This window comes from Solanum stenotomum, chromosome 4 (assembly GCF_019186545.1).
Source record: "Solanum stenotomum isolate F172 chromosome 4, ASM1918654v1, whole genome shotgun sequence".
NCBI lineage: Eukaryota > Viridiplantae > Streptophyta > Magnoliopsida > Solanales > Solanaceae > Solanum > Solanum stenotomum.
The window spans coordinates 2,531,139-2,584,523 of NC_064285.1; the positions used below are offsets into that span (position 1 = coordinate 2,531,139).

The 53,385-nt window shown below is 35.1% G+C and overlaps 6 protein-coding genes and 1 pseudogene across 8 annotated transcripts; 4 read left to right on the forward strand and 3 right to left on the reverse strand.

Annotated features, from left to right (window-relative positions):
* The first annotated feature begins 3,929 nt into the window (after positions 1 to 3,929).
* On the forward strand, positions 3,930 to 10,160 carry LOC125862528 (AT-rich interactive domain-containing protein 5-like; annotated as a pseudogene).
* Positions 10,161 to 11,623: 1,463 nt separating this feature from the next.
* On the reverse strand, positions 11,624 to 29,987 carry LOC125862530 (psbP domain-containing protein 3, chloroplastic-like). Of its 2 annotated transcripts, none has more exons than XM_049542627.1 (10): positions 29,822 to 29,987; positions 29,677 to 29,743; positions 28,809 to 28,918; positions 28,659 to 28,724; positions 28,090 to 28,170; positions 27,919 to 28,001; positions 27,742 to 27,817; positions 27,254 to 27,372; positions 27,087 to 27,131; positions 11,624 to 11,696 (listed from the first exon to the last, which is right to left on the reverse strand). In XM_049542627.1, exons 1-10 carry the CDS (start codon positions 29,940 to 29,942, stop codon positions 11,670 to 11,672), a joined length of 795 nt encoding a protein of 264 aa, XP_049398584.1. In that variant the 5' UTR covers positions 29,943 to 29,987; the 3' UTR covers positions 11,624 to 11,669. The 2 variants fall into 2 exon arrangements, with proteins under 2 accessions (XP_049398584.1, XP_049398583.1); XM_049542626.1 differs by lacking the exon at positions 11,624 to 11,696 and adding an exon at positions 26,036 to 26,346.
* Positions 17,373 to 25,275, forward strand: LOC125862750 (AT-rich interactive domain-containing protein 6-like). The gene is made up of 13 exons (XM_049542887.1): positions 17,373 to 17,999; positions 18,204 to 18,340; positions 18,429 to 18,468; positions 18,891 to 18,943; positions 21,662 to 21,707; positions 22,295 to 22,387; positions 22,618 to 22,740; positions 22,846 to 22,897; positions 23,137 to 23,209; positions 24,234 to 24,300; positions 24,391 to 24,441; positions 24,547 to 24,639; positions 24,899 to 25,275. The coding sequence occupies exons 1-13, from the start codon at positions 17,373 to 17,375 to the stop codon at positions 25,001 to 25,003; spliced, it is 1,560 nt and encodes a 519-aa protein (XP_049398844.1). The 3' UTR covers positions 25,004 to 25,275.
* A 1,864-nt stretch (positions 29,988 to 31,851) lies between the features above and the next one.
* Positions 31,852 to 36,670, forward strand: LOC125862526 (AT-hook motif nuclear-localized protein 10-like). Its single transcript, XM_049542622.1, has 6 exons — positions 31,852 to 31,964; positions 32,371 to 32,881; positions 34,081 to 34,133; positions 34,564 to 34,695; positions 35,251 to 35,412; positions 36,016 to 36,670. Exons 2-6 carry the CDS (start codon positions 32,398 to 32,400, stop codon positions 36,259 to 36,261), a joined length of 1,077 nt encoding a protein of 358 aa, XP_049398579.1. The 5' UTR covers positions 31,852 to 31,964; positions 32,371 to 32,397; the 3' UTR covers positions 36,262 to 36,670.
* Positions 36,671 to 37,714: 1,044 nt separating this feature from the next.
* On the forward strand, positions 37,715 to 44,234 carry LOC125862529 (AT-hook motif nuclear-localized protein 10-like). Of its 2 annotated transcripts, XM_049542624.1 has the most exons (9): positions 37,715 to 38,050; positions 40,837 to 40,889; positions 41,355 to 41,486; positions 42,024 to 42,185; positions 42,482 to 42,548; positions 42,653 to 42,705; positions 42,885 to 43,016; positions 43,250 to 43,411; positions 43,812 to 44,234. In XM_049542624.1, the coding sequence occupies exons 1-9, from the start codon at positions 37,972 to 37,974 to the stop codon at positions 43,950 to 43,952; spliced, it is 981 nt and encodes a 326-aa protein (XP_049398581.1). In that variant the 5' UTR covers positions 37,715 to 37,971; the 3' UTR covers positions 43,953 to 44,234. The 2 variants fall into 2 exon arrangements, with proteins under 2 accessions (XP_049398581.1, XP_049398582.1); XM_049542625.1 differs by lacking the exon at positions 42,024 to 42,185.
* Positions 44,235 to 44,384: 150 nt separating this feature from the next.
* Positions 44,385 to 47,610, reverse strand: LOC125862527 (cysteine protease XCP1-like). The gene is made up of 4 exons (XM_049542623.1): positions 47,124 to 47,610; positions 45,982 to 46,217; positions 45,147 to 45,287; positions 44,385 to 44,735 (listed from the first exon to the last, which is right to left on the reverse strand). Exons 1-4 carry the CDS (start codon positions 47,578 to 47,580, stop codon positions 44,520 to 44,522), a joined length of 1,050 nt encoding a protein of 349 aa, XP_049398580.1. The 5' UTR covers positions 47,581 to 47,610; the 3' UTR covers positions 44,385 to 44,519.
* A 3,977-nt stretch (positions 47,611 to 51,587) lies between these two features.
* On the reverse strand, positions 51,588 to 52,378 carry LOC125862531 (RING-H2 finger protein ATL8-like). The gene has a single exon (XM_049542629.1). It carries the CDS (start codon positions 52,314 to 52,316, stop codon positions 51,738 to 51,740), a length of 579 nt encoding a protein of 192 aa, XP_049398586.1. The 5' UTR covers positions 52,317 to 52,378; the 3' UTR covers positions 51,588 to 51,737.
* Between the last annotated feature and the right edge of the window lie 1,007 nt (positions 52,379 to 53,385).

Here is a 53,385-nt window from a genome sequence, read left to right on the forward strand (position 1 = left end):
CATAATGTGTTAACCACTTAATCTATTGGGAGTAGCATAATACCGAATTGGACTAGGGTTTCAGCGTACCCATATAGTCCCAGAACTACGAGCCACGTAGGTGTAAGTCCCCTCTGTGGGCAACATCAGTTTAGTGATCACGCCAGCATGCCTTTATACCTCTGGCAGGGTATATTGGGTCCTCTCGATGGGGCGTATACATCGGACTCCACATTTAGCTCATGTGATTTTATGTCGGTTATTAGTAGCTCCCACAGTTCAGTCAGACTCTAGTGCATTGACCATATTTCAGTACAGTCAGTATTCAGTCTCAGCATGTTATGAATTTTGTCATTGCATCAGTTAGCTCAGTATTCAGTATTTTCAGTATCTATATCATGTCCAGATTATTTCATTGTTTTATTACTTTGTTCAGTTATATATTATTTCAGCTTTACTCCATCCTGTATGCTCAGTACCCTTCAAGTACTGACGCATACGTCGCTACATCTTCTCGTGATATAGGTTCAGGTTCTCAGTATCTAGATCACGCTTAGATCGATTCCCGATCTTCAGTTCAGCAACATCAGTGGTGAGTCCTCATTCTTCGAGGACTAGTGACATATTTATCTTTATCGCTTTTAGTCTTTAGTTTCAGTTTTGCTAGATCTAGTTGGGGCATGTCCCAACATTTCTAGTCAGTTTAGAGGCTTATTTCAGACATAGTTAGATTCAGCTTAGTATTTGAGTTTGATATTTCTTTGAATTAAACTCTCAGATTTGATATATTCAGTTATAGTATATAGGTATTCCCCATCTTTTCAGATTTATTTATGAATTAGCTTCCGCATCAGTTTATTATCTTTCGTATGCTCATGATCATGCCAGCAGGGTTAGCTTGGGATGACTTGTGGTCCTAGGTCCCGTGTCCGCGTCTCGGGGGTAGCTCGGGGCATGAAAGATTTGGGGACGCGAGTTCATATTAAACTCAACTCTCCATAAGAACCATGTAGCCAACATGGGAGTTAACGGGTCATACTTTTTAGATGAACCCGTAAGATTAAGCTAGTAGATCCACTTAGTAAAGTTAGCTTCCTATATCAAGACCAGGTATAGGATGGTCCTCAGGCAACGTGAGGTAAAACGTTGTATCTTTAGCTTCCTATATCACGGCAAGGTATAGGATGGTCCTCGGGCAACTTGAGGTAAAATGTTGTATCACCACTCATATTCATAGTGGTGGTTTGTCGGTTAGAGAAGCTCCCACAGTAGAAAGAGCATGGTTCCTCGAGGGTTCTGCTTAGTATGGATGAGGGTATGGGACTTCATTCATACATTGCACAAGTAGACCTTAAGAGGAAGCATGGTATTTTCATGATATTATAAATATGATTTTTGCGTCATGTTTTAAGAGTTTTACAAGCTTTATATACTGCATGCGTCTGATTGCTTTATATATTGAGTTCATTTATTCATGAGTTGAACAGAGCCAAGGTAAGTGTTCTCTTGTACTCTTTTCAAGCTTAAGTCGTGGTTTAGCTTTCCAGCTCGCATACTCGTACATTCAATGTACTGATGCCAGTTGGCCTGCATCTTATGACGATGCAGATTCAGGTACCCCAGATCAGCATCCTGCACGTTGTTGATCTAGCTGAGCACTCCAGAGTCAGTGGTGAGCCTCCTTGCTTTCCGGAGGACTCAATTATTTTGTGTACTTAGTTTTGTTCTATTAGGATGTTGCGGGGTCTATCCCAACATCCATCTTAGTATTTTAGAGGCTTCATAGACAGTCAGTCAGTTAGTATTGAGTCTCTCATCTATGTATATATGTAAATATTCTATTTTGAGACTCGAGCTACCTTTTGGCATGTTATGCATCAATTGGTTGTTTTATAACCTTTCATTGCATGAAGTTATTCTGTTGAGTTAAGTTTCCGCTGAGTTAAGAAAGCCAGGCCAAGGGTTCGCTTGGGGCCAACAATGGTCTCCGAGTGCCGGTCCCGCCCAGGGTGTAGGCTCGGGGCGTGACAGGTGTGTCTCTGGGATTTCGGTCATAATTTAGGGGGTACTTGTGCCTTATCTCGCTAAAATTTCAAAAATTACTAAAATTGGCCGAACCTTATGCTTTTCTTCTTCTTCCTTTTGGTTTCACCATTAATAACTTCTTTTCCTTCTTTCTTCTTTTAATGCGTCTTCTTAGTTGTTTTTTCCTTTTTCTTTAAAATTTGACGCACCATAAACATGAATCGTTTCGAGCGAATTATATATCAAAAGACTGGAAACATCGAGATGATTTCATATCTAAAATTTGAGACTATTTATAGGTGGTTTCGAGTTGACAGAGATTGAATAGTGAATGTATACTTCATGTATAGACAATGTATACTTCATAAAAATTTTGCGCCGGTTAAACTCAACCCACCCTGCCCCCGCCCCTCACCGCCCATTGCCATCCCTACTCCTCCTCCTTCTTTTTCTTCCGCATCGTCTTTCCTTTTTCTTTCTGTGTCGTTTTCTTCTTTGTTGTTTTTTCTTTTAAAATTTGATGTACCGCAAACGTGAATCGTTTCGAGTAAATTATATATCAAAAGACTCAAAATATCGAGAGAATTTCATATCTAAATTTTGATACTATTAGAGGTGATTTCCAGCTCATCGAGATGAAATAGGCAATGAATACTTCATATATAATTAAACTATATTTAGTTTTTTGAGTATATCGTCATGTATAGATACACTATATTAAATAGCCAGTACTCATTATATACTTTATATGACTTTTAACAAACTTTATTATATATATAATCAATGTATGGTTTTAATGATTTTTTAATTATATGACTATATTTATGGTAAACTAATTACTAATTTATTATATATAATTGAAATTATTCCTAAAATATATTAAAAAGACCAAAATAAAACATTACTAGTAAATTAAGTACCACTTTAGTCATTTTGTCAAAAAGTCTCATATAAAGACAAAGGAATTAACTCATATCCTACTCACACTCTTCAGTTACTTGGTGCCAAAAATATTTGAAGAAGCAAAAGCCGCCATTGGAGGGTAAAGCTCACGATCGTTTCCTTCTTTGTTAAGCTACTTTGCTTTATCAACCTCCGATTTTGATTGCAAATTCCTACCTGTTGCTGAATTTGATGGATTCCTGTAAGTTTTTTTACTCATCGGCATTACTTGTTTAGCTGTTGAAAGTTGCTCTGTTTTTGAAAAAAATGAAAAAACTAAACACATTTGAGATGTGGATGAAGTTTTGATGTTTTTTTCCCGGTGAATTGATCGGTGGGAGGACCTTTTTTTAGATTTCATTCTGTTTAGAGTTAACATACGGGGATGAGAAATATGATTTTTATTTTTTTCTGTTTGTTTTTGTATCCTGAATTCTGTTTTGATGAAACTAGGGTTGGGTTTTTGTGTGTGTGTTTGTGTGGAGGAATGCATGCTTTTGCTAATAGATTTTATATGTAAAGGAGTTTGGCCGTGAAAATTTAGAGAATTTGAATAAAGAAGGTACTTTTTTCCACTCCAAATCACTCGCAAAAACTCAGAAACAACTCCAATTTATATTCACAACCAAAAACAACTCCAATTTTCAAATTAAAAATTGGAGTTGTGTTTGGTTGTGAATATAAATTGGAGTTGTTTTTGTGAGTGATTTGGAGTGAAAAAAGTGAAATGAGTGATGCATATTAGTTTTTTTGGAAGTTATTTCTCCCCTTTCCTTTTACTTTTGGGTGCTTTTTCTTGAGGAGATGAGTATTAGAATGCCGAAAAATTTGATACATATGAATGTTGCTTGTGACTAGTTGTCAGAATGGATAAGGGTGATGTACCTACTATTGATGCTGGAACGGATGATGAATTACATAATATTGATGAAGGAGAAGTGAATGAAGTTCACCTGAGTGAGAAAATGATCTATGAGGTCAATCAGAATGGTAATGATTTGACGGTTTCAAGACAAGAGGACCGTCAAATGAAAGCAAATCCAACAACTGTTACCACTGATGGTGATGCTAGGTCGTGCGAGTTTCCAAAAGTGAAACTCGAAGTTACTGATTTTTCTATTGGAAAAACGCCAGAACCAGCTAGTCCAATGTTTTTGATCAATCCTTCAACTGCAAATGCTGGACAGCATAGTGGGGAAGCATCTGAGAATATTTCTGCAATGGTACATACTCTGATATACTTTTGGAGTCATCTTTGCAATGTTATTTGGTTCTTGGGATAAAATAATTCATTTACAAGTACTAAACTTTTAACTATGTGAAATTGTTGGAGGCCAATTTTTTATATAGTGTGCATGTGGAGGTTATGTCCGATATTTTTTTTATATAGTGTGCAATTGTTTTTAAATTGATCATTTGTTTTCAAATTTTAGATGGCTGATGGTGAGGATGATGAAGGCTCCCCTGAGGATCAAGCTGCGTTTATAGTAAAACTAGGCACCTTTTATCGGGAGAAGGCGATGGAATTTAAACTACCAAAGTTTTATGGTCATCCGCTTAATTGCCTAAAGTAAGTGTATCATGGTTTTATCATTGAGCTTTTTTATTTTCATCTTGTTCCTGGTACATATTATATATTGTCATGTTCTTCATGCTAGATTATGGAGATCTGTGATTAGATTAGGTGGCTATGATCGGGTAAGCCTTTTATTCTGCACTGGTCATTTTTGTTAAAGGCTTTTTGCTGTTTGTTCACACAGTCGTGTGAAAAGCATTCCTGGAGGGCTATGTTTCTCTTTCCAAATATCACAGTGTGAACCTCGAGTTGTTAGAGAGGGTATTCTTAATTTATTTTTAAGAAATAAGGAATGTAGCTCCGTAGTTTATAGTATAATTAAAAAAATTCAAGCGGTGGTTGTGTATTTTCTTCTGTTACTAGATTAATTAATGATGCCATATGCTATTAGTCGGTGAGATGAATTTTATGTTATTCCACGTACTTTTGATGGTGTACTATTAAGCTACTTTATCTCTGTAGGTAACTGGATTAAAGATGTGGCGGCAAGTGGGAGACTCCTTTAATCCCCCCAAGTGAGCATTTAGTTGGGCCTGGTTATTTATGTTTTTCTGGCAACTTGATATGAATATTTCTCCTTTACTCGTCAAACATAGACTTCCCCAATAAATACTATGTAAGGGAGATGTTGTCTGTCATTGTTTTACTAATGATGTGCCAAGATTTTGAAGTTTATTTCTGTTGTTTTGGATGTGAAATGTTACGATATATTTATGGTACATGTGAGAGGAATAAGCTGCTTGGTTGCTAGAACAGTATATCAGAAGGTGGTAGAAGAACAATTGTTCATGAAGTGTATAAAACCTTAATAACTACTCCCGTTGTTTCAAATGTTTGTCTGGTTTTGACTTGACATAGACTTTAAAAAAGTAAATAATTTTTTTGAATCTTGTAGCCTTGGATCAAAATAGCACTTGGTCCAGTTATTTTACTTAAAATAATAACAATTTTTTCGAAATACAGAATTATATGAATTAGGGAGAAACTCCATGAAAGGAATATTAATGATTCATATAAGTCGCTTAGTGGGAAATGTCCCCAAGAAATCCAACGAGTAACATAATCTTGTTATATAGAAAAGAACAACTATTGCCTTTTTCTGATGAATCGTATAGTTTTACGATTTCATCGACTAAAAGGGTTATCAAATGAATGGTAATTACTGTAAAGATATGACACCTGGATGCAACTCAATCCCAGCTCATGAGCGGTGGTTTGTCCATTTGCATATAAAGCGTCCAATTTCTCATCCCTCTTTCGATGTTGGATTTCTTAACATTACCCCGTACGCCCAGACCTCAACAAGAGCGTGAACCGTTATAAATGGGGACCCAACATCGGTGAACAACAAACTGGGATGAGTCTAACTCTAATACCATATAAAGATATGACACCTGAGTCTACCTCAACCTCAAAAGCTAGCTCTTGAGGGAAGGTTTATCCAAGTCCATATAAGGAGTCCAATTTTCCATTCCTCTTCCGATGTGGGACTTTTTAATAATTACAATTGAAATGATCGAAAAGGAAATGTGAGTTAATGTATGCTCAAGGGTTGAAAATATCATAAAAAGACTTTAAAAAGAAGAGTCCCTTAATTGCATAATTTTAAATGGAAATCGAGAATTGAATTCATTATAAGATCTATTTATCCTTTTTAGAAGATAGTATGCTGCCACTCGGACTCGAGCCGAGATGCATTAGCACTGCTTCCTAAGAGCAGTGTGTCTACCAATTTCACCATAGCGGTCTGTCTTGAACTCATAATAGCATATGAATAAGCAATTTTCTAAATTGAGTAAGCTAGTTTAGTTTAGTAATGACTAAAATAGATCAATGACAATAAAAAGTTGTACAAATAAGAATTTTAGGTTGAAGGTTCATTTTAGATTTGAGTTTAGATAAACCAAAAGATGCGTAGAATGTACCAAAATGTCCTTAATCTTGTGGTCTTGAACGTGTCATGTGAGTTGTGACACGTTGAAATTAAGAATCACCAAAAAAGGGAAGAGGCATTCTTTTCTTTGAACTTGGTAACTTTGGAAGGAGACATTCTTTTTATAGCGGATAGAGTATTAAAACTACTAAAATTGAAAATACGAAGAAAACATGAAGTGATTTTGCAAAAATAACAACATAGATTCCAACATCAAGCTATAAGCTTAGTTGCTCGGACTCTACTTGTGACACATTGAAATTATGAATTGTCAAAAAGGGAAGAGGCATTCTTTTTATAGTGGAGAGAGTATTGAAACTACTAAAATTGAAAATACGAAGAAAACATGAAGTCCTTTTGCAAAAATAACAACATAGATTCCAACATCAAGCTATAAGCTAAGTTGCTAGGACTCTTCACTTTTGGTGCTACACCCGTGTCGACACTACTGTTGAGAATTTACTGGAATGATAATCAACTGAATATATAAAACAATACCAATGCCTTCTATCTACTACTATACGACTCTCTAAATGCTTTTTTTGGGGCTTTGATAATCTTCTTTCTCAGGACTTGCACTACTATTTCTTGGACATTCCGCAGCTTCTATGAGAAGGTAATAACCTGAAGTTCTCTTCCCTTGATAGTTATTAACATATTTTGACTACTGTCTACTATGCTGCTAATATTTGGTAGTGGGTAGGTGGTTTGCGATGTTATCTTTTATGTGGGTTGTATGGAAGGAGAGGGAGAGAGTGTTTGAAGGGATAGAAATTGATTTTTTAAATGTAAGGATTAGCCTTTTTATCTCTAGTTTCATTTTTGGTGCACTATTTTGAATGTCTTTTATAGAGGACCATATTTGGTATAGGTTCTCTATTTCTTGGTATACGGCTTGTATACGGGATTTTCGTCAATCAGTAACAAATTATTTAAAACCTTATCAAAAAAATTGGTGGGTGCTTTGTGAAGTGTCAACTTAGAAAACTTTTTCTAACAGCCCATCTTTTGTGGCCTATAAAGTCACTTGAATAGTTTGTGTTTGCTTCTTTTCATTTTTGTGGTTCTGCTTTTCTTCTTCTTTAAAGTAGGTTTCATTACATCTTTGATTTTTCAATTGGTTATATCACTGTGAGATGGCAGCTGGACAATAAATTGTTTAGCTTTCCACATTTTGAAATGCCAAACTTAGATGTTTAAGTTGAATAAAGAACTTCATCTCCATGCATCTATGCTTATATAGTGATTTTGAATAGAACTCTCTCTTGCTTTTTGTTTCTGTACATTCTATTATCTCATGATTTCTCTGTATGTTAGTTACTTCTCCACTATGAAAGGCATAGGACACAAAACGGAGAGCTTCAACTTCCTATTGCTCCTCCTCCTGGTTCTTCTAGTGTTGACAACGAGGTAACACTGTGTTTACATTGTTGTTATGTGATGTATCTTCACATCTACTGTATGTTGTACACCTTTTAATTGATATATGGGGAAGCCTATTACCCCAAGTAGTTGAATCATTGACGTATTTTGACTTTGATCAAGTTCTCAAAGTTGATCACAGAGATCCTTCTTTAGTTGACTTCGACGGAAATCAGTGTGGCCTCACTTTGGGATTAGGGCCACTAGGAAAAGACTTTTTTTAAGTAAGGAGTAACTCGATTTAAGATTGGCCTTATATGGTTGTGCCCATGTGTAGCTTAAGTTTCTATTTGTTATTGTACACAATGTGTAATTATTTCTTTGTTTTTTTTAAAAAAAAAACTAACTCCAACATGCATATGGTCGACTATTTTGAAGGAAAGGAACAACAGTTGCTTTGAAGACATAGCTAACTCAATTCAGATGCATACTTTTGCTTTTTTTTGGTGTAAACTGTAAATGAAGCATAATCAATACTTAGTCTCTTACAATACCTATAAGAATTGGATAGGGATTTTTTATCTCACTTGTAATTACTACAACACTTACTTAGTACTAGCTTTGTATGACAGTTACCTTTCTCTAAAAAGGACATGTAGCTAATAACGAAAAGTGAATTCATTGTTCAACTAGATTCCAGAGGCAGATCTAGGTTTTGAAATTTATGGGTTCCTACAAAAATTAACTATTTAAAGTAATTCTGCAGGGAAGTGGTTACCAAATTTCTGCATCAGGAAGAGCAGTAAGAGATTCAGCTGCTCGTTGTAGGCTAGGCTGGCAGGAGCAACACCTTGTGAGGTTGCTGAGCCAATTGTAAAGGTCTGCTGCTGAATCCTTGTAGAGGTCTTAGGGCATTGATTTTCTTAAGTTTGATCCTGTTTATTGCGATGTACAAGTAATTTTGGTGTTTTTCATCTTTTATAGGACAGGAGTGCCAACAATATGCCAAAGCGTGCGAAGAGCCTAAAAACTAGTGGTAAGATTGTTCGTCAATTCTTTGCCAACTTGACTTCTTCATATATCTCTATCATTGAGCTGTTTTCTCCTCACCATTTCCCACTATGAAGTCTGGCACTCTCCGAGAACTTTAGTTTTTGCTTTAACTCGTACTCTTATAAAAAAGGAATAGTGACCGCAGCAGAACTTCTTGTTGTATTCAGGTTCTCTTAAGCACCAGGGACAAAATGAAGTGGAGCACCCAATGAAAGCTGCAGAAACTGAAACATTTAAGCTGTAAGTCGTACTTTATCTTGATCCTTTCTTCTAATGTTTTTATCTTGTACACCAGCAGTTTTTATCACCCAAAAGAAAAAAAGTACTAGGAACTTCAATAGTATTTCTCTATCTCTCTCTGTTTTTGGTTCCTCCGTTTCTGATGTAAAGATAAATTGCTTTTCATCTGCCAGGTTGGATGTCCAAGTTGTTGATGTTGGACCCCCCGCTGATTGGGTGAATATCAATGTTCGTGAAACAGTAAGTTCCTCTCAGAACAAAAGAATTAAGAACCTCTAGATTATGCATTCCATTTCTCTCATGTGATTTGTAATGATTTTATGCAAACAGAATGATTCCTTTGAGGTCTATGCACTAGTGCCTGGGCTTTTACGAGATGAGGTATAATACCAATCGTGCTACTTGTTTCCATCAAGTGCATTCAATTTGTTTTCGTCTTTTTACACCATCTCAAAGCTCTAATGCCCTTACTTCTTGGTAAACATAGGTACGGGTTCAATCTGATCCAGCTGGTCGCCTGGTCATTACCGGTCAGCCAAACCAACTTGACAATCTTTGGGGTGTTACTGCTTTCAAGAAGGTACACACCTTGCTATTTATTTTACTGATTTTGACTTTGATAGAGTAATTCAATCTGTGCCTTACTTGCATATTTTTGGACTGGTAATTTTCTTTGGTAAAGAGAAACTGTCATGCAGAAAACTTGATATTTCTTCAATGGATCTGAAAACTATATCATTGTTACGTTTCAATTTGTTGATCACAACACTTTAAGAAGTCTACAACAATCAAAAGGTTCTCCATTTGTAAGTTGGCCTGACATAGTTTTTTTTTTTCAGGTGGTCACCTTACCTGCTAGAATTGATCAGCTTCGGACCAACTCTGTTTTCACCCTTCATGGGTGTCTTCATGTTCATGTGCCCTTTGCGCAGCAAAATCGCTGAGTTGACAATGCAGGAGTATTGGTAGTTGGCCAAAATTGTGAATGCTTGGCCATAGTTGTTTAGTTGTTGTTGATGATACTGTGGGTCAAAAACTTTGAATGGCCCAGATATAACAAAGGAGGTATTTCGGATTCAGCCACCCCAGTAGAAACTTATAAGGCTTTTCAAAGACAGATGAATATGTGATGAACATAGCTTGGAGTAGTATGTTGTCTTGATACTGAAACATATCTCTCTTTTTAGTATTTGACAATTCTATTATAATCTCGAAATTATTGGCAGACACATACTTTCTTGAAGTACTCTTTCAGAAACACCATTTTGAGTTTGAAAGTTAAGCCAAACAAGGTCTTGGTATATAAGAGACCTGAAGCTGAAGGTGGTGGAAGATGTTTATCAAAATATCAGTAACACCACCTTCATTGTTGAAGACTCGTATAGCATCGGTAAGTAGCTAGCATGGAGTATTTCTCCTTTCTAGCTCCTTGCACGTGGTTTGATTGTTTGATTTGTCGGGGGGTCTCAACTCCAATCCCATCCCATCTCCCATCCACCCCCAAAATCTTTTTCTTTCTTAGTTAAGCCTAGCCTACCATTTCTTCTCAACATTATGAAAATGATTGTGGAGGAGATTTGCTTGAGAATGGAGAAAAAAGTCCAGTTTTGGAGGATGAAAATTGCTTATTTGGTAGCAGGAAAAGAAGAAACTTAAGGAATAGTGTTACTTTTTGGAGCTGTCTGGAGAAAGAATTGGTTCTATCAAGGAGGAGTAGATTATTTAAAACGTATAGGAAGGAAAGAGAAAAGCTAGTACGGAGAATATTTTGTTGGGACTTGGGACGTCACCCCTAGAAAAGGGAAGTAGATTATTTAAAACGAATAGGAAGGAAAGAGAAAAACTACTATGGAGAAAATTTTGTTGGGAGCGTCAACCTCCAGAATGGGCCCTGCAGTGCAGGATCTGGATTCAGTCTGAGCTCGAAAAAATTGTAAGGACAGGAATGCACTTTTTAGGTCAGTCTGATTATGGGATGTTTTGTGTACTTGAGTTGTCCTTTTGCAATATTGTATTATTGCTTCACTTTTGATAATTGCAATCCAAAAAGAAGTGATTGTGATATATATAAGCGCATCATATTAGGAAGTTCTCAAACAAAAAATTGGAAAAGAGAGATGGCTATAAATCTCAAATAATTGATTAAACTAATACCTATTCCGTTTAGTACTTCAGTTGCTTATGTTGCGTATAATGTTAATCCCGAGCCTTTCGAGCTAAAAGTTCAGAATTTGGGCATATGACATTTGCACAAAGGTCACATTTTTATAGAAACAATCCATACAGTTTTGGTATAACAATTTGTGTAAGTACTAACTCTTAACATTGGCCAAGCTGTCTTTACCAAAAAAACATTGATCAAGTTACTGGTTCATGCCTACAACTCCACTTTTTTTTGAGTCGTTATAATATATACCTTAACCAGAACTTGAATTATGTTCCTCTGTGAGGTTTGGAAGATTCATTGTGCTGATATCAACGACGATGTTTTCCATTCAACAACTAGAAAAACCAGAAGCTCAAACCAAAATTTGTGATATTGCGGTGTCTATTGTGTTATCATATTAATCTGAAAGAAGAAACAGCCTGCACATTGCAAGAAACTTCAGACATTGATTCACTTGATTATAACATCAGATTAAATGACTTGCTTAACCGTTATTGCACAAAATCCTCACTTAACAAACAATAAGCCATGAAGATATCATGCACAAAATAGGACATTGCAACATAATATTATCGATACAAAACTTATTCACACGAGTAGTATCCTTTCTGTGATCTAACAGAATCTGTGATACTAAACAGCCTTAGAAAGGAAATGACGCATTTTTGTAAAACTGTGAAAATATATCCGTCAAGCCACAAAACATTTTGCAAAAATAGACAAAATTTCTGGTGAAAACTGAGTTAATATGAAATGTGATGCAACTTACTTCAACATATCAGCACATTCAAACTCTTAAATGAAAAGCTTGAGTGTGTCGTTGATGACACTGTCTGGTGAGAGACAAATGAATAGAAAGATATATGTTTGGTTCGAGAAGGGAATATTGAATCCAGGATTCAAAATCACTCACAAGCTTGGAAAGAAATGAGGAGAACATTTTCTGTATTCAGAACATCACTCGTAACAATCCACAATGAAATGATGTCGCCATTATATGGAGTTGAAAAAACATGAATTTGTATTTTATTCATGTAAGCTCAAGAAGAATCAGATTAATTTTTGCAAAATCAGAATTTGATTATGCCTTATATGTATCTCGCGTGCAGGGGGAGAGAGGCAAATCCACCTCTTTCGCCTTTAACCCCATTTCTCATGTATACAAGCACATACTTTTATTTTTCTATATCCCTTTACAAAGCCTATCGAAGTTTACAATTCCTTATTACGAAAAAGAGAGTTCTTCCTAATCCACGAGGGACACTTTCTTTTGAGATGCTATAGACATTTTTGTGATGCATATCTTCACTCAAAAAACTAGCAAAAACAATATGTGCTTGTACCTAATTGATCCTCCATCTCACTTTTTCCCTTTTTCCGTGATGGAGAAAAGAAACTAATTTCAACGAGTTTTTATAGTGAAACTTCTCTTCTTCTTCTACAGATCACAAATTCAGATTAAGTAAATGCACACGCATGCAAGTCAAACCTCTCAACCCCTTCCAGTCCTAGAGATATGATTGTAATTAATTCTCAAACTTCTCGTCAATGTTTATACGGTTAATGCTTCCTTTAAAATTATCTAATCATATATATAAGGAACTAAAAATTGAAGAGCATGAGAATTTCTATAAAAATCCTACTAGTAGACAAATCTCCTTCTCCTCCCTTGCCTCTCTCACATCTCGCTTGCCATTCTCTATCTCGCTCGCGTATCAGTATCCCGATTACATGCGAATCACATCAAATATGTGACATCTTGCAATTTGAAATAGCTATGAAGAAGCTTGAAATTGGAAATAGTCATTTAAGAATTCAAAATCTGGAAATTTAGTCAAGTATGGAAAAAAATGAGTTTTTGGTCAACATCAAATAGTCATAACTACTAGCTCAGAATGAGTTAGGTGTATTTACAGTTATGTTTGCAAAGCCCTTGGAATGATCTTTCTAACGCCACCGAGTTTGCTCGATTCCGAGTTCGTATGAGTGAGTTATGCCCTTTGGAAGTTGGGCTGTTGGCATAGGAAAGTTCACCCGAATTTGTAAGGGTATTTTGGTCTTTTCCCTAACCATTTCTTTGGGTTATATTAAAAGTGAGTGTTAGGGTTGTGAGTGAAGAGAGAAATAAGAGGAGAAAGAGAAGGAAGCTAAGTTCGTCGAGATCGTCGTGGATTTCGTGGGGGGGTGATCCCTATTAAGGTATGTGAGATCATAGTGTTGGGTTGGTTCATTCCCCCACACGCCAAACTCGTTTTACTTTCTGAGAAAAAGATTGGTTGTGTTTGTTGATTTCTTGTGGTTGTGTTGAAGTTTCTTGTTGATTTGGTAGATGTTTCCGGATGGAATTCCGAGTTGAATCTATTATATATTAAGGGTTTTAATGATCCCAAGTGTTTGGGGAAAGAACCTTTGAAGTTGTAAGGGTTTAGAGTTGGAAAAATGAAGGAGAAAAGTCGGGCAGCTTCCATGAAACCAGTCCGCGTCGCGGACTTGTTCCCTCTGTGAACAAAAATCTGCTCTGCTTCGCGGACAGGACGCGGACTCCACTGTTTCAAAATTTATTTTCGTAACTCTTCTTAAGTTTAGCTGTCCTAAATCATTCCTAAACATCAAGAGACCTTTCCTATCACAATCATGAACCTTGAATCCATAATCCAATTCGAGGAAAGTTAGGATCAAAGTCAAGTGAAGTTAGAGTCAAGCTTAGAAGTTAAGAAGCAAGTCAAAGTAAGTTTTTAAAGTTTTCTTCAAGAGTCTTTACTAAACGTCTAAACTTCGTTTTAAGGCTCAAGTTTCAAGCAAAGTAAAAAGTATGGAGTTGAGTTCTTTTTCTCAAGAGTTACTAGGGAACTATGTATTCCCCAAAGAAGTTTATAAATGTTTTTACATTTGAGTAAGAAAGGAACTATGTTTTCCAAGAGAGCCTTTGGGCTAAGCTTTGAGCAATTATCTCAAACTAAAGAAAAATGTGTTTAAAACACTTATGAGCTAAAGTATTTTGGGAGTAGTATTGAACACCGAATTGGGGACGTGAGTTCATATTAACTCAACTCTCCATAAGAACCATGTAGCCAAACATGGGACTTAACGGATCATTTTTTTTAGATGATCACGTAAGATTAAGCTAGTGGATCCACTAAGTTAAGTAAGGTCCTATACACAGCAAGGTATAGGATGGTCCTTGGGCAACGTGAGGTAAAACGTTGTATCATCACTAGGGCTCATAGTGGTGGTTGTCGGTTAAAGAATCTCCCACTAAAGTTATATTACTTTTATATATGTAAAGTTGAGTTGGTTTATTGCTTTATCCTTAACGAACTAAGTTGTTTACACTGTTTTACAAGCTTTATATATTGCATGTGTCTTATTGCTTTATATTGAGTTCAATTATTCATGAGTTGAATAGAGCCAAGGTAAGAGTTCCTTTGTACTCCTTTCAAGCTTAAGTTGTTGTTTAGCCTTCCAACTCGCATACTTGTACATTCAATGTATTGATGCCAGTTGGCCTGCATCTTATGGTGATGCAGAACCAGGTACCCAGGATCAACATCCAGCATGCCGTTGATCCAGCTGAGCACTCCAGAGTCAGTGGTGAGCCTCCTTGCCTTCTAGAGGACTCTGTTATTTTGTGTTCATAGTTTTGTTTTATCAGGATGTTGCGGGGTCTGTCCCAACATCCATCTCAGTGTTATAGAGGCTTCATAGACAGTCAGGCAGTCAGTTAGTTAGTATTGAGTCTCTCATTTATGTATATATGTAAATATTCTATTTTGAGGCACGAGTTGCCTTTTTGGCATGATATGCATCAGTTAGGTTGTTTTATAACCTTTCATTGCATTAAGTTATTCTGTTGAGTTAAGAAAGCCAGGCCAAGGGTTCGCTTGGGGCCAACAATGGTCTTCGAGTGCCGGTCCTGCCCAGGGTGTAGGCTCGGGGTGTGACAAAAATATATTTATCTAGTGTGATTCACACATATTTGAGATACATAGACAAATTTTGTTCGCTTCCTTCATGTTCTTACTTGTCTCTCTGGCTATCTCACTATATATGGTAGCAAAAATATGTTTCTAGGTGTATCTACTTAAAATCTGATATGAATTTATTAATTAGTGAGACAAAATATAATTTTTTCAAACTATAGAGACAATTAATAAATATGGTAGGAATGTTATCTACGTAGATAGTTTCTCCCTTTTTATTTGGTAAATCTGTTAGGTTTAGGGCCAACGACTGAAATGAACACATTTTATTATTTAGAACCATTTCAGTCAAGTAAAGTGTAGAAAAAATGATAAGAAATGACCATTCGGCTATTTCTCTTACCAAAATTTTAGCTAAAATTTGGGAAAAAGCACAAGTACCTCCTACACTATGACCGAAATCTCAAATACGCATCTTAACTAAACTAAGGTCTTATTACCCCAAATTCATTTGTTTTGTAATTAAATACACCTTTTGGCTTACATGGCACACTCCATGACTCCATGTAGTTGAGGCACGTTGGAGATGTTTGGCTTACATGACACACTCCAAGTAAAAGGTGTATTCTTAAAATTACAAAAAATGGGCTCAGGGGGTAATATGACCTTAGTTTAGTTAAGATGTGCCTTTGGGATTTCGGTCATAGTCTAGGCGGGTACTTGTACCTTAACCCGCTAAAATTTCAAAATTACTAAAGTTGGCCAAACCTTCTACGCTTCTTCCTTCCAGTTTCGCCATCAATAACTTATTTTCCTTCTTTCTTCTCCCTCCTCCTCTTTTTTCTTTTCATGCGTCTTCTTAGTTATTTTTTCCTTTTCTTTGAAATTTGGCGTACTGTAAACATGAATCGTTTTGAGCAAATTATATATCAAAAGACTCGAAACATCGAGAGGATTTCACATCTAAAATTTGGGACTATTTAGAGATGAATTCGAGTTGATCAAGATTGAATAGTCAATGTATACTTCATGTATAGTCAATGTATACTTCATATATAATTAAACTATATTTAGTTTTTTGAGTATATCGTCATGTATAGATACACTATATTAAATAGTCGGTACTCATTTTATACTTTATATGACTTTTAACAAACTATATTATATATATATAGTCAATGTATACTTTCAATGACTTTTTAATTATATGACTATATTTATTGTAAACTAATTACTAATTTATTATATATAATTGAAATTATTCCTAAAATATATTAAAAAGACCAAAATAAAACATTACTAGTAAATTAAATACCATTTTAGTCATTTTCTCAAAAAGTCTCACATAAAGACAAAATAATTAACTCATATCCTACTCACACTCTTCAGTTACTTAGTGCCAAAAAATATTTGAAGAAGCAAAAGCCGTCATTGGAGGGTTAAGCTCACGATCGTTTCCTTCTTTGTTAAGCTACTTTGCTTCATCAACCTCCGATTTCGATTGCAGATTCCTACCTGTTGCTGAATTTGATGGATTCCGGTAAGTTTTTTTACTCACCGACATTAACTTTTTATCTATTGAACCTTGCTCTATTTTTGAATAAAATGATAAAACTAAACACATTTGAGATGTGGATGAAGTTTTGATTTTTTATCCGGTGAATTGATTGGTGGGAGGACCTTTTTTTAGTTTTCATTCTGTTTAGAGTTAACATACGGGGATGAAAAACATGAATTTTTTTTTCTGTTTGTTTTTGTATCCTCAATTCTGTTTTGAAGAAACTTGGGTTAGGGTTTTTTTGTGTGTGTTTGTGTGGAGGAATGCATGCTTTTGCTAATAGGTTTTATATATGAGGGAGTTTGACCATGAAAATTGAGAGAATTTGAAAAAACGAGAGTACTTTTTTCATTCCAAATCACTTGCAAAAACTCCAAAAAACAAACACCATTGGCCATAAAAAGTTTCTTTTCTTGTATAAAATTGAATTTGAAATAAAGGTATGAAATTTGTAGAGAATCATATAACTAGTGGAATGAGTGATGTATATCCGTTTTTAATGGAAGTTATTTCTTCCATTTCCTTTTTCTTTTGGGTGATTTTTCTTGAGGTGATGAGTATTAGAATGCCGAAATTTGATACATATGATATGTTGCCTTATGTGACTAGTTGTCAGAATGGATAAGGGTGATGTAGAGATGCGGGATGTTGAAACGAATGTCCCTGCTAGTGATGTCCTTGGGTCCAATGAGTCATTGGTCAAGTACGAAAACGGTGTTAAGACTGGCAAAAGCAATGCTGAGGACAAGACACATGATCAGTGTGATTCAAAGGGAGAGGACTCGAAGAATGCTAGAAGTGAGACAGAGGACGAGCTCAACTTTAAGAGTCAGCCAGAGGCACACAACAATGTGGTGCTGGAGAACAAAACACCTACTGTTGATGCTGGAATGGATGATATGGTAAATGGCTATGTGAAGTTGACAGATGATGAAGTACAGATTATTGACGAAGGAGAAGTGAATGATGTTCATCAGAGTGAGAAAATAATAAATGAGGTCAATCAGAATGGGAATAATATGCTGGTTGATAGATCAGAGGACCCTCAGATGAAGACAAATGCTACAACTGTTACCACTGATGGTGATGCTAGGTCGGACGAGTTTCCGAAAGTGACAATCGAAGTTATGGATTCTTCTATTGGAAAAGCGCCAGAACCAGCCAGTCTAATGTTTCTGATCAATCCTTCAACTGCAAATGATGGACAACATAGTGGGGAAGCATCTGAGAATATTTCTGGAATGGTACATACTCTAATATACTTTTGGAGTCATCTTTGCTGAGTTATTTGGTTCTTGGTAATTCATTTACAAGTACTAAACTTTTAACTATGTGAAATTGTTAGAAGCCAATTTTTTATATAGTGTGCATGTGGAGTTTATATCCGATATATATTTTTTATATAGTGTGCAATTGTTTTTAAAATGATAATTTATTTTCAAATTTAGATGGTTGATGGTGAGGATGATGAAGGCTCCCCTGAGGATCAAGCTGCGTTTATAGGAAAACTAGGCACCTTTTACCAGGAGAAGGCGATGGAATTTAAACTACCAAAGTTTTATGGTCATCCGCTTAATTGCCTAAAGTAAGTGTATCATGGTTTTATCATTGATCTTTTTTATTTTCTTCTTGTTCCCGGTACATATTATATCTTGTCATGTTCTTCGTGCTAGGTTATGGAGATCTGTGATCAGATTAGGTGGCTATGATCGGGTAAGCCTTTTACTCCGCACTTATATTTTACTTTTTTTTAAAATTGAATCAAGAACTGCAGAGGATATTAGTTACTTCCCCAAAATGTCCTCAGCTAATCAGAAACAGTGGGTCAACAATCGAGTGCAATAAGTCAAGGAATTATTTATGGATTAACCATGATCTTGTTCACACAGCCGTGTGTAAAGCATCCCTGGAGGACTATGTTTCTCTTTCCAAATTCTTAATTTGTTTTTAAGAAATAAGCAATGTAGCTCCGTAGTTTATAGTATAATTAAAAAATTCAGGCGGTGGCTGTGTGTTTTCTTCTGTTACTAGGTTGATTAATTAATGATGCAATATGCTATGAGTCTGTGAGATGAATTTTATGTTATTTCCACGTACTTTTGATGGTGTACTATTAAGCTACTTTATCTCTTTAGGTAACTGGATGCAAATTGTGGCGTCAAGTGGGAGACTCTTTTAATCCCCCCAAGTGAGCATTTAATTGGGCCTGGTTATTTCTGTTTTTTCTGGCAACTTGATATGAATATTTCTCCTTTACTCGTCAAACATCAACTTCCCCGATATATACTATGTAAGGGAGATGTTGTCTGTCATTGTTTTACTAATGATGTGCCACGATTTTGAAGTTTATTTCTGTTGTTTTGGATGTGAAATGTTACGATATATTTTGGGTAGATGAACAATTGTTCATGAACTGTATAAAACCTTAACAACTACTCCCGTTGTTTTGAATGTTTGTCTGGTTTTGACTTGACATAGACTTTAAAAAATAAATAATTTTTTTGAATCTTGTAGCCTTGGATCAAAATAGCACTTGGTCCAGTTATTTTACTTAAAATTATAGAAGTTTGTTTGAAATACAGAATTATATGAATTAGAGAGAAACTCCATGAAAGGAAAATTAATGATTCATATAAATCGCTTAGTGGGAAATGTCCCGAAGAAATCCAACGAGTAACATAATATTGTTATATAGAAAAGAGCAACTACTGCCTTTTTCTGATGAATCGTATAGTTTTACGATTTCATAGACTAAAAAGGTTATCAAATGAATGGTAATTACTGTAAAAATATGGCACCTGGATGCAACTCAACCCCAGTTCATGAGAGGTGGTTTGTCCATTTCCATATAAAGAGTCCAATTTCTCATCCCTCTTCCAATGTGGGATTTCTTAACATTCCCCCGTACGCCCAGACCTCAACTAGAGCGTGAACCGTTATAAATGGGGACCCAACATCGGTGAACAACAAATTGGGATGAATCTAACTCTAATACCATATAAAGATATGACATCTGAGTCTACCTCACCCTCAAAAGCTAGTTCACGAGGGGGGGTTTGTCCAAGTCCATATAAGGAGTCCAATTTCCCATTCCTCTTTTGATGTGGGACTTTTTAACAATTACAATTGAAATGATCGAAAAGGAAATGTGAGTTAATGTATGCTCAAGGTTGAAGATATCATAAAAACACTTTAAAAAGAAGAGTCCCTTAATTACATAATTTTAAATGGAAATCGAGAATTGAATTCATTATAAGATCTATTTATCCTTTTTAGAATATAGTATGCTGCCACTCGGACTCGAACCGAGATGCATTAGCACTGCTTCCTAAGAGCAGTGTGTCTACTAATTTCACCGTAGCGGCCTGTCTTGAACTCATAATAGCATATGAATAAGCAATTGTAGAGATTGAGTAAGCTATTTTAGTTTAGTAATGACTCAAATAGATCAATGACAGTAAAAAGTTGTTCAAATAAGAATTTTAGGTTGAAGGTTCATTTTATATTTGAGTTTAGATAAACCAAAGATGCATAGAATGTACCAAAATATCCTTAATCATGTGGTCTTGAACATGTCATGTGAGTTGTGACACGTTGGAATTAAGAATTGCCAAAAAAGGGAAGAAGCATTCTTTTCTTTGAACTTGGTAACTTTGGAAGGAGGCATTCCTTTTATAGCGGATAGAGTATTAAAACTACTAAAATTGAAAATACGAAGAAAATATGAAGTGCTTTTGCAAAAATAACAACATAGATTCCAGCATCAAGCTATAAGCTTAGTTGCTCGGACTCTACTTCTGACACGTTGAAATTAAGAATTGCCAAAAAAGGGAAGAGGCATTCTTTTCTTTGAACTTGGTAACTTTGGAAAGAGGCATTCTTTTTATAGCGGAGAGAGTATTAAAACTACTAAAATTGAAAATACGAAGAAAACATGAAGTGCTTCTGCAAAAATAACAACATAGATTCCAACATCAAGCTATAAGCTAAGTTGCTCGGACTCTTCACTTTTGGTGCCATAGCCACGTCGATACGACATAGGTGTGGGATCCGTGTCCAATTTGGTCAACCGATTTTGGGTGGTTTGACCAAAATCGATGGGGTAAGTGTGGACAGTTTTAATGATTGTCTGTAATCAATACAAAAGCTAATGTGAAATTGAAGAAAATGAAATACCTTTTATCTAGAAATTTCTATGTCACTCCTTTTCCATTAATCTTCTTCCAGATTCTCCTCAAGTTCTCCTGTAATATCTCATAATTTAGGTTTTCTAACTCTTCTTTTAGATATTTTATTATTTTTAGGCGAATCCCCGCACCCGTATCCCTACATGGATCCATATCCCTGAATCTTAAAAATTAGATCATGAAGGATCCAACATCTAGATCCGCACCCGTATCAGACACCCGCACCGAGTCCAAGCAACTTAGGCTATAAGTGCAGAAACATACACCGCATTAACAACAAACAACATACCCAAGGAATGTTGCATCTTTCTTTCTGTTAGGTCTAGGTCAAATATAGAGGACCAGGGATCTTATACACATCTCTGAGTGGTGGCAATTGGTTCTGGAGTTAAGCACGCAAGGACTTGAAGCCTAAAATATTTACAGATGCTTCTGAATTGGGAGTCTAGACTTTATGAGATACTGACGGGATGCTTCCTTATGCTAGATTTGCTCAATGTGAAATGAGTGTCGATGTCTGATGTCTCCAATTAGATGAGTAACTTAGAATAAAGAATGGGGTTGTAATGAGCAAGATATCTTTTGATGCTCAAATAAGATAAGAATTTACTGGACTGATAATCAACTGAATATATAAGACAATACCAATGCCTTCTATCTACTATTATACGACTTTCTCTAAATGCTTTTTTTGGGGCTCTGATAATCTTCTTTCTCAGGACTTGCACTACTGTATCTTGGACATTCCGCGGCTTCTATGAGAAGGTAATAACCTGAAGTTCTCTTCCTTTAATAGTTATTAGCATATTTTAACTACTGTCCACCATGCTGCTAATATTTGGTAGGTGAGTTTCTGGGAACTGAATTATGTCGCCTTGTTAGTGGGTAGGTGGTTTGCGATGTTATCTCTCATGTGGGTTGTATGGAAGGAGAGGGGGAGAGTGTTTGAAGGGATAGAAATTGATTTTGTAAATGTAAGGATTAGCCTTTTTATCTCTAGTTTCTTTTTTGGTGCACCTATGAGGTCCCTGCTTGTATAGATGATTGAATGTCTTTTGTAGAGAACGATATTTTTGTATAGGTTCTTTATTTCTTGTTATACGGCTTGTATACGGGATTTTCCTCAATCATTAACAAATTATTTAACCTTATCAAAAAAATTGGTGGGTGCTTTGTGAAATATCAACTTAGAAAACTTTTACTAACTTGTGAAGACACTTGAATAAAGAACTTCATCTCCATGCATCTATGCTTATATAGTGATTTTGAATAGAATTTGTTCTAAAAAGTTATCTCTCTCTTGCTTTTTATTTCTGTACATTCTATTATCTCATGATTTCTCTGTATGTTAGTTACTTCTCCAATACGAAAGGCATAGGACACAAAACGGAGAGCTTCAACTTCCTATTGCTCCTCCTCCTGGTTTTTCGGGTGTTGACAATGAGGTAACACTGTGTTTACATTGTTGTTATGTGATGTATCTTCACATTTGCTGTATGTTGTACACCTTTTAATTGATATATGGGGAAGCCTATTACCCTAAGTAGTTAGAATTATCGACGTATTTTGACTAATGGTCTTTACTTCATCTAAATGTCGAATCAACTAATGTAGCCTTGTAGTATATGTATATATATATATATACAAATATGAACTATTTAAAGTAATTCTGCAGGGAAGTGGTTACCAAATTTCTGCATCAGGAAGGGCAGTAAGAGATTCAGCTGCTCGTTGTAGGCTAGGCTGGCAGGAGCAACACTCTCTTGGTTATGGTGAGGTTGCTGAGCCAATTGTAAAGGTCTGCTGCTGAATCCTTGTAGAGGTCTTTAGGCATTGATTTTCTTAAGTTTGATCCTGTCAATTGCCATGTACAAGTAATTTTGGTGTTTTTCATCCTTTATAGGACAGGAGTGCCTACAATACGCCAAAGCATGCGAAGAACCTAAAATCTAGTGGTAAGATTGTTCGTCGCTATTTTGCCAACTTGACTTCTTCAATATTTCTATCATTGAGCTGTTTTCTCCTCACCATTTCCCAATATGAAGTCTGGCACTCTCCAAAACTTTGGCCTTTAGTGGCTGTTAGTTAACACTAACTATATCAGGATCATCATCCGAGAACTTTAGTTTTCGCTTTAACTGATACTCTATCAAAAAGGAATAGTGACCACAGCAGAACTTCTTGTTGTATTCAGGTTCTCTTAAGAACCAGGGACAAAATGAAGAGGAACACGCAATGAAAGCTGCTGGAACTGAAACATCTAAGCAGTAAGTCGTACTCTATCTTGATCCTTTCTTCTAATGTTTTTATTTCTCAAGTCAATCTTAAGTTATCTTGATGAAGTCTAGAATTTTTCATTACATATGCTAGTGGTACTTCATATATTCTGCACTCCATCATTTGAAATTGCATTTGTTTGTTTAATCTTAATAAGTTCTTTCGTCGCCTTTCGGATAGGTCTTTGAATTGTATTCAATTTCAGCTCACCATAGGGCACAATGGAAGGCTGTACTAATTAGTTAGGATTAAGTTTTACTCATGTTAGTATGTTTATTTTAGCTCTGATGCTCTCTAGTACTCTGTTAGTCTTGTTAGACCTACATGTTAATAGAAAATGTCGAGAATTTCTAGTGCTAGAGAAACTAAAAGCTTTATAATATTGGATTATGAACGTTGCAAAGGGCTGGGGTAAACCTCGCTCCAGTGTAATAGCCAGCAAACCACTCATGAGAGGTAAACCACTAACAAGCCCCATGACGAGTTCGACTAAGAAAGTATGCAGGGAGTTTCGAACCTGAGACCCCCATTTGGGAGATACCCTGCTCAACTAACTCGGTCACCCTTGTGGGTGTTGTAGATAAATTATTGTGTAGGTTATCCACTTTTGTATACAATGCCACTTATAGTTTGTTTTGTTGGAGCAAGCGGTGTATCTATTTTTTTTTGGTTGCATGCTACAGGCAATGAAAATCAACTTTCTTAAAATGGAATCGTCCGACAATCATTGGGATTAGCAATCGTCGGGCTGAGGACATCGCTCACATGCATTATCTAACTTTTGATCTCTCTAGTTTATTATTCTTTTCAAGACCAACTTCATAGTGAATAGACTTACTACAGGATATCAAAAGCTTACTATTGTTAGAAATTTGAATAGATATCTTGTACACCAGCAGGTTTTATCACTCAAAAGAAAAAGAGTACTAGGAACTTCATTATTATTTCTCTATCTCTCTCTGTTTTTGGTTCGTCCGTTTCTGATGTAAAGATAAATTGCTTTCCGTCTGCCAGGTTGGATGTCCAAGTTGTTGATGTTGGACCCCCCGCTGATTGGGTGAAAATCAATGTTCGTGAAACAGTAAGTTCCTCTCAGAATAAATGAATTAAGAACCTCTAGATTATGCATTCCATTTCTCTCATGTGATTTGTAATGATTTTATGCAAACAGAATGATTCCTTTGAGGTCTATGCACTGGTGCCTGGGCTTTCACGAGAGGAGGTATAATACCAATCGTGCTACTTGTTTCCATCAAGTGCAGTCAATTTGTTTTCGTCTTTTTACACCATCTCAAAGCTCTAATGCCCTTATTTCTTGGTAACATAGGTATGGGTTCAATCTGATCCAGCTGGTCGCCTGGTCATTACCGGTCAGCCAAACCAATTTGACAATCTTTGGGGTGTTACTGCCTTCAAGAAGGTACACACCTTGCTATTTATTTTACTGATTTTGACTTTGATAGAGTAATTCAATCTGTGCCTTACTTGCATATTTTTGGACTGGTAATTTTCTTTGGTAAAGAGAAACTGTCATGCAGAAAACTTAATATTTCTTCAATGGATCTGAAAACTATATCGTTGTAACGTTTCTATTTGTTGATCACAACACTCTTAAGAAGTCTACGACAATCAAAAGGCTCTCCATTTGTAAGTTGGCCTGACATATTTTGTTTTTTCAGATGGTCACCTTACCTGCTAGAATTGATCAGCTTCGGACCAATGCTGTTTTCACCCTTCATGGGTGTCTTCATGTTCATGTGCCCTTGGCGCAGCAAAATCTCTGAGTTAACAAAGCAGGAGTAGTGGTAGTTGGCCAAAATTGTGAATGCTTGGCCATAGTTGTTTAGTTGTTGTTGATGATACTGTGGGTCAAAAACTTTGAAGGGCCCAGATATAGCAAAGGAGGTATTTCGGCTTCAGCTGCCCCAGTAGAAACTTAGATTGCTTTTCAAAGACAGATGAATATGTGATGAACATAGCTTGGAGTAGTATGTTGTTTTGATACTGAAACGTATCTCTCTTTTTAGCATTTGACAATTCTATTATAATCTCGAAATTATTGGCAGACACATACTTTTTTGAAGTACTCTTTCAGACCTGAAGCTGAAGGTGGTGGAAGATGTTTATCAAAAATATCAGTTAACACCACCTTCATTGTTGAAGACTCGTATAGCATCGGTAAGCAGCTAGCATGGAGTATTTCTCTTTACAAGCTCCTTGCATGTGGTTTGATTGTTCGATTTGTCGGGGGGTCTCAACTCCCATCCCATCTCCCCATCCACCCCCAAAAATCTTTTTCTTTCTTAATTAAGCCTAGCCTACTGTTTCTTCTCAACATTAGGAAGATGATTGTGGAGGAGATTTGCTTGAGAATGGAGAAAAAAGTAGAGTTTTGGAGGATGAAAATTGCTTATTTGGTAGCAGGAAAAGAAGAAATTAAAGGAATAGTGTTACATTTTGGAGTTGTCTGGAGAAAGAATTGGTTCTATCAATGGGGAATAGACTGTTTAAAACGAATACGAAAGAAAGAGAAAAACTAGTATGGAGAAAGTCCTGTTGGGAGCGTTACCCCAGAATAGGCGGCCTATAGTACGCCATTCGAAGGGGACAGTACTGGGTGGGAAACCAAAAAAAGAAAGAGAAAAACTAGCTAGGACAGGAATGCACTTTGTAGGTTAGCCTATACAACTCTATCTGAATGTGGGATCTTTCATGTACTGAGTTGTCCTTTTGCTATATTGTATTTATCGCTTCACAAAGAAAGATGGCTATAAATCTCGAATAACTGATTTAAGGTCCTAAGGAGAATACAAATATATAATCAAAACTTGAGCATCAAATTATTCGCACCAAGGTCATATTTTTATCGAAAAATTCCATACATTTTTGGTATATAACAATATATGCAAATACTAGCTCTAACATTGATCAAGTTGCTGGTTCATACTTACAACTCCAGTTTTTCTCGAGTTGTCATAATATACGTTAACCAGAACTTGAATTTGTGATATCGCACTCTCAATTATGTTTACCATTCACCAACGAGAAAAACCAGAAGCTCAAGCCAAAATTTGTGATATCGCGTTCTCTATTTATGTCATCATATTAATCTGAAAGAAGAAACAGCCTGCACATTGCAAGAAACTTCAGACATTGATTCCAAACATGTGGAACAGGCGATGAACATTTTCTTAAGAAATCGTGAAAACGTTCTACAGTTGAGGTCACTGCACTGAGGTATTTCCGTCTTTCATCACTTAAACTTGGTGATCTAACTCAATCCGAGAAAAGGAGATTGACGTGTATGTATAGGTAAACTGTGAAAATATATCCGTCAAGCTACACAACATTTTGCAAAAATTGACAATTTCTGGTGAAGACAACTTCTAATTATACATATACAGAGTTAATATGAAATGTGATGCAACTTACTTCAACATATCACAGAAACTGTATAATATAATCACAGAAAATTTCTTCTAGCTTGAGGTGTGTCGTTGATGACACTGTCTCATGAGAGACAAATGAATAGAAAGATTCATGTTTGGTTCGAGAAGGGATTATGGAATCCAGGATTCAAAATTACTCACAAGCTTAGAAAGAAAGGAAGAATCAGAATTGGATTAGGCCTCATATATATCTCGCGTGCAGGGGGAAGAGGGGCAAATCCACCTCTTTCGCCTTCAATCCCGTTTCTCATGTGTACAAAGCCTATCGATGTTTACAATTCCTTATTACGAAAAAGAGAGTTCTTCCTAATCCACGAGGGACACTTTCTTTTGAGATACTACAGACATTTTTGTGATGCATATCTTCACTCAAAAAACTAGCACACACAAAACAAGAAGAAAATGATCTTAAAATTACCTTCTGTATTTTGGCACCATATTTCTCTGCCTCCTCGTCTACAAACTGCGAGATAAATAAAATCTTATCAACATTACAGTCTTATCGTACTCTTCATCATCCTCTCGTAATGGAAAATGAAAAGCCAAGTAAGTTTAATGTGTGTCTTTTTGCTTCGTTTAGCTGACCTGTCCAGTGAGAGTATACAGTCTGTTGTAAATCCCATTGTCTGCTATCCCGAGCACTGAAAATAGATGTCTGAGACTTTCACCGGGATTTTGGAGAGTGTACTCGATGTAATACAACCCTGATTAATAAGAGTGACAATTATCAACGGCTCAAAAAATTGAACGTCCTCACATCATGTGCAAGTATAAACTCATAATACATTGAAGCAGAGTCGCAACTACTTCAGTGAGATAAAATCACTTAGTTTCTTAAATGGTAGAGGCGGATTCAAGATTTAAAGTTTACGTGTTCTAAACTCTAGGAATGAGAGCTTTTCTTACTGACTTGTTGAAAATAATTTCATAAAAGCACTTTCTAATTGTGTAGGCACAATAGTATGCATTCCATTTCATGGCTTTATAAACAGACTGTTCAATTTATAAGTAAACCTCAAATAACCATTGCATCGAGGCAAGTTTTAACGAGTGTTTTAGATTGTGTTATATACCTTTAGAAGCTTTGCTATCTATGAGTTTTGCTTTCACTCCCGGAGGCCTTTGCCAGCTTCTGTCTAATCCACTGACCTGTTAAAAATCATTGAGGACCAAAGTAAGAACGCGAACTGAAGCAAAAAAGAAAAAGGAACGGAGAGTTTTTTTCAAAGTAGGGATGGATTAATCCGCACCAGATTCTCAGCAAAAGCATCAACTTTCCCAAAAGATTCCAACTTGGTGAAATCAGCACCAAGGCTTGTGATTACAATGCTGACTGAAACAACAGATGATTGAGTTCATATACACAACAATTTAATAAAAAGCTCAAATGAATCGATCCATCACCAATGTCCAACTAATACCATTTGAGTTAGAAGCTTCTGGAGGATAGAAAGCTAAGAGTGACCTTACTCCATCACCTTCTCCGGCGCCTATTTGCCAATCTGCAAGTAATTCTTCATTTGTTACCATCATTTTCTTCTCATTCTCTTTGCGTTAGAGCAAATCTCTTTATTCCTTGACAGAAATCACCTCTTCCCAAGAACAATGAATTTAAAAGTTTTCTGTCTCAATTTTTAAGCCAAAAAGATCCTATATTTGTTCAGCAAAGGTGATTTTCCTTTCTGTCCAAGCCTTGGTGGACAAAGTTACTCGATAACTGTACTAATGGGAGGTAGCAGACACCCCGGAATTAGTCAAGGTACCCGCAAGTTTCCCAAAGTCACTACGGTTATCCAAAAAAAAGAACAAAAGATCCAATTTGTGTTACTACATTTTACATACCAGTTCTCAATTTTCTTACAGAATTAACAGTCAAAGCTACTGTAAATCATAATAATCCATACGCGCTCTCTTCAACACATGGATTTATCTATGAAGAGCACCTAAAATACTTGCATTCAAGAAGAAAAAACGGAATGTAAAACCATACCACTAGGTATCATGATCTTAAACTTGTTGACATCATCTGAATAAACACGAAAATCCTCCGGGACATCTGAAATAACATCATCCTTTTTAGCAAGTAGACATTTTGAAGGATACTGAGCATGTCAAAGTGAAAAAATTAATCAAAGTGTACCGTTCTCTGCCAATGCAATCGATGTAAAGGCGGACAGAGAAAGTGCAACAGAGCCTGCCTGTAGCAGGAGCTCTCTTCTCTTGGTTACGCATTCTCCTTTAACTTGCTCACTATCCAAATATTCGAATTTCAGAACCAAATGAGGTCAACAAAAGAAGAAATTCACAAATGTACTCTGATTATTGATCTAGCAGATCGAAAATTGACAACACTTCATGGTAACTGAATGAAATAAAACACACAATAGGAAAAAGATAAGGATAATTTCGCTTACGATCACCAAACTTTACTAACGATAACAACAAACACACAAATTTATCCTAACACATCAAACTAACTGAATGTTAGCTACTATAGTCTATAACACTAAAAACACAAATATTTTTTGTCAATTAAAATTACTGAGTTTTATCTACTATATCAATAAAGTCACATATTTTTACCCACTAATCACTATAATGGAAAATTTTAAAAACAATTTGTGTGTTATCAACAAAATTTGTCTGGCAAAACACTAAGTGATTTCTTCTCATTTGTCTGAGCCTTGATAGATAGAGTTACACTGTACCTGTGTTAGTGGGAGATAACAAGTATCATGTGAAAGTAATTGAAGTGCATATTAGCTGGCATAAACAACAACATTATAAAATGAAAATAATCAAGGTGACTATAAGCTGGCCTGAACAACACGATTATAAAAAAAAAATATTGACTTTACTACACTCAGTAAAGTGGTAGCAATTATACTTCAAGATGCACGTAAGCAGACTCAGACACCACAATTATCAACAAAATATTGACTTTATTGTTACATTGGGTAAAATTCGAATGATATGAAAAAGTTAACCAAGGAAATAAAAAAAATTACCCTGTTCTTGAATCAGGCACAGTGTTATTGTAGCAGAAAATAACTGAGTTTCCATTTCTCTTGGGGCCTAAACAAGTTCAAAAAAATTAGTATGAATTAATGTAAATTTTACTTTTTAGAGAGGATAAAGAAGTAAAAATTGAACCTTTAAGAAGATTAGAAGAGATTGAAGGAACACGTGGCAAGCAAAGAATAGCTTGATACTGGTAATAATTCAAAGATGGAGATGAAGATGAAGATGAAGATGAAGATGAAAGAGTCACCATTTTTTATTTTTTGTTTTCTTGAAGAAGCAGAGATATTGGTGTATCCAATTCCCAGCCAACCAGTTTTCTGCTATTTTCATCAAATAGATACAGTTGGAAATTCCACTCTGGCAGTTTTTTTTTTTTATTAAAAAAAAAAATTATCATTGAAAAATAGGTATAAAGAGCACCAACCCTGAGGGGTAGCTTAGCTGGTAAAGGCCTGGGACAAAGTCCTTCAGGTCGCCGGTTCGAGCCCCAGCAGGGCCACTGGAGGCTTTACAAACCGGCCGCGTCTCCAGGGCCCCGTGGAACTAACCGTGGTGGACCCGCCTTGAAACAGCGGGACCCGGTGGGTACAGCTAGTCGGGTTCGCAAAGCGACGCCCGGAAACCACGGTAAAAAAAAAAAAAAAAAAAAAAAAAGGTATAAAGAGCACCAAAAGTTGTGGTATGCTTCTTAACGAGATGTCTTGAGTTCGAGTTTTATGTATGAAGTCGTTTTATTCAATGTGGTATTTCTCAGGTGTGGATAGTTTTTTTTTTTTTTTTTTTACATTGGAGCTCCGACTAAATCTAGATCGCGCTCTGCAGGGATCATTCGGGGTGGCGCTCCCAACAGGATGTTCTCCATACCTAGGGATAGAACCCGAGACCTCTAGTTAAGGGTGAAGCACTCCCACCAGTGCACCACAACCCATGTTGGTAAGCGTGAATAGTTATTAGCTGTTTGAAGTGAGTATTGGACACCGGATGAAAAAGAAAAAAAGGAACTCGATATGAAGCAGTTTTCTCAAAGAAAATATTATGTTCAGTGTGACGTTTTTTTATTTTCCTAGAGACTTTTTATGATATGTAAATAAATACAAGATATAGTTTAGTAACTTTTTGTTAGGGACAATGGCGGAGCTAGAATTTTAACAAGGAGGTTCAAAATTTGAAGAACTGAACACACGAACTAATCAAAGGAGGTTTAACATCTACTATATATCCATAAAAATAAATTTAACCATATATAAATAGTACTCATATTTTTCGCTGAAAGGGATTCAGATGAACCCCTGACTGTACGCCGACTCCGCCCGTTGTTATAGTTAGAAAACATTGGAAGTTTTTTTCATTACATTAAATAACAAAATAAAAAGTAGGTGATCCTTACATTCTAGAAGAGCTTGAGTTTAGTTGGTTTGTCATTTATTCCATCACCACAGAAAAAATTAATACACATTACACATATACACATATTTATCAAAGGTCTTATTTTTTAATGCACTCTACATTACCCATAAATTAAACATATTTATCGAAAGGTCAATCATATAGTTGATATGTTGACAAAATTTAGTAAAAAATTAAGTGTTTATGAAGACTGTCAACTTTAAATATCGCTATATTATTAAATTCCTTCGCAATATATATATATATATATATATATATATATAACAAGAACAATTCGAACTTCTATTAATACTTTCAAATCCCAATTTACGTCAATAAATAAAATATCTATTTAGCCAAAAAATAAATAAATGCAAATTGTCAAATATTATTTTATATTAGCTACTCATTTTTATTTCATATTTTCTATATATAGTTAGTAGTTTTTTTTAAATTATAAATAAATTATTATCATATGACATCACTTGTCATAAGGTGTCTTTATCTTTATCCTAAATAAATAAAAATACATATTTTTTATGACTAGACAAGATTTAAGAAAATGAAAAGAAATGAAGTCACGTGTTCATATTGATAAATTTGAAAAAAAAAAGGTCTTGGAATTAAATGCAATCTATAATTATAATAATTGTACTAGAGCAATTTTTAGCCTTAACTTTTCTTACCTGCCTTTTTCCTTTTTCACCTTTATTTATTTTTATTTTTAATCAACATCATAATATATAACGGAAATCAAACAAAAAAAAAACACAAATTATTTCAGAAAATAAAAAGGTCATTTTTATTTCTTTTTCTTTTCCTCTTTCTCTAAACCCTAAATATATATTTTCTTTTTCTCTTCTATCTTGACAATTTCCAATTTACGGTAAGAAAATTCAGATTTCTTCTTATTTCATTTGAATTTTCAGATTTATTTATTTTTTCGAAAAAAATAATTATTTTTTTAATTGTTTATGGTTGATACTATTTTTCGACCTTTAATTTATTTTTTTTTAATTTATTTTTTGCTTGATCTGTTAAAATTTTTGGAAAAAAATCTGAAATTTTTTCTGGGTTTATAGTTAAGCTTGATCAATTATGCAAAAATTTCTTGTGTTGATTTTCAGTTGAATTTCTAGGGTTAGGGTTTATACTGATGAACTTTTGTTAGGGTTTTAGCTCTGAAAAACTGTAATTTTCGTTTTTTTCTGCTACAAAAGTAATTTTGTAGATTTGTAGAAGCCATTGGAGCTGAAAAAATTGTTTTTTTTTGTTATGGTGTTCTTTCTCAGGTGAATTTGTGGAAAAATCGATGAAAAATGTCGGTATCTGAGGCAGGTAGTGGAGTAATGACCAGTAGAGATCATTTCAGTGTTGCCGGAGTTCAAAATTCTCCGGCGAATGTTCCGGCGACGACGCCGGTGGTTCAGAATATGCATATGGGTTACAGAGATGAAAATACAGCTGTGTTTGCCCCGCCACCGTACCAGTCGGCTGAAGGTTCTGCCGGAGCTGGGACTGTGATGTTGCAGAACTTGAACAATAGTTCGTCGGAGCCGATGAAACGGAAGAGAGGAAGGCCTAGGAAATACGGGCCGGATGGGTCTATGGCATTGGGTTTGAATCCTGCTGGTTCGCCGCCGGTTGCTGGAGGTCCTCTCGGCGGTAGTTTGTCTCCCCGAGATCCGGGTAATTCTGCTGGTGCTCAAATGCTTTCTGGAGGACCAGCTTCGCCAAATTCTTTGAAGAAAGGTAGAGGGAGACCTCCTGGATCTGGCAAAAAACAACAAATGGACAATCTTGGTAAATTCTTATTTATTTATAAGCATTTTTCATGTGTAATATAGAATGTTTATGCTTTTGCTTTCAATGTTTTGAATTGAGCAAAGTTGTTGTCATAGTATAATATTTTATTTCAAAAGTACTCCTTCCGTCACTTATACTTGTCACGTTTCATTTCTCGAGAGTCAAACTGTATGCACTTTGACAAGCATTTACTATGTTTTTTTCACTTATACTTGTCACGTTTCCTTTCGAGAGAGTCAAACTATATGCATTTGACCAACATTTTAATATGTTTTTTTCATTATTTTTCTTTATGACCGTAGTGTTCGGGTCAGCTTTTGTACACCTCGATTAGTTCTACCTACCTATCACCTCCCACCAGTGACAGGTACCACGTAACCCTGCCCACCAAAACTAGGATAAATGGGAAGAATTACATAGTGTTTTTGTCTCCGCTGAGATTTGAACCTAAAACCTCATGACTGTCAATCACTTCATTGACCACTAGGCCACACTCTTGAGTGCTTTTCATTATATTAATATGAGAAAGATTGCAACTTATAGTATTTTTTGTGTAGTTTTCGGACATCTAAAGTTAATTGAATTAATCTAATTCAATTTAACTTCTTCGTAAAGCGAATCATGACAAGTAAACGAGAACAAAGAAAGATGGGATTTGGATCAATGAATCTACATAGACTGACTTCAGAATCTTACGGAGGAAGTAGTACTTATAGCATATTCTGTATATTTTTTTTTAAATATGTTTCTTTTTCTTTTAATTTTTCTTCCCCTTTTTCACCTTTTGGCAAATATTCAAGAAGGAACTACAAATAGTCTCTCACATAAAGTTCAAAAGTTATTTATAGCTCTGTTTTTTTTTAAATTTTTTTTAAAAAAATATATCATTGCATCCTCATTTTAGAAATGAGCTATTCCCTCGTTTTTGAAAGTTATATGAGAAGTTTCTGCCCTACTGAAATAACTGATCTGCATTTTCATGATTTCTCTTGGATCACATGTAATAGAAGATAGATGCTGATTTTCCAATCCTTCTCTTTCATTTTTTTATTTTTTTTCTGTTTCTTCTTTTTGGGTGGGCGGATGGGAGGTTGCGAACATGTTATACTTGCCCTGTATAGTAAAATCCCACATATCCTGCATTTTTTTGTCCAGCATCATTAATAGAACTTCTCAACGTCATTTTCTGATTGCAGGATCGACAGGATTTGGATTCACACCACATATTATCGCTGTGAAAACAGGAGAGGTTACCTCTTTATCCTTTGTATTTCCTTTGAATGCTATATAGATTTTTAAAAAATGACTTGAAGAACATTTAATTTCTTATGAAACTTGGGAATAGCCAGCAAATATTCTTATGTCTTGAATTACGACTATTCCATATTAGTTTTGCCGTCAATAATTCAGTTTCACTGTCATGACATCTAAGAATTTGAGTTAGGAAAAGTGAGAAGCTGGTTGAGCCCTTTCACCCTTTTTTACTTGTCCAATTGCCTTGAAACTTCTCCTCTTAGCACCCAACCAATATAGTGCTATTCTTTTGTAACCCGGATCTAAATATCTACACGTGTTTAATGTTGACCCTTGGAATTCCTGTGTTGCCTTTTGATTCTTGTACTTTCTTGGACACTTGTGCTAGTTTTCCAGATATCTAATCTTTACTATCTGATTTTCAGGATGTGGCATATAAAATAATGTCGTTTTCTCAGAATGGTCCAAGGGCTGTGTGCATATTATCTGCCAGTGGTGCAATATCAAATGTGACTCTTAGACAAACTGCCACGTCTGGTGGAACTGCGACCTATGAGGTTTTACTTCTCTTAATATATGTTACATAGCCTTCTCAAAAAAAATATATATGTTACATAGCATATCACATTCCATCTTAATTATAGTTTTTCAAAAAAAAGAATTCCAAATAATTAATGTCTTTATGTAGTATTTCTGCATTACTTTTATTAATTTTTATATTCATTAGCACCCTTTTTCCACTAAAGCCTACACGTTAATGTGCTTTGCCCTTAAAGCCTCAATATATTGTTGTAATTTAATTCGTCTCTTATTTACTTCATAATATTACTTCCAGGGGCATCTCACTTGGATGTGAGGGAAAAAATGATCATTTTTCCTCATTCTACTTGAGAGATATGTTTATTTTTTACTATTATTTCTAAAGTCCACATGCTGTTCGTATGCATTTTAATCTTATTCTTGATTTCAACTTCATTCTGCGCCTGAAATTAGTTGATCATCTCTTCTAGAACTCACTGATCTGCAAATAAAAATCTGCTCTTCTGCATCACTCTTTTCGGATTGTGTATTATTTCACTGTTGAGTGCTTTTCTGACCTTTTCCTCTTGTAGGGACGGTTTGACATTTTGTCTCTCTCTGGTTCATTTATGCTGTCTGACATTGGTGGTCAACAAAGCAGAACAGGTGGATTAAGTGTATCATTAGCTGGATCTGATGGACGGATTTTAGGCGGTTGTGTGGCGGGTGTTCTAACTGCCGCATCACCAGTTCAGGTTTGCCTTCTCATATTACATCTGATTCTTGAAAAGGCTTGAATATTTTGTTTGTCAAGTCCAAAAAGGAAGATCGGAATTAGCAGTATCCGCCTTTCCTGGATTTAGTGTTAAATGGTAATTAGTGAAGCTGGTCTTGGTATCTATACGAGATGAGCAATCCGTTGATTATTAAGTTTATGTTTTGGCACTCCGATTATTTATATACCTCTTTCCTTTGGATGAGACTATTCTGGCTTTACGAAAGCATGCAGCATACATTATTCAGAAAAAAAGAAAGAAAGAATGTGTGTGCATCATCCCTTTTTTGTGAAGGGTGTGGGGCAGGTGACTTAAAAAAGAAGTACAATCGTATTTCATCATTAGTTATCTTTGACCTTTTGAGGTGTGTGAGGTTTACCATATTCAAAAAGTAACGGATAAAGAAAATAAAGAAGAAGAAAGCCGCACTCAAAGGTATGAGGACCTACTAATAATAACAGAGGTGAATGGCTTGACACTTGTATTCGCACTACCATTTATTGCGTATGTTAAATGTTAAGAGTAATATGTGGTACAGATTTTGTACGCATAGCAGGCACTAATAAACGGCTTTTGTTCCAGGTTATCGTAGGTAGCTTCATTGCAGATGGTCGGAAAGAGCCAAAATCAGCAAACCATTTTGAGACATTACCTGCTCCGTTGAATGCCAATCTTGGTGTTGGTGGTGGTTTGACAGGGGCCAATAGCCCACCATCACGCGGCACTTATAGTGAATCATCTGGTGGGCCAGGCAGTCCCTTAAATCAGAGCGGTCCAGTATGCACCAACGACAACCTGCAAGGAATCTCGAGCATGCCTTGGAAATGAGTTATTAACGCTCTCTTTTCTGACCAATTGAACTCCTTGTCATCGACTAATTCACTGAAGAAGACTCCGAAAGAGGATTGTTGTAATTTTAATCGGTGTAATCGTAGTTGTGCAGGAATAAGGACCAAGGCACTTCTTACCTTAAGTTCAAGAACTGGTGAGAAATGTTGAATTGCTGATGCTTAGGTGTTCTGCATTTTCTGTCTTGTTAATTTAGCTTTTTGTATTTTAATCATAGGACATGGTTTGGCTTTCTTGTTCTATTTAGGGATCGCTTCCCCATATTAGCCATCTTCAACTTTAGAGTGTATTTTATTGCAATTCTGTGATCTAGAATAATATCAATTATGTCACTTTTTATGTGGTTAATTCATCTTTTGAAAAGGGAAATGTTTTCCCATTGTCTTGATATATTTCTCATAAACCAGATTGTTCGGATCCTTCAAAAATAATTAACTTACGGAGAATTTGATATACGTTTGGAAACGTTTTAAAGGATTTGAGTAACATAACAAGTACGGAGTTAGGGATTGAAGTTTATTATGAGTTTCAATTTGAAAAAGTACTTGGAGAGGCAATGCATGTTAGATCCTTTAGAAATGTTGTTTTACTCGTGTTAGATTCTTTATAAAATGAACTACTTTTGGAGGGTTCTAACAAACTGACACTACTTTTGAAGGATGTGAGCAACTAGGAACAGAGTAATAGTATTAGGTATGAATTCAAACGAATTTAATCTTTTCCTTAGACCTTATGTTTTGAATTAAAAAAATATTAAATATATATTTAGTTATAAATTGAATTAAATTTAAAATTCTAGCTCAGACTTTGCGACCAACAAAAATGGGAGTACCATTATTTTAGGACTGTATATGTAATCAGGTCTATCTTAGCCTCAAAAGCTAGTTCAATTAATGGAGGATTACCCCAACTTTATACGAAGTCCAAAAATTCTCATCTCTCATTGACGTATTACATTTCTCTTCAACACCCCGCTCATGTCCAAACCTCTTCCTCTGACGGGAGCATGAGATACACCTAGATACTTGTTTTTTTCAGCAGATACAATCGAGATTTGTCTATCTATGTCCTAGATACATGCAAATTACACTAGATACATGTATTTGTTGTGATTCACATGTATCTAGAATATTGATACATAGAAGAGTGTCGAACAAGATGGGAAGAAATGAGCGAGATTTGTATCTAATTACACTATATACATGTATTTGTTGTGATTCACATGTATCTAGAATATAGATACATAGAAGAGTGTCGAACAAGATGAGAAGAAAACAAGCAAAATTTGTCTATCTATTCCAGACACATGTGAATCTACTTAGATACAATATATCTAGACCCCATAATACCCAAGATACATGCATCCCAACATGTCTAAACATACCAAAATCTGATAAATTTGTAATTTTACAAACTAGTGTGTAAGTAAGTAATTAGCTTAATTTAGAAAAAAGTTAAACACTAAACGAGCTTTGTGAGGGTTTTAGCTCTGCGGCTGCAATTTCCGTTTTGTAGATTTCAATCCGTCTGCTTCGCCGTCCGGCGCCGACGATCCTCCCGGCGATCCCAATAGCCAGTTATTCCGGCAACTGCTCAAACTCTTTCAGTGAAGAAATCCAGATAGATACCTCCTGGTTTCAGTAAAAAAGCAACAAATTGAGAATTTTGGCAAACTTGACCAACTTCTTAATGGGTTTTTTATCTGATAACCGTGGTGTCAGAGCCAGCTTTGGCACACATCCACCGAGCAATGAGCAACAATTACCAGGTAACTTTTTTTTTAATGGTTGTTGAAATTGGTTTATTTATCTGAACTTTTCATGTGTTATAGAATTCTATTACATACAATCCATGAGCATTCATGAAAATGTTAGATCAATTAGTTCAACAGGGCATAAATTTCTGATATAAATTTCGGAAACGAAGAATTAGTTGTCTAACTCTGAAGGCAAAAAAGTAATAACATACCCGATGTAATCCCACAACTGAGGTCTGTGGAGGGAAGAGTGTAAGTAGACCCTAACCCTACCTCATATAGATAGAAAAATTGTTTCTGATAGACCTTCAGCTTAAAATAAAGCAATTTTTAAGGCAAAAATTTTTAAAAGGAAAGCCCCTAAGGCCTAGCTCAAGTGGCAAAAGGTGGAGGATTTGTGGCTTAGGTCGCAAGTTCAAGCCCCACACCATGCAAAGCGAAGCCCGGTATATAAGTGGAGAAGGATAGAGGGGCGAGCCCATTATCCACCGAGTTTAGAAGACTGTGATTGGTCCAAAGGGCGGGTCACAGACGGATTTCTCGGTTATCAAAAAAAAAAAATTAAAAAGGGAACTCCTATGAAATTTACTATAAATTATTGAAGGATGTTGACATGTATACACATGTATACATATGTCTGAGCAAAAAGAATTTATAGGGATCTATCGAGTCTATCATGGAACTTGTCTCTAATTTAATTTCTTTACTCCAAAAGTTAAACTAAATACAACTCGTCTTGATCTTTTGTGATGAATCTACTAACCTTCAAAAGTACCAACATTTCTTCCTGTGCAAATTGACCATATACGAGCTGCCACCATAATTGATTCAAGTGTCGAAAAGAGGCACTCTGTACACAACAATGCCTATTAAACCAAGTGTGCCAGACTAATGGGGTCACTGCATTTATATAGGTAGGCTAGGAATTCTTAGGCAAAACTTTTAACCCTAGGGACTTCTTCATAAAATATGGTTTCCTTAGGAACTCCTAATAAAAGGTTTCTTTCCATCAAGAGAACTTCTGTCAAAAGAGGGTACGAATGACAAATTTGTAGACGGCGAGGGCATAAATGACCGCATAGTATAACGAAGACTAAAGGTAGCTATTAAATGAAAGTTGAAGGGTAATTTTGATCATTCAATAGCTAGCTTTACTCTTCATTATACTATGCGGTCACTTATACCCCCGCCGTCTACAAATTTGTCATCCGTACCCTCTTTTGACAGAAGTTCCCTTGATGGAAAGAAATGTTTTATTAATAGTCCCTAGTGCAACCATATTTTACGAAGAAGCCCCTAGGGTTAAAAATTTTGCCTAAGAATTCCCTGCCTACCTATATAAACGCCTGTGACCCCATTAGTCTGGCACGCTTGGTTTAATAGGCATTGTTGTGTACAAAGTGCCTCTTTTCGACACTTGAGTCAATTATGGTGGCAGCTCGTATATGGTCAATTTGCACGGGAAGAAATGTTGGCACTTTTGAAGGTTAGTAGATTCATCACAAAAGATCAAGACGAGTTGTATTTAGTTTAACTTTTGGAGTAAATAAATTAAATTAGAGGAGGCAAATTCCATGATATACTCGATAGATCCCTGTAAATTCTTTTTGCTTAGTACGGATCTTTGCTTATACAAACAACTATGGCGGAACCGCTGCGGCGGCTCTATGTATGTATACGAATGTCTACATCTTTTTTTAATTTATTGCCAATTTAATAGGAGTTCCTTTTTTGTATTTATAGCCTTAAGAGTTGCTTTATTTTAAGCCGAACATCTATCAGAAACAACCTCTCTATCTCTATGAGGTAGAGGTAAGGTCTAGTGTTATGAACGGTGAGAGGCGAGGTGAATCTTCATTGCCTATTAGCTTTGTGGCGAGGCGATCTTCAAAAGGTGACGCATGATGGCAAAGGCGTCACCTTTTGTATTTTCTTAAAAAAGGCGACCAATTTAGGGTATTTAAAAAGTTAAAGGGTAATTTTAGGGTTTTCTTTCCAAATTTGCATAGTTGCACTCTTTAACTGTGACTCCAACTAGTCGACTCGACTAGATATCTCCGGCAACCATCCAGACTTTTCTGGCGACTCCAATCCAATCGTATTTCCTCTTTTCTTCTTCCTCTGTTTTCCTTCTTCATCATCGGACGTTACTTCTACCTCTGTTTTTTTTCTCACTATTTTGACTTGTGTTTTGTTTTTTTTCTCATTCAAGTTCTACACTTTAGTATGTACTATCTATTTTTTCAATTTTTGTATTGAAATATTTGCTAATTTGTTATTGCTATTCTATTGAGATTTTGATTATTTATATATGATATTAAATATTTTAATTTTTTGGTATTAATTTACGCCACACTTCAAAAAGGCAAGCGGCTCGCCTTGTGATGAGGCATGCCCTTGTTGCCTTTCGCTGTCCAAAACACTGAGGTGTACGTAAGCTCTACCTTCCCTAGACCCCACTTCTAGTATTACAATGGTATATTGTTACTCTTTTGCCATAAGAGTTGTGCAACTGATTCCTTCGTTTCCGAAATTTATATTAGAAATTTCTACCCTGTTGAATTAATTGATCTAACATGTTCATGAATGATCGTGGATTGTATGTAATAAAAGATGAATGCTGATTTTCTTGTTCTTTTTTTTCATTTTTCTTCTTTTTTGAATTCTTTTTTTTGGGATGGGTGGTGGGGAGATTGAATATATATTCCACTTACTCAGTATAATAAATTATCCTGTGTGGTTTCATCCACCATCAGGCATCATCAATAGAACTTCTCAGTGTTATTTTCTGATTGCAGGTTCCACAGGATTTGGATTCCCACCTCAGATTATCGAAGTGGAAACAGGAGAGGTTACCTCTTTATCCTTATCTTTTCTTTGACTTGAAGAACATTTAATTTCTTATTGAACTTGGAAATAGCCAACAATCGTTCTTATGTCTCGAAATACAACTATTCCATATTAGTTTTGCTGTCAATAATTCTGAAATTTGGTAGAAGCTGACTTGATAGTCAGCTGGCAGTCGCGGAAAATATTTTAGGAAAAGAGTTATGAAAAAACAATATCAATAGATCACCTACTCTCAAATGATGGCCAAAAATTTACTAGTGATAACAATTCACTTTGGTAAAAGACTTGTATTACTGACATGAAAAATAGATTGTGAAAATGTGCTTCTAATCTTTAAAAAATCAGTGTAATGTATAACCAAACGAAAAAAAAGAATTTGAAAAGAAAAAATTTCCATGGACAAACGGCTCCTAAAGTTGCAGGTCATTATATTTTGTATTTCTAATCCGTATTATCTGATTTTCAGGATGTGGCATCAAAAGTACTGTCATTTACTCAAAATTGTCCAAGGGATGTTTGTATCCTGTCAGCTACTGGTGTATTATCAAACGTGTCTCTAATAAAAACTGACACGTCCGGAGAAGCTACGACCTTTGAGGTATATGTCTGACTATATTTTATTTGGATTAGCTTTTCATGTTCCATCTCACATATTTCAGCTAATTATTATTTTTCAGTTCTTTTTTCCAAATAATTAATATCCCTTTCTGTGTTTATTCCTGCATTACTTTCTTCTTCTTATTTTAAAAAAATTATTAGCATCTTTTTTCTTCACTAAGCGCACACTTGAATTGTGCTTTACGGCTTGCGCTTAAAGCTTCAATAGATTGTGGTGACTTTCTATGCTTTTCACCTTTGACACCTCTGCTTGTACTGTAAGATTTAACTCGGCTCTTGTTTAGTTCATACTAATTACAAGGGCATTTTCCTTAGTTGAGAGGGCAATATAACCTTTTTAAATCATTTTACTCGAGAGGTATGTTCATATGGATTTTAATCTTATTCTTTGATTTCAACTTCATTTTGTGCGTGAAAATAATAGTTGATTTTCTCGTCTAGAATTTACAGATCTGTTGATAAAAATCTGCTCTTCTGTATTATTATAGTGTTGAGTGCTTTTCTTTTCCTCCTGTAGGGACAGTTTGTGATAGTGTCTCTATCTGGTTCGTTTCTAATGTCTGAAATTGGCGGTCAACGGAGCAGAACAGGTGGATTAAGTGTCTCATTAGCTAAACCTGATGGTTGGGTTTTTGGTGGTTCTGTGACGGGTGTTCTAACTGCTGCATCACCTATCCAGGTTTGCCTTCTCATAAGTTTCAAAGATCGATTTATGCAACATGTATTCAATCTTTTAGTGTTATAGTACTAAACAGGAAGATTCGAATCAACATTATCCGTCTTTCATGGATTTAGTGTTAAATGGTAATTAGTGAAGCTGGTCTAGGTATGCAAGTGATCCGTTGATTATGAGATGTGTATAGTACTCTCGTTACTTATGCTCAGTGCTCACACTACCATTTGTTTATCTAGGTTGCCCGTGTGACACAGAATTTGTTTACTTAGCTGGCACTAATTTAATGGCTTTTATTCCAGATAATTGTAGGTGAGTTCGTTGCAAATGGCCAGGTACCTATCACTACCAACCAACAACAGATGCGAGGTAACTTCTTTTTTTTGGTTTCTTTTTTTGGGGTGGGTGGGGTGGGGAGATTGAGTACATGTCGCACATCGATAGAACTTCTCACCTTCATTTTCTGATTGCAGGATCGATAGGATCTGGAGTCATACAACATATTATCACTGTGAAAACAGGAGAGGTTACCTCTTTATCCTTTGTATTTCCTTTGAATGCTATATAGCCAGCAAACATTCTTATGTTTCGAATTGCAACTATTCCATATTAGTTTTGCTATAATAATTCATAAAATCCAGTAGAAGTTAACTTGGTTGGGAGTCGCGGACAATATCTTACTAATCCTTATTATCTGATTTTCAGGATGTGTCATCAAAAATAGTGGCATTTATTCACAGTAGTCCAAGGGCTGTTTGCATCGTGTCAGCGACTGGTGAATTATCGAATGTGACTGTATTTCAAGCTGATGCGTCCGGAGGAGAGGCGACTTATGAGGTTAACGCCTGAATATATTCTACTTGTTTTAGCATTTATTGTTCCAGTTTTCATTGTTTTACTCGAGAGATACGTTTTGTACTATTATTTCTAGAATCCACAATTCCATGTGGATTTTAATCCTATTCTTTGATTTCAACTTCATCTTGTGCCCGAAATTACTTGTTGATTTTCTCTTCTAGAATTCACAGATCTGCTGATAAAAATCTTCTCTTGATCTTTTCCTCCTGTAGGGACTGTTCAAAATACAGACTCTTTCTGGTTCGTTTCTGCCATTTGAAAATGGCGATCCACAGAGCAGAATGGGTGGATTTAGTGTATCGTTAACTGGATCTGATCAACGGACTTTTGGTGGTGCTGTGTCGGGTGATCTAATAGCTGCATCACCAGTTGAGGTTCGTCTTCTCATAAGTTCCAAATAAGTAGCATGTGTTCTATCTTTTAGGCATTTCTCGCAATTCACTATTAGTTGGGATTATAAAGTTCAAATTTACGTCGATTTGGTAACCATCTTCTCTACTTCATTCTTCTGGTTTTTGAAGAGGTTCGGATATTTTGTTTGTCAAGTAAGCCTAAACAGGACGATCAGAATCCTATTTAGTGTTAATTGGTAATTAGTTAAGAGTATATATCACTCTCGTTACCTATGAACGCCTCTTTCCTTCGGAAGAAACCATTCTGGCAAATGCAGGCAGGAAGCAGATTAACATATTCAATATCTTCTTTTTGCACCTTGATAAAGTTATACATTTAGTATCTTGTATCCAGGCACTAATTGAATGGCTTATGTTCCAGGTTATTGTATGTAGTTTCGCTGCACCTGCTGCTCCGATGAATCCCAAATTTGTTGTTCCGTCACGTGGCATGCATAGTGGATTGCCCAGTGAGCTTGCTGGCCACCCTAAAGGAAAGAGGTCAGGGAACCGCAAACGATAATCTGCAAGGAATCTCAAGCATGAACGATTATCCGCTCTCTTTTCTGAACGATTGAACTCCTCATCGACTATGAGTAGATCTTGTTGTTTTTTACATTGGTGTAATAGTAGTTGTGCAGAAATAAGGACCATAGACAAATTTTACCTACCTTAGGTATTCTGCATTTTCTGCCTTGTTAGTTGTTCCTTCAGCTTTGTGTTTTATAAATCATTGGACATGAGTTTGGCTTTTCTGTACTATTTTAACTCTTATAATGTCACCTTGAATTTATGTGTTATACTTTCATTTTTAGTCTGTTCCAGAAAGAACGTCACTCTATATTCATGTGACAAATTTAAGATACATGATTCAAAGAGCATTTGGTATAGTAATACATACATCTTTAGTTTATGAGTTTAATGTCAAAAGATTCAAATTAAGACATATAAAATGAAACCGAGGGAATGTAGAATATAATTTCTTTGAAGAATACATTGGATAGTTCCTTAACAAAATACAACATAATGCTCAAACCACAAATGAAACAACATTCAACAAATAGAAAGAAATAAAATTACAATGTTTTTTTCACTTATTTTTGGTAGGGAAAGAAGCCATTTTGTAGATTCCACAAAGGCCTTCAGCTTTGCCTATATTTCTCTTCATCCTAATAAAACCTTTTTCTCCCCATTTTGCCCCCCAAGAGTTCTTGACAATGATGTAATCCAACCCTTTTGTGGATCCATATCCAACTGCTGCCACTCCATGATCCAATGCTGTTCCACAATGTCCATCAAACACACCCTACACCCATAATTCATGTGCTTACTCAGTATATCGACTAGAAAAAGTAAACAGTGAATCTGACTGACTATTTATGTAAAAATCCTTTTAGAGTATTCATAGTATTACAAACAATCTTAAAAGATTCTATTTATAGTAACGGGTATATGTTTTGGTACGATGAAAGTCATTTTTCTAGAAAATCACGTATTTATACAAAAATATATTCCGATATTTAGAGTTAGAGATAATTGTAAAGGAAAACGACTTCCGACCAATAGTGAGGGAAGTAACTTCTCCTCTTTAGGTCGGATAATGTTTACCTCAAAAAGTATTTTCTGACAATCAAACACCAAAAAACGACTTATTTTCTAAGAAAACATTTTCCGTCATGCCAAACACACAAAAAAAGAGAGTAAAAAGGAAGTTTACCCCTTTGTAGAATTGGAAATCTCTACCAGAAGCCTCAATGGCAACACTCAAAGGTTGGTTAGCAAGAGCTTTCAACAAACTTTGTTCATCATTGGCAGGTACATCATGGTAACCATCTATTGTCACCACTTCACTTTCCTCCTGAAAAAAATTACACATTTCAATTTAAGAATTCTAGTATCGATATCGGATCCTTCAAAAATAAATAACTTCTGAAGAATTCAAACTATATCAAAAATGATCTTTAGCGAAAATTAATTAATGGCAATAGCTTAATTGCCGTTAAAAACATATTTTTAGTTGCATTTAGCACTCTTTGTAAATGTCTCTAAAGCCTATAGCGATACTAGATCCAATGACAATTAACTAATGCCAGTAAAGGGTTTCTCACTATTTATTAATGTGTATATTTATTGTCGCTAAAAGCTGTTTTTTGTTGTAGTGGCCAACACACATCTGACAACATTTTAAAGGATTTGAGTAACCTAGCTTAGAGGCAGATCCAGGAATTGAACTTCATGAGCGTTCAAGATTGAAATACTCATAGAAGCTATGAATGTTTGCTTTGATCCTCCAAAAATGTCGTTCTACTCGTGTCATAATATCCTTTATAAAATGAACACTTTTGGAGGATCTAAGGATCCAAGCAAAGAGGAGCAAAACTATTACAAGTTCGCACAAGCTCATTAACTTTTCCTTAGACCCTATATTTGTACAAGAAAGTTCATCAAGTATGTGTTCAATAATAAAATTGAATTCATAAACTTAAAATTCTAACTCCGACTCTGCGAGCAACATAGCTAGGAATACCATTATTAGATTATTGAGTACTTACTCTTTTTTCATCACAAGTGCCTTCCTCCATGAGATAAGGATAGTCATCCTCTTTGTGAAGACCACCTTGTGAAACAATAAATTGAAAAGCATAATCCATAAGGCCACCATTGCAACCACTATTGTATTTTGTGTCACAATCAATCAACTCTTGTTCGGACAAAGATGTCAAATTCCCTGTTTTTATTTGGTTTATTCCCTCTACTGCCGCTACCGTTGAAAACGCCCAACAACTACCTGCAAAACTCAACATAATTTTGTCAATAAGAGCAAGACACGTGGCTTTTTGAGGGGTTCGAACTCACAACTTTAGCGTGAAAAAACATTTCCACAGTCCAATCTTTACCACTGAACCATCTATCAATTTTGTTAGGGGTTCATAAGTTAATACACATATATTTATTTAATTTTCTAGTACAAATACAGATTCTACAGAAAAGGTACTAGGTTCATCCGAACCCACAGACCCCCACCTAGCTTCGGCTCTAATCGTAAGGTATATTTGTTGAAAATAGTATAGCATATGACATATATAGCTTATTTTCGATAGTAGAGGGGCAAATATGACCCTTTCCACATATGTAAATATGAAAATAAGGACTAATAAGTGTTTGGATGTATTGAAAATGAAAGTAAAGCAATTGATTTGTTTGACCGAAAAAAAAGTGTTGATAAACATGTTTTTCCTATGTTGCTTGGACCTTACAAAAATATTATTGCATCCATGTCAGACCTCCAAAAATATATTGGTTTTGGAGGATTTGCACACATCCGAAGATATTTTTAAAGAGTTCGATGCAATACATAAATCTATTAATTTGAAAATAAAGGATTAGTTGTAGTGTTTGGTAAAAAAAAAAAAAGTGTCTAAACGTTCTTTTTTGTTAAAATGACTAAAATACCCTTAAAATCTATGAATTTGAAAATAAAGGATTAATTGAAGTGGTTGGTAAAGAAAAAAGAGTGTCTAAACACTTTTTTTTGTTGAAATGACTAAAATACCCTTAAAATCTATGAATTTGGAAATAAAGGATCAATTGAAGTGTTTACTAAAAAAAGGGGTCGATAAACGTTTTATATTAAAATAACTGAAATACCCTTAAAGTTGTTAACACTAAAAATAGCCCCTTATAATTAACTTACCACATGAGCCTTGATTCTTGACGTCAGTCACAGCACCCTTTTTTCTCCAATCAACAGACTTAGGCAAATCCACAAAATCACTATAAATAAATTCATCATTTGATCTCTTCTCATTTTGAACTTTGAGTCCTAAATACATTTTCTTGAATTCATCATGGCTTAAATCAGCAAATTCATTCAAACCAAGCCAATAATTACTAACAATATTGTTCCTCTCATCAATGTGTTTCAAATTGTCTCTAAAAATCTCAAATCTATGCAATTTCTCTTCAATGCTCTTGTAAATCTTGTTGTGTTTCTCCATCCACGTCTCGAAGAGATTGATGATGTTATCGATGCTATTCAAGTCATCGGAGGAATATCCCACGATGGAGAAGTCACGCGCAAATGTTGCGCGTGACATGAGAGATAGTAATAAAATGGGAAATAGGACAACAAATGAGAATTTGGAAGCCATTTTGTATTTGATTAGTAGTAATAGAGAGGTGTTGAGGTGAATGAAGAAATAGAGGGGAATTAATGAGTTTATATAAGGGGTAAAATTCTTGATAAATTTGCTTTAAAGCCAAGTTTTGTGCAATATAGTAATATTAATTGTATATACTTAGTCGTATATAGAGTAGTAGTAATAGGAGACTTAAAGCATGGTGCTTTTTTTTGTTAGCTTTGGATTAAAGATTCAACTTCTCATTAAACATATCTGATTTTATGCTATAATTTAAATGAATGGTTTGGGTTGAATTACAATAGGACGGGTTAAAATGGGATGTGTTAATAAATGGGTCGTCAATTTTTTCCAAAAGTTATTTGAGCTGAGATGAATTGAATAATCAGTCTTTTCCCAATGTGATCAATTTTTTCAAATTTCAATTTGTTTGTTTGTTTTTTTTAGCATATGTTTAATTACCAAACAAAACTAATAAACAAATTTATATTTCTTTATTGTAATTATATATAATATATCAAAAAATTACATTAATATTTTTTATAAGATTTCTCATTGATCAGTTTAGATTACATACTTAGCCAAGTCAATCCAATTTTTAAATAGACTTAATTTGGGTGGAAAATCAAGGCATGTTGAGTTTATAAATGTACGGATTAATGATCCGTCAAAACTTAGAATGGATCAGATTAGACGGATCATCATGTTTTCATGGGAAATCACCCCTATTATTGTTGCATTGCTATTATATTCAGTACTACATGATGAACCTAACAATAAAATATGCAAATGACTTGACTATAGTATAGTTCAGATGTTTCTGTGAACAGTAAGCAACGACATATCTCTCCTTATTTTGGAAAAATGATAGCCGGTTTTGTAAGAATTTTTTTTCTCTTTCACATTGGTCATTCAGTCTAATATAATTGTGTGTATATTTACAATACAATATAATTAATTAAATTAAATAAGAAAAGTGTTATTAAACAACATTAAATAATATCGTCTATCTAAATATTATTGCAACAACATATATAACACAATTTAATAATATAATGTAATATGATACATTATGAAACAATTCGAACAAATATTTTAGCACATCAGACATAAACAATAGAAGCATGTGCATCAATTCCTTTGGCCCTCCCCAGTCCCCACTTCCCAACCCAATTATTTTAGCATTTTTAAGGAATAATGTAGATTCAAAAAGTATCAATTATATGGTCAATTTCATTAAGACTTTTTAGCACATCAGACAAAAAAAAAAAAAACAAATGAATAAATATGTAAGTTGGAGCAGAGAGGGTGTAATGGGTTCATTTGAATTCTCTTTATCAAAAAATTATATCATATATATAAAAAAACAAAATTATTTTTATTATATAAATATGGGTGTATTTGGTGTGGAGAATTTTTTTTTTTTGTTCAGATGCTTAAATAATTTGGAAAATATTTTCTCTACAAAGATAAGTTTCTTAAAAATGATCCGTAGAGGAAGTAGAAAAAAACAAGTTCTACAAATGATATTCCTCATTAATGTTTGTCCTCTCCACTTTCTAACACATCTCATCTCCATCCAGACGTCGTAGCCCCTATTCCCACCACCCCACACCCCTACTCCATCTGAACCCCCTATAGTATTTATCTATCTATCTCTATCTCTCTCTCTCTCTCTCTCTATATATATATAATAAGATATTTTACTTACGTAGAGATCAAATACAACAAAATCAGTAAGAAACCTTATTATTTTCTAAAAGTACATTTTCTATGAAAAACACTTTCCTTCGTACCAAACACATCCATAGACCATAGTAATATATGCATGTTAGATTTCCCTGACTTCTTCATGCGTTTATTTCTCTTTACGTCCTTTTAATGAAAATTTTGATTCCGTCAATATATAAAGTTGATAATAATAATAAAAAAAAGGTAGTGGATGTGAGACAAGGTGTTGCAACAAACCCCAGCATCTTTCTTCTTTATTTAAAGGAGTGAGCAGTGAGTACTTCAGAAAATAATGGTCATGAAGAAATGGGGCTCTACTTGTAATTGTCAGTGGGATTTTATGGGTCCTCCATATTTATTTTGTTGGATGGCTACCATTAAAGGGGAATGATATTAAAATGTCATGAATAACATGATCAATATTTTATTAATTATTTACCACTAATATGGAGGAATATTAATCCCATAAAAAAAACATTTTAAAAAAAAGAGGAATATTAATCCCATTAGTGTGTTAAGTATGTATTAATTAAAGAAGCACATTACTACATTTGGACAAAAAATGAAAGAAAGAATAATAGCACTATAGGTAGTGTTGCTCTATGCAATATGGAGTTGTGTTTTTGAGCTGTGTTTTCATTTTTCTAATAACCAAATGATATTTAGAATTAGGGGCGAAGCTATAATTTTCTTTAAGGAGGTTCAAAATCTGAAGAATTGGACACATGAATTAATTGAAGAGAGTTCGATATTTACTGTATATACATAAAAAATAATTTTAACCATATATTATATATAGTATAATTTTCCATTGAAGGGGCCGGGGTTCGGAATCCCCGACTCCAAGATGGCTCCGCCCCTATTTGGAACTTATTAGTTCGAATTATGTAAATTCATTCCGCATAGAGTCCTATAAAAGAAAAACGATTTCTATCAAGACTCAAACTTGAGATCTCTACAGATTAACGGTGAAAGAATTCATCCATCCATCCCATCAAATCTAAAGGGGTGGAAGGGCCTTTACCTAATCCCACGATACCCCTTGATCGATGGCGGTCAGGTGTCACATTCCCATTTGATTACTATTAGTAGTATTTTAATTTTTCTTGGAACCTCAAAATATTTGCGGTCTCTATTTTTTGGGTACACATTGAAGTAAACATGATTATGTGCAATAACTTACAAACTAAACATGGAATGTAAACCATACTTGACAAGTCTTATGTAATAGCTCGCAAACCACACTGTAAATATAAATCCACACTAGACAAGCCTGATACGACAAATTCTGACTAAAAATTCTATTTATCGATAAGGGTAGTCAATCCGGTCTCCTATGTAGGAAAGCACTCACCCAACCAATTCAATCAACCCTTGCAAATCTAGTAGTAATATTTTATAATGCACATTTCTCACATTTTTTGCCACAATTTACAACATTCCGTACCTAATTTGGGTGTGTTTGGTGGTTTACCCACTATAACAGTTCTCGTCCGTTCAGCTTTGAAATGCACATCAACAGAGAAAATGAATTTGTAATGTCAGGTGGGTCGTGGATCTATCGAAAATAATTTTCGTACCTCGCGAACATATGAGCAAGAACGGCATGTATTTTATTCTCTCCAAATTTCATTTGTGCATAAGACTATACTGGATATGATATCACTGTTATGATAGGCCCTCCATGACCGTGGAATTAGAGTAATTTTTTTATGAAGTAGTAACATATATGTAATATGTTTTTTAAGGCATAATATATAACATGACCCTTAACTTAGATTCAGCAGCAGACAACTATGTCCTCCAATGTATTATGTCATGTAGGACGAATGTGTCTATTTGTTCAATTTTATAAAAATTTAAATGTCTACTTGAGTTCATCTAAAATTAAAGGTCATAGTTGTCAGATGAATCCAAGTTAAGAGTCATGTTTATGTATTATGTTTTTTTTAAAAATACGTAATGTAAATTTCTAACAATGAATGTTCATATGTGGATTCGTCCGTTGTGGCGATGTAATAAACTTAAATAAATTTATAATAAAATTTCTTAATGAAAATTTTTGGGTTCAAAATTTTGAACTATGAAGAAAATTCTTGATAAAAAAGCTTTCGGGCCTTACACAACACGAACCTGAATAAGTGGAAGACCCATTGAAGCTATTACATGGATAGTGTACATATATGAAGACCTTGCTCCTATTTTGAGAATAGACCTTCGACTCAAATAAAAACATCATATAAAAGTTGGGAAAACAAAAAAAACTCCTAATAGTATATGAGAATTGGAAAACATTTTATTACTAAAACTTTGGTTGATGGAAATAACACCATTTAATTCACTATAAATTCAAATACTCCGTACAACTAGTAATTCTCAATACACGTACATGAATTAATCTATACACTTTGCCTAATATGTAATTAATTAATTACATTCTAAGGTAAAAATGCATTTACATGATAATTATTATTCGGAGCCGATCGGTTACCGGTCTCACCTCCGACGGCCGCCGACGAGTTCGTCACCGGCAGCTCACCGCACATACTACACCTTGAAACCACCGGAATCTGACGGCAAGACGGACACGACGAATGCGATCCCAACCACGTATCGATACATCCGACGTGAAATCCATGGCCGCACTGCGGCAGCACTCGGATTTCATCTCCGATTACGAATTCCATCAAACAAATCGCACATTCAGAGAATTGCACAGATCGCTCCGGTGTGTAACTGAACTTCGGTAGTGATTTCAGTACCTTCTTCTTCAAACCTTTGTTCGCCGGAGGAAGAGGAGCATCATCTGAATTTCCTCCGGCGATCCGTCGGATCCAAGCGCAACGAGCTACGGCGGCAAGGCCGATTACGCAAATTAGACCGCAGAGAAGAGCAGCTAGGATAACGACGAAGTCGGAGTCGACGATGTCGATTTCTAACGGCTGATTCTCCGGCGGTGATAGTGAATCCGGCGAGTTTATGCTGCCGGAGTTACGTGAAAGATCAGTAGTACTCATGTGGAGCTAACGGAGGCAGCGTTTTTTTTATGCGAAAAGTTAGTTGCAGTTTTTGTGTGATAATTGTGTGAGTTTTTATATAAAGAAAAAATAAATTCTCTCACTTCACTTTCATTTTGCTCCCTCCATTTAAATTTGACCCCAAACACGGATTCAAAATTTAAACTTTTACGAATTTTTAGATTGACTTTGAATTCATACTATAACAATAACAACAGAATATATAATTTTTTTTTTATAAATATTCAATAATTTTCTTGATATTTACTCCCTTCATCCTATTATGTGTGACACTTTTCAGTTTTTGAGATTTATACAAATAAGTCTATTTTTATCATAATTTTTTCATAGATCTTTTAAACATTTTGAATTATCAATTATTGTGATATAGTATTTTTTACGTAGTTTATAAATATATAAATTTTATTTAAAAAATTTAAAGATTTCATGCGTAAATTGATGGTCAAACTTAAAATGTTTAACTCTCAAAAAATAAAAAGTGTCACATAAATTGAGATAGATGAAGTATATAAGATATGAGCAAAAAGTAAAATTTATAAATATACAATAATTTTCTTAATATTTATATAAGATATGAGCAAAAAGTACTAAATTTTGAGTGAATCTATATATATATACACAATTAAACTTTAACTATTTCTAATAGGTTAAAAGTATTTTTAATCCAATAGATGGAAGCTGAGTTAATCTGATCCGCAAAAAGAGGATATTTTGAATCATTTATAATATCGAGGACATTTAAATATACCACGTTGCAGAAGAATGATTCAAAATTCGAAGTTTTGTAATGCTAACTTAATATACAATGAATTTTTTTTATAACAATTAGTATCTTTTAAAAATATTTATATAAGATCAGCAAGTATACATACTTAGATTTTAAAAGTTCGTAATTTTTTCCGTCTCAATTTATGTGAAAGTGTTTGATTGAGTACGAAGTTTAAGAGAAAATGAAATGTTTTTTATATTTATGATTTAAATTAATTCATAGAACTTTATGTGTCAATACATCGAGCCCTGGTTATGGAAAAAATCCTGTTGAGAGCAC

Excerpts from the sequence above, each read along its gene's own strand:
- LOC125862750 (XM_049542887.1), top strand. The coding sequence starts at position 17,373 with ATGGATAAGGGTGATGTAGAGATGCGGGATGTTGAAACGAATGTCCCT. Across the intron at positions 18,341-18,428 it reads CATCCGCTTAATTGCCTAAA|GTTATGGAGATCTGTGATCA; the intron begins GTAAGTGTATCA and ends TCTTCGTGCTAG. Across the intron at positions 23,210-24,233 it reads GGAACTGAAACATCTAAGCA|GTTGGATGTCCAAGTTGTTG; the intron begins GTAAGTCGTACT and ends TCCGTCTGCCAG.
- LOC125862530 (XM_049542627.1), bottom strand. The coding sequence starts at position 29,942 with ATGGTGACTCTTTCATCTTCATCTTCATCTTCATCTTCATCTCCATCT. Across the intron at positions 27,132-27,253 it reads TGTATACTCTCACTGGACAG|TTTGTAGACGAGGAGGCAGA; the intron begins GTCAGCTAAACG and ends TTTATCTCGCAG. Across the intron at positions 11,697-27,086 it reads ATGGTGCCAAAATACAGAAG|GCTGTTTCTTCTTTCAGATT; the intron begins GTAATTTTAAGA and ends TGCAATGTGCAG.
- LOC125862526 (XM_049542622.1), top strand. The coding sequence starts at position 32,398 with ATGTCGGTATCTGAGGCAGGTAGTGGAGTAATGACCAGTAGAGATCAT. Across the intron at positions 32,882-34,080 it reads ACAACAAATGGACAATCTTG|GATCGACAGGATTTGGATTC; the intron begins GTAAATTCTTAT and ends TTCTGATTGCAG. Across the intron at positions 35,413-36,015 it reads CTGCCGCATCACCAGTTCAG|GTTATCGTAGGTAGCTTCAT; the intron begins GTTTGCCTTCTC and ends CTTTTGTTCCAG.
- LOC125862529 (XM_049542624.1), top strand. The coding sequence starts at position 37,972 with ATGGGTTTTTTATCTGATAACCGTGGTGTCAGAGCCAGCTTTGGCACA. Across the intron at positions 38,051-40,836 it reads CAATGAGCAACAATTACCAG|GTTCCACAGGATTTGGATTC; the intron begins GTAACTTTTTTT and ends TTCTGATTGCAG. Across the intron at positions 42,186-42,481 it reads CTGCTGCATCACCTATCCAG|ATAATTGTAGGTGAGTTCGT; the intron begins GTTTGCCTTCTC and ends CTTTTATTCCAG.
- LOC125862527 (XM_049542623.1), bottom strand. The coding sequence starts at position 47,580 with ATGGCTTCCAAATTCTCATTTGTTGTCCTATTTCCCATTTTATTACTA. Across the intron at positions 46,218-47,123 it reads CAAGAATCAAGGCTCATGTG|GTAGTTGTTGGGCGTTTTCA; the intron begins GTAAGTTAATTA and ends TGAGTTTTGCAG. Across the intron at positions 44,736-45,146 it reads ATTTCCAATTCTACAAAGGG|GGTGTGTTTGATGGACATTG; the intron begins GTAAACTTCCTT and ends TTATGGGTGTAG.
- LOC125862531 (XM_049542629.1), bottom strand. The coding sequence starts at position 52,316 with ATGAGTACTACTGATCTTTCACGTAACTCCGGCAGCATAAACTCGCCG.